This window comes from Henckelia pumila, chromosome 1 (assembly GCF_033568475.1).
Source record: "Henckelia pumila isolate YLH828 chromosome 1, ASM3356847v2, whole genome shotgun sequence".
NCBI classification, from domain to species: domain Eukaryota; kingdom Viridiplantae; phylum Streptophyta; class Magnoliopsida; order Lamiales; family Gesneriaceae; genus Henckelia; species Henckelia pumila.
In genome coordinates this window covers 178,122,646-178,194,734 of record NC_133120.1, presented here as the reverse complement: position 1 = coordinate 178,194,734, position 72,089 = coordinate 178,122,646, and the positions used below count along the sequence as shown (strand labels likewise).

The 72,089-nt window shown below is 36.3% G+C and overlaps 1 protein-coding gene and 1 pseudogene across 2 annotated transcripts; both read right to left on the bottom strand.

Annotated features, from left to right (window-relative positions):
* Positions 1-1,923: 1,923 nt before the first annotated feature.
* On the bottom strand, positions 1,924-3,258 carry LOC140874523 (uncharacterized; annotated as a pseudogene).
* A 40,034-nt stretch (positions 3,259-43,292) lies between these two features.
* On the bottom strand, positions 43,293-47,550 carry LOC140890492 (poly(A)-specific ribonuclease PARN-like). 2 transcript variants are annotated; one of them, XM_073298338.1, is made up of 8 exons: positions 47,217-47,550; positions 46,854-46,984; positions 45,254-45,439; positions 45,063-45,175; positions 44,875-44,988; positions 44,676-44,790; positions 44,372-44,587; positions 43,293-44,146 (listed from the first exon to the last, which is right to left on the bottom strand). In XM_073298338.1, exons 1-8 carry the CDS (start codon positions 47,531-47,533, stop codon positions 43,491-43,493), a joined length of 1,848 nt encoding a protein of 615 aa, XP_073154439.1. In that variant the 5' UTR covers positions 47,534-47,550; the 3' UTR covers positions 43,293-43,490. The 2 variants fall into 2 exon arrangements, with proteins under 2 accessions (XP_073154439.1, XP_073154443.1); XM_073298342.1 differs by having other exon boundaries at positions 46,884-46,984.
* Positions 47,551-72,089: the final 24,539 nt, after the last annotated feature.

The window sequence follows — 72,089 nt, the reverse complement described above, 5'->3', positions numbered from 1 at the left end:
CATATTATTTATCCATATATTAACTATTTATTTTACAACAATCAAATTATTAATTATTTATCTTACATCAATCAAATCATTGAATTTAAATTACTATATTTTCCCTTATAAATAATATTCTTTTTATTTTATTTATTGTTAAAAAGACAAAATAATCATTTCACATTTCTATATAAAATTTAATCAATCATATCAAATAAACTATAATATATTAATCAAATTCAATATTATTTTAACTATCATTTCTTATTTATTCTTTATTACATTATATTATTTATCTATGTATTACTTATATCATCGTTCAAAACAAAGCGGTGCCTCAATGTCTCAATACATAAATGTTCCGTGCTTGTAGATTTTTTTTTTAAGTTTAATAAATTAGTTGTCAAATAGGGTAGTATATATTAGAATCATCACTATTCATATGGATGGATTGATTTGGTGTTGAATAAAAAGGGGTACCACGACATAACCAATTGTTTATATGTATATATACATTATGACAAAGTATTTAAATAAAATCTCTAATTGAATTTTTTTTTTGGAAATTGAAATAAAAAAAAATTAAAGTTTTGTGCGAGTGCAAGAACTTCCAGCGGCGCTAGATGTCATAGACTCATAATATGCAAAATAGAATATATTCTAAGCTGGAGGAATTGATTTTTTTCCTGCAAATTGATATTTCTTTTTGTATTTTTGAAAGAAAAAACAAATATATACTAATCCCAAATAGATCGATCCATTGCAATCGTTTTCAAATATTTTAATGGGGTTTGGTCAATTATACAATAATCGCAATTCATGGTGGTTATAATTGCTAATTATATTGTTACCAGCTGTACCCGTGGGGTACTTTTTATCTTTTAAATTTGTAATTAATGCATATAAATGGTTATTACTCCAATTAAATTTGGTTGGTTAATTGGATCCAATTAACCAGCCAAAGTTGATATAAGTTTATTTATTTTATTAAATTGAGTTTTTAATTATATTTTTTTAAAACAAAACGATTTTTTCTGAGAAAAAAAAAAAGAAAATTTTCATTGAAATACATCAAGGATAATAATATACATTTAAAATTCAAAGTTGCATAGTATATATATATATAGAAAACTTCAATTATGCAAGTAAACTATTAAATGTATATAAATATTGCTCATTCCTTATTTTTGTTTTTTTTAATAAAAACTAAATATTCATTATATTGTATGATATATTTATAAAACAATTGAAATTAATTAATTTGAATAACTCACAAAATGTATTATTATGTTTATTCTTATATTTTTCTTAAAATTCAAATTGGTTCAAAACGTAACTAAATCATAACTAAGAAGCTAGAAACAAGTCGCAATGGATTGTATAAATTGGTGGAGTAGGTGAACCTCTGACACAGGTTAGAAGTTCGATTCTACCTACCAACAACTTTTTGGATTAGTTTTTCGCACATGGCCTGTCTGATGCGGTTTACCTAGTACGCACTGAAAAATAGCGGTTACGGGTTCTCATATCATGAAAATTTTAATTTCCCCACGTCATGAAAAAAATAAAAAGCTAGAAACCAGAACCAATACTGCATACTAAGACCATCTCCAGCAGTTGGCACTAAAATAGTGCCATATTTTACACTATTATAGTGCAACTCAAACTTCATCTCCAACAGTCTTCACCAACTCTCTACACCAAAGGAATATTCCATAATATTCTTTATTTTTACATATATTTTATAATTTATTTTTAATATATAAATTAATAATGTAAATTTAATTAAAAATTATATGAATTCGTATATTATTTATTAATTAAAATTTTTTAAGTTGAGTGAAATATCAACCAAATTAAAATATAATATTGCATAAAATAATTATTCAATAAACACAAAATTACATGGTAAAAAAAAAAAGTTACACATTCAACACGACATTAATTTTCTGCATTAGAAAATGTTTCCCATAAATGATCAATCAATGCATTTCGAAGGGCGATATGTGCATCCGCGTTTTTAATTTTTTTGTAACGACCGATAAATTGCTGAAATCGACTAGTTTCATTCTCTTCTTTTTCAATATCCGGAGTAGGTACTTCTGTCACATCTTCGATTGGTGCATCAAGATTCCGTTCATCCTCAACTATTATATTATGCATGCAGTCATTATATCATGTAAATCACTTTTGCTCCAAAAACGTGCTGGGTTTGCCACAATTGCAAAACGACTTTGAAGAACTCCGAATGCACGTTCAACATCTTTTCTACACGCTTCTTGTTTTGTTGCAAAATATCTTTTTTTTTGGAGCACGTGGATCGTGAATTGTTTGTACAAGCGTTGACCATTTTGGGTATATATTATCAGATAAATAATACCCCATATTGTATTCTTTTCCCTGAAGAACATAGTTCGCCGGGGGAGCAATACCTCTAGTAAGGTCAGAGAAAAGATGAGATGTCTCTAACACGTTAATATCATTGTTAGATCCGGGCATACCAAAATATGCATGCCAAATCCAAAGATCATAGTCCGCTACCACTTCAAGAATTATTGTTGGAGATCCACTGCGACCTGCATACTGTCCTGCCCAAGCTGTCGGACAATTTTTCCACCTCCAATGCATATAGTCTAGGCTACCTAACATTCCTGGGAAGCCACGTTGCTCCCCAATATGAAGTAGTCTAGCAATATCATTAGCAGTAGGCACTCTTAAATAGTGCCCTTTAAATATCTCCACAATAGCACGACAAAATCTTTTTACACATTCAATTGCAGTAGACTCACCAATTTTGATATACTCATCAGTTGCATCTGCTGGTAATGCACATGCTAGTATCCGGAATGCAGCCGTGACTTTTTGAAGTGTAGTTAAGCCTAGTTTGCCGGTTGCATTTCTACGTTGCACAAAATAACTATCATGATTTTGAACAGCATCCACAAGACGAAGAAATAAACTTCGAGACATTCGAAATCATCGACGAAACATTTCTTCATTATATGTTGGATTTTCAGCAAAGTAGTCGTTGAAGAGGTTTTGAGCAGCATTTTCTCGATCACGATAAATTGTTCTACGACCAGGAACTGAGCCACCATGAGTAGTATTGGCATTTTGATGTCTTACACTCTCTCGTAGGATAATATTGTTATTGTGAACTTGTTGAGCTATCAATAACTCTTCTTTCTCATAACTATCTATGAGATCATCAAGATCACCATTAGATGAGCCAGAAGAGGAAGATGGAAATAAAGGGCTGGAAACTTGTGAATTCATTTTCGTGGATATTGGATAAATTATTAGTTATATGTTCATTATATAGACCATCCATCATATTTTTCTTTTAATCTAAACCGATGGATTGTTATCTTATCCAGAAAATCCAATCATACAATCTAGGTCGTTCATTGGATTTTCTCTTAATCTACATCGTCGGATTGTTATCATATCCAGAAAATCCAATGATAAAATCTAGACCGTCCATCAAAGTATCTTTAAATCTACACCATTGGATTGTGATCTTATCCAGGAAATCCAATCACACAATCTAGGCCGTCCATTGGATTTTCTCTTAATCTACATCGTCGGATTGTTATCTTATCCAGAAAATCCAATGATAAAATCTAGACCGTCAATCAAAGTATCTTTAAATCTACACCGTTGGATTGTGATCTTATCCAGAAAATCCAATCATACAATCTAGGTCGTCCATTGGATTTTCTCTTAATCTACATCGTCGGATTGTTATCTTATCCAGAAAATCTAATCCTACGGTCTAAATTATCCATCAGATTCTCTTTTAATCAATGCCATAGGATTCTCATCTTAAGCCAAAATTTTTTTGTTATAAATATAAGTTATCTCGGAGTGCAAAATTATATTTCCAAATATCTTTTCTTTTAGTTTCTTCTCTCTCAAATGGCATCCTCTCTTGGTGAGAATTATGCAATCGAAGAAGATAAACATCTTTGTCGTGTCTATATAAAAATCTCGCAGGATCCAATTATTGGACGAAACCAAAACAAAAATCAACTTTGGTCTCGTGTGGCAGAAACATACAACTCAGGGAAAGCAAACTCAATGCCCGATCATAGCCAAAGGTCATTACAGACTCAAATGCAAAATATGAATAGTGCAGTTTCAAAATTGAATGGATGCATACAACAAGTTGAATACATGAACCCAAGTGGTGCCTCTGATCAAGATATCGTGAGTAGTAGTTATAATGCTTTATTTTTTCTACGTTTATATCTTTTAATTTTTTGTATTATAATTTATATATGTAGATTGATCGTGCAAAACAATTAATGACACTAGATCGTAAGTATAAGAAAGGGTTCGCATTTGACCATGTCTGGCCCCTTCTCAAAGATCTGGAGAAGTTTTCCAAATTCTCTCAAAGAACGCAAAGGACATCTTCCCATTCTGATATAGTGCCGGAGTCACCCATATCTTCCGATAATCCCGAGTTATCTTCATTTTCTATCAATCTAAGTGATGAAAATGTTGGTGGTGGCTCATCATCAAAGCGACCAGAGGGGGTGAAAAAATCCAAACTGAAGAGAAAGAAAGATAAAGATATGTCTAAATTGGTTAGTACAATCCAAGAAGAAAATAAAAAAACTTCGAGATTTATTAGCTAATACAGCCACAAAAAAAAGAAGAAACCATTAATGTGCAAAAGAGAAAAGTTGAAGTGTTTCAATGGCGTGGGGAAAATAAAATATTAATGATGGATGTTGATTCTATCTCTGATCCCCGTCGACGGGAGTTTATTCGCAAGGAACGGAAAAAAATTATGCAGAAAAAAGAAGAAGAACAACAATCGGGATCTAATAATAACGTCGACATGTTTGGACAATATTTGGGAGATTTTGGAAGTTCCAGCAGTGGTCTTTCGAATTATTAGATAAAATAATGTACTTTTGTTTCTAGTTATGGTTTTCAATGATTTTATGTAATTTGCATTAATGTATTTCGGTATTTTTAAATTTATAATTTCGTTTTATTATGTAATTTTGTTATAAAATTTTAATTATCCTATGTTAATTTTTTTTATCATATATGCCACAAATTATTTTAAAAGTAACATATAAAATATTATTAATGTTTTAAAAAACAAATAATATAAGATTATAAAAATATAAAAAAAAATTAACTAAAAATGAAAATTTGTACCGTTCAAAACAAAAAAAATAAAATAAAAAAAAAATAAAATATTATACCGTTGTGAACAGTGCAACTCCACAACTCCACAAAAACTCTAAATTGCCGTTGACTGCTGGAGATGTTTTCTGCCTCAATTTCCAGCAGCACACTATTTTAGTGTGCTGCTGGAGATGGTCTAACAATTCAATTTCATCTTCACATTTTTATTACAATAATTGAAACTATGTCGAATTTTAAGGTTTTGGTTCTGGTTTCTAGCTTTTTATTTTTTTTATGACGTGAAAACGGTAAACTGCATACTAACAATTCGATTTCATTTCGGCATTTCCACATTTTTATTACAACAATTGAAACTATGTCGAATTTTAAGGATCCGTTGATTTGGTGGTCAAAGTGAGGTTTCAAAATTCTAGTGGTTTTGGATTCAAATTTCACCGATTAAATAATATATTTAATAATTAATTAGTTAGATTAATTTAGATAAATTTTTTGCAATCATTGTAATCAATAAAAACTATATCTTACTTTTTTCGAACAACCCAAAAAACGCATAAATATATCGACCTTTAAAAAAAACCGAAAAGAATATAATCACCCTATTAACATGTACTTTAAACTCTAATTTCCCCAACATTATTTTATTCACAAAAGATTAGGTGGTGGAGTTTTGGGGCAGTGTGAAGATGGCCTTAAAAAATGAACAATAATCATTAGATATAAGGGTAGTTAGTAAAAATCAAATTTCTTGGGGTGAACAAAGAATTATATTTAATATTTTTGGCAGCTTTTTAATTATCTTATTTTAATCGTGGTTGCATTATTGGTGGCTAAATAATCCTCCAAGATTCTCTGAAAATGATCCTTTTGCGTAGAAGAGTTAAGCAACAAATAATTGTATAATGGAGGATGTTTGGGTGATAATAGACCTATTAAAAAATTAATAGTAATCATGTGTTTGGCTGTTAGATTAAATTATCGCTTTTGAACTACATTATTACTTCTTCCCATTTCAGAATCATTTCCCTTACCGTATAAGCAACCTCTTTGTTTAAATTTCCATTTTCATGAACTGAATGTTAATTATTTTTTTGGTTCAAACTGACATAATGTGTTAAATTTGTGCTTAATTATATCTATAAACTTGTGTTTTGGGTTAACAATGTATTTTTCTCTCTTTGGTAAGAGCAATTGGCTCACTGGCTCACCCCGCTAAATAAGCATATTTAGTTGACAGTTTCTTAACATATCTAAGGGAGTGTTTGCAATCACTAAAAAAAATGATTGTTAGCTTTTGGCTTAAAAAAATCATTTTTGTGTGTTTTTTAAACTTAGATTATGTGTTAACTTATACTTAACTTAATTAAAATTCAAAAGCTAGTCATGTGGTGATTATGATTCTCCAAAAATGATTCTAATAAGAAGGTCATTGTTAAAATCATTCTAATTGTTGTGAAAAAGTAAAAATTTACGGTAAAAAGTAAATACTCCAAAACTCAAAATATATCGAACTCTACACTTTATAATATTTTTCTCTCAAGTCAATTGTATTTTTTATCACAAATGAAGACCTATTTATAGATCCACATTTGAGATTAGTCCAAAAATTAAAACATCATCATCTACATCATCACACACTAATTTTCCACATTTTACAACTCAATATTCAACATTCAATATTCAATATTCAACATAATAATAATATATTTTTCAACACTCCCCCTTGTAATGATGATCGTGATATGATGACTGTCTTCATTACGTATTTTATACTGCCTCGTTAAAAACCTTACTAGGAAAAACCCAGTGGGATAAAAACTATAAGGAAAAAAGAGTACAGCCATGTAAACTCACTCTCATGTTAACATGAGTGATTCTTCACATATTTCGTAGATTGCGCATCCCAATGTTGTATATATGCTTTCTGAATATCGTCGTGGAAAGTGTCTTTGTGAAGAGATCTGATGAGTTCTCACTTGATTGAATGTAACAGATACCAATATCTTTATTCTCCTCAAGCTCTTGAGTGTAGGCAAAGAAATTTGGGGGGATATGTTTGGTTCTGTCACTTTTGATGTATCCTTCTTCCATTTGAGCAATACATGCAGCATTATCTTTATATAGTGTCACAGGCTTCTTATCTACTGTCAATCCACACGATATTTGAATATGTTTGGTCATTGACTTTAACCATACACATTCACGACTTGCTTCATGTAATGCAATAATCTCGGCGTGATTTGATGAAGTTGTTACGAGTGTTTGTTTCTATGAACGCCAAGAAATTGTGGTGCCTCCACGAGTAAATACATATCCAGTTTGGGAACGTGTCTTATGTGAATCAGATAAATATCCTGCATCAGCATAACCAATGATACTTTGATTGGTGTCTTTTGAGTACAAAAGTCCCAAATCTGTTGTTCCTCGTAGATAACGGAATATATGTTTAATTCCGTTCCAGTGCCTCTTTGTTGGATATGAACTAAATCTTGCCAATAAATTTACAACAAAAGATATATCAGGTCTAGTGCAATTTGCAAGATGCATAAGGGCACCAATGACACTTAGATATGGTACTTCTGGACCAAGAATAACTTCATCATCTTCACATGGACGGAATGGATCTTTTTCTATGTTTAATGATCTTACAACCATTGGAGTACTTAATGGATTTAATTTATCCATATTAAAACGTTTAAGGATCTTTTCTGTATAATTTGTCTAGTGAACAAAAATTCCACATTCTTTTTGTTCGATTTGCAAACCCAGACAATACTTAGTTTTTCCAAGATCCTTCATTTCGAATTCTTCCTTCAAGTACATCATAACTTCTTGAATTTATTTATTCGTTCCAATGATATTTAAATCATCAACATATACAGCAATAATTACACATCCGGATATTGTTTTCTTGATGAAAACACAAGGGCATATTGGATCATTTACATATCCCTTTTTCATCAAGTGCTCACTTAGCGGATTATACCACATTCGGCCGAATTGCTTTAACCCATATAATAATCTTTGAAATTTTACATAATAAAATTCTCTGGGTTTTGAACTTTGTGCTTCACACATCTTAAATCCTTCAGGGATATTCATGTATATATCACTATCAAGTGATCCGTATAAGTAAGCTGTAACAATATCCATAAGACACATTTTCAAATTTTCAGACACTGCCAAACTAATTAAATATCGAAACGTAATTGCATCCATAACAAGAGAATACGTTTCTTCATAATCAATTTCAGGCCTTTGAAAAAAACCTTGTGCAACAAGTCTAGCTTTATATCTGACTATTTCATTTTTTTCATTTCGCTTTCGAATAAAAACTCATTTGTATCCAACAAGTTTTACACCTTCAGGTGTGAGGACTATAGGTCCAAAAACATTACGTTTATTCAGCGAATACAATTCAACTTGAATGGCATCTTTTCATTTGGCCCAATCATGACGAGTTTTACATTCACCAAAAGATTTTGGTTCATGATCCTCATTTTCATTTATGATGTCGCATGCCACATTATAATAAAATATCTCATCAATATCTTCTATATCTTTTCGGTTTCATATTTTTCCAGTATTAATATAATTGATAGATATTTCATGATTCTCGTCAGTTTGTGGTTCTGACAGGACATTTTCATCATTAGTTGTTTCTTCTGAAACATCATTTTCTATTTTATGATCATCGTGTTTCTCTATGTCTTTTCTTTTTCGAGGATTTTTATCCTTGGAACCGACTGGCCTTCCACGCTTCAAGCGTTTTATTACATCATGAGTGTCTTCAATTTGTTTCTTTGGAATTTCCATTCGAGCAGGGGCATTTACAACATGTATATATGATTTTGTTACCCCTTTTGTGTCTGCAAATGCATCTGGCATTTGATTTGTAATTATTTGCAAGTGAACAATTTGTTGTACATCTTTCTCATATTTTTGGTCCTTGGATCCAAATGTAACAATGATGGTACATACCATGTGATTTTTTTTTTGATGTGTTTCTTTTCTCCCCCTAACATTGGGAAGATTTCTTCATTAAAATTACAATCAGCAAAGCGTGCTGTAAACACATCGCCTATCTGAGGCTCGAGATATCGAATGATTGATGGACTATCATAACCGATATAAATACCGATTTTTCTTTGAGGACCCATTTTTTATCGTTGAGGTGGTGCAATAGGCACATACACCATACATCCAAAAATTCTCAGATGAGAAATATTTGATTCTTTACCAAATGCAAGCTGCAATGGGGAGAATTTATGATATGCACTTGGTCGAATGCGAATTAATGCCGCAGCATATAAAATTGCATGTCCCCATATAGAAATAGGGAGTTTTGTTCTCATAATCATTGGTCTAGCAATCAGTTGTAGACATTTAATCAATGATTCAGCTAATTCATTTTGTGTATGAACATGAGCAACAGGATGTTCAACAGTAATTCTCATTGACATACAATAGTCATTGAAATTTTGGGAAGTAAATTCTCCAGCATTATCAAGTCTTATTTTCTTGATTGTATAATCGGGAAATTGATTCCGCAATTTTATTATTTGAGCCATTAATCTTGCAAATGCCACATTCCGAGTTGAAAATCAGCATACATATGACCATCTGCTAGAGGCATCGATCAATACCATAAAATATCGAAATGGTCCACATGGTGGATGAATTGGCCCACAAATATCACCCTGAATGCGTTCAAGAAATATGGGTGATTTTGTTTGGATTTTAGCTGGCGATGGTCTTATAATAAGTTTTTCAAGAGAACATGCTTTACATTGAAACTTATTATTCTGAAAGATCTTTTGGTCTTTCAATGGATGACCATGAGTATTTTCAATAATTCTTCGCATCATTATTGAACCAGGATGTCCCAATCGATCATGCCAATTTGTAAATATTGAATAACTATTAAGCATCATATTTGATTCGATTGGACTTATATGTGTATAATGCAATCCAGTAGGAAGCATTAATATTTTTTCAACCACATATTTCTTTCCTGATTTATATGTGGTAACACACATATATTTCTGATTTCCATCAGTTATCGTCTCAGTATCATATCCATGAGAATATATGTCATTAAAACTTAACAAATTTCTTTTCGATTGTGGTGAATATAAAGCATCATTTATCAGAAATTTTGTACCATTTGGTAACAAAAATTGTGCTTTACCACAACCTTCAATCAAGTCTACAGGACCTGCTATTGTATTCACCATTGTTTTTGTTGGTTTTATTTTCAAGAAATATCTTTCATCTCACAGAATAGTGTGCGTTGTACCACTATCCGGTATGCAAATTTTCATGATATTATTTCCATGTTTGCTCATAGCATTTTCCATATCAAACTTCAAAAAAATGCAATAAAAAAAAATTAAGTACAATACAAATGCAAAATATAACATGCTTTATAATACAAGAATGCATGAAAAATACAAATTTGTTACAATCTAGTCCCACCAATTTTTTAATCAATGTCTTCGAAATCATTCAAAAAATCTGCAGCATTGAAACTAGTTGAACCAATTAAATGGTCACTATTTTCAACAAAATTGGTCTCTTTTCCTTTCCCCTTTGTCGATTCTTTATAGAGCTTACATATGTGCTCAGGGGTTCGACAAATATGTGACCAATGTCCTGGAGTGCCACATCTATAACAAACACTCTCAGATCTTTTTGAGTGATTTTCATTTTCACTCTTATTTTCATGCTGCCTTTATGTTGAATGATTCGTGACGTTCTTTTGAGATGAGTTATTGAAATAACTATCTCGATTATTTTCATATCCATGGCCACGATCACGACCGCGATAATTTTTACGTCCACGTCCACGTCCACGCCCACTTCCTCGACCTCGTCCACGACCAAAATCTGGTCTATGCCTTTGATTTTGGTTTTTATTTTTCATTACGACATTTTCTTCAGGAAATGCCGTTGATCCAGTGGGTCGGGATTGATGATTTCTTATTAACAATTCGTTGTTCTTTTCGATCACAAAAAGACATGCAATGAGTTCAGAATATTTCTTAAAACCACGCACTCTATACTGTTACTGTAGAGTTATATTTGAGGCATAAAAAGTGGAAAATATTTTCTCAAGCATTTCTATCTCTGTGACTTCAAGTTCACAGAATTTTAATTGCTAGACTATTCGATACATCGCAGAATTATAATCACTGACTTTTTTAAAGTCTTGGAATCTCAACGTATTCCATTCATCACGGGCGGTCGGAAGTATCACTTTCCTTATATGCTCAAATCTTTCTTTCAACCCTTTCCATAAAATCATTGGGTCTTTTTCTGTGAGATACTCACATTTCAACCCTTCATCAAGATGTCGGCGTAAGAAAATCATTGCCTTTGATTTATCTTGTGAGGTTGATATATTAATTTCTTTGATGGTATCACTTAGACCCAATGACTCAAGATGCATTTCAACATCAAGAGTCCATGACATATAATTTTTTCCAGTGATATCGAGTGCAACGAATTCAAACTTTGCCAAGTTTGACATGGTGATACTAGAAAAATAACAATGCATTTTATTAGTTAATTTTTATTAATATGACAATACAAAATAATGAAAAAATGAAAATTACAAGTGCGTATACAAATAGATAAAAAGTATGTGGTGGAAAATCGCTGGTGAGTACAAGACTCGTGAGCATGATGATCATAATCGTTATGAAAAATAGCCTTATAAATGCCATCATCTCCATCTTCGAAAAAACCGAGGAGAAAATATTTTGAGAGAAAGAGTGAATTTTGGTGTGATTGAAAATGAGTTTAAGTGAACATATTTATAGGCCAAAAACTAGTCGTTTGTGACCGTTGGGGATTAAAAAAAAATCGAGTATACGTTGAATAAAAATTCGTGATAATCATATGATGCATATAATGATAATCATAATTAAATATACGCAATAAAATATATATCATATCACGTTATTATAAGGTCAGTGTCCTAGACAACCTCTTATATAATAACATGAAATTATATATATTGGTATAGTTAGTATATATACATAATAAATATATATCATATCACGCTATTGTTTAAAAACCTTAGAGACTTTTATACTTGTCGTATCCCTTACTGAGAGTGTGGGATGTCATCTTAACATCCTCCCAGGATTTATAACAAGTTTTTTTAAAAAAAAATTTCTGATAATAACATGATATTATATATTAATATATACACAATAAAAATATATAAACAGTAAAATAAAAATTCTTACTTGTTGAATATTTTTGACTTCTTCTTGTATTTTGGAGCGTCGGAAATTATAGATAACCTTCGAGCGATCGTGTTGATAACGTGTTGTGAAAAAGTAAAAAATTTACGGTAAAAAGTAAATACTTCAAAACTCAAAATATATCAAACTCTACACTTTATAATATTTTTCTCTCAAGTCAATTGTATTTTTCATCACAAATGAAGACCTATTTATAGATCCACATTTGAGATTAGTCCAAAAATTAAAACATCATCATCTACATCATCACACACTAATTTTCCATATTTTACAACTCAATATTCAACATTCAACATTCAATATTCAATATTCAACATAATAATAATATATTTTTCAACACTAATCACTTATTTATCAAACACTACCTAACTTTGATTTTTAGATTTTCACATTTGTTTCCAAACACTACCAACTTTTGATTTTTCTTAACTTTTTTATAATCTATAAATTAATCACTTCTACAAAAGCACAATCTATTGCAAACACTCCCTAAATAACGATTGATTTTGCCTCACCTAATGATGGTTATGGGGTTTGTAGATCAATCTCTCATTAAATTGACGGGATATAATGATCTATCATGTTAATTATATCAAAGTAGATGGATTGAGTTGATATTTTTTTAACCCGGCTGAATAGTGGGTCGTCCCGCCATGTCCGTCCCACCAACTAAAGGTTTTGATAGGTTGCAGATATGTTCATTCCGTCGACCCTTTTTGACATCTTTATCCGTAAGTGTTATTTACGTAAAAAAAGATATATATTAATTAATTTTTAAAGAAATGTGTTTATTTTGTTTGAAAATTTTAATAAATGGTCATATGTTTTTGTGACCATCAAGTTTTGTTATTCTATCAAAATTTATAGTCGATGGTAATTATACAACTCAAATATATTAAATCATACAGCAACTCAAGCATTACATGTTGATCACTATCTTAACGGAGCAATTAGTGTATCCAACAATCATTATCTTCATAATTACACTTCTAGCAAGCCATGTGTATCGAGAACCCGACCGTTGTCATCCATAGTTAGGATCAAACATTTTTCGTTTTACCAAAAGTTGTAGTTAATAATAATAATAAAACTCAAATATTTTAAATATACAACAAGCAAGCGTTACGTGTCGATTGCTCTATAGTTTTAGAAATAATTATCGCACCCTAACCACCTTGTTATATACATTGAGTAACTTTTGTATATGAAAGTAAAAACGAAGTTTAATATATGAAGATAGGGGAATATCGATGCCACACACACCCACTGTAGCTGTGTGTCCAACAATTGGCCACACATGCAATTCATGTGGGACCCACATCTAATCATATGAGACTCACATGAATTTTGGCCAATCAAGTCCATCCACGCTGCGAAGGGTGGTAATAGCCCCTCTGTAACTTCGAATTTCCCATGAAGATAGATACAAGGGATTTATTGTCGAAACTTGAGAGTGTATATACATATGTGTAATAAATGTCAAGTTTAATATTGGTATAATATAATATTTTGTCATTTAAAAGAAAGAAAATTTGTTTATAAAAAACGTACCATGACATCAAAGTTAGTTATTTTAACTTTTGGTCAGATGTTAGGAGTTCGATCCCCCCTCCCAACACCTTCTTGGACTAGCCTGTCACACAGAGCTTTTCTAGTGTGGTTTACCTGGCTAACGTAGTTTGCAGACTATTGTATTAGTCCGGAGGTTTATCAAGTGCACACCGAAGGTAACGGCTGCGGGTTCTCACGTAAAAAAAAAAAAGTTAGTTATTCTAAATTTATAATTTTTAATAATATAGTAAAGATGTGTGAGATATTTCAATTAATAAGAGAATATAGATATGAATATTTTTTTTTATATTTTGTGTTGTATACATTTTGTTATATTATTTATTTTAATCTTAAATGGTAGATATCATAAGTTGATGTCAGCTCAAACTCATCTATTGTACCGGTCAACTCATCTATTGTACATGGTGGGCATGAAGTGGGCATATAGTGTTGGACACCATAAAAGAACTCTATATATGTATGAGTTTACTGCACTAAATTTTTTTGTATAATATTGAAAATATACATTTCTCTTCTTTGAAATTTTAATAAACACTCTAGCCCTTAACCTTTTGTAATAGTGACATGTTTAACCCTTGTCACAACGTGTTATTGAACACAAGTTGTTACGATGCCTAAACAACCATTTTCTAATAATATTAGGTATATGATAAAATATTAAGTTTATAGTATGAAAATGTCCTTCTTTTATTGTAGTATTTTTCATATTTACTCAAATCAATCACGTGAAGAAAAATTATGTATTCTGATGTGAGTGATGTATTCGAGTAAATATGAAAATTATTACAATAATATAAAGTCATTTACGTATCATAATCTTAATATTATAAAAAAATGTTTATTTTGGCGTAAAAATAACGTGTGTTTAAAAAAATCTTCACGGAAAGGATTAAACGTACAACTATTACAAACGGTTAAGAGCTGGGATGCTTATTAAAATTTTACAAGAGAGAAGTGTGTATTTTTTTTCCAAAAAAAATGTGTATTTTCAATATTTTACAGGATCCGAATTTGGTGCATTTAGCTTATATATATATATATTATATAAATTTAAGACAGATCAGAAGTTGTAGGAAATTTGTGGAGGTATTGATCTTTTACGTACTCTTATTTCTTTTTCTTAATAATATCCAACTGTTTTTTGACTTTTTTACTAACTATTAATAAATATTGGGGAAATATTGTCATGCAAATGGCATATTCTCCGTCTTCTTACCATTCTTTAATTTGACTTGTGTATCCAAAACAAAAATGTCGGCAAACTCTGACATTAACTTTATATAACAATAAAAATTAAATGTGGTTTCTGATTTATGTGGTTATCATATTGATTAATGATTAAAAACAAATGACTGTAACTGAGTGACCCGATCGATTTTTATATAATGCAAGGTTGGCTTCAGGCGTTTGATTGAAGAATTTAGGAGGATAAAAAAAAATTATTTTTGAAAAAAAAACAATTTTCTTAAAAGTAGTCTTTCGTTACAAAACTCATTTAAATAAAACACCTAAAAAATTATTTTTCCAAAAGCCAGAGTTTCTAGCTTTTTGGCCTTTCATTCTAATTATATTTAACATTTTAAATAAAAATTATTTTTATAACATTTATCCAACGTTAAAATTATTTCTAATTTTTAAAATAAAAACCCTTAAAAACTGAACTTATTTAAGATTTTTTTTTTTAAAAGTTAAGGCTTCTGTATCCAAATTGGATATTGATGGATTTAATTTGATTGAGAATTCGAAAAATAATGATTAAGTAACATTTATATTCAGCGCATTTTATAATCGAGAGGCTTGATCAACTACTTTCAATTAAAAAAAATGATTTGTTCCCAAAAAAAAAATTCGATGATGATGATAATGATTATTATTATTAATTTTTTTTATTTTTTTAAAAAATATTTAAAAGCTTTTAACACATTGCAGTAATAAAAATGTTGGTGTTAGTATTTCTACAATTTTTCATCGAAACAAACATAAGATGTTATGCATCAGACCTAGATCCACGTAAACGTGACTTCATAATAAGCTCTACTCTTTAAGCAAATCCGTCATCGTTTTACGAAAACCATCCATCCAAATTGTTATAAGTGTCAATTGTAAGTGGTTATATAACCATTTTAAACATTTTATTTCTAAATCATGTAGAACGAAAGCTTGCACAACCATAACTATACAACAAAATTGTATAGCAACAACTTGAATTCGTATCCACATCGTTGTGGATGCACAAAAATCATTGTATTCAATATTTGTCAGGAATGAAAGCCACTCTAACGCAGATTGGGCCATAACATTTGCCTCATCATTGAGTTACCTATAGCTAGAAGTAAATGAATCAAATCGATTTGCATGGGCCGGCCAGCCCACACAATATTTTAATGAGAAAGGAAAAAAAATTATGAAAAGACATCCTGAGAGACACAGGTGCTCCCCACGGAGAAACACTCGAACGAATATATCCCTTATCAAGCAGATCCTGCAACTGCTGTTTCAATTTCCTCATATCAGACGGTGCCAGACGATAAGGTGCTCGGGATATAGATGATGTTCTTGGTACTAGATCAATACCAAATTCAACCTCTCGAACCGGAGGAAAACCAGGAATCTCATCAGGGAATACATCAGGAAACTTGATGAAAACCGGTAACTGATCGATACCCGGACTACTCGTGGACATATCAACTGCATAAATGAGGTATCCCTCCCCACTTGACTCCAAGACATGACATGCCTTCTGTGGGACCTCGGGTTGCTAATTGATGTGATGGTATTTTCCTATGTTTGATTGAGTTAATTTGTGACGATTAGGTGTATTTTGATTGATTAAATTCATGTTATAGTTACTAATCATTGTATGTGATTTGATATAGGAAAAGTGAAGAAAAGGAGCTAAAGATGGAAGGAAAGAGCAAGATAAGAGAAGAATTACAGAGCAGCAATGATCCAAAAATAAATTTTAATTTTAGAAAGCTCCAAATCAGATCCCACCATTCATAATGAAATTCAAGATGTTTTGAAACTGCTGTCCAAATTTCAGCTCAATCCGACGGCTAGATCTCCGGATATGAATTTTTCAAAATCGCTGCTCGCTGGAAAAAAAGTTGCTCGCTTGATCCGCAACATTTAACCGATCGAGCGGGAGCAGAAATAAAAGTTGGACAGAAAGTTGGCAGTTTTATGCTCGCTCGATCCGTCAACTTTAACCGATCGATCGAGCGAGACGAAAAGTCGGGAATTTATATTTTAAATAGGAAACTTTCTTGTGAAGGACTCTATACTTTAAATATCATCTAGAACTCGAAAATATATGAGATTGGACGGCTTGGAACGCGAAGAACGCTCTGGCGGCTAGGTTTTATCTTTCCAATTCTTAGATTTAGTTTTTTCTTCAACTCTTTCTTAGTTTTTAATACTTGGTTGAGGGAGACGAAACCTTGATATATTTTATTCATGAGATTCAATTCGTAATGTTTAATCCTTGTTAAGTATCAATATTTGATTTGGTTTATTTCATGTTTGTATACGAGATTTTAGGATTGGCCATCTTAAGATTTTGTTTTGCAAGCTATAGCTAAATTAGAATTTAAATTCGTAATTATTTGAATAATCTAATTTGCGAATAAACTAATTTTGATATTTTCTGCTGTTGAATTTATTAAATTGTAGGATCAATTATTAACTAGGCTAAATACAACCGCTGGTGTTTGTGTTGTCTAGGTTCGTCAGTTTTACTAGTTTGAATGCTACCGTGGATTTAAATCTAGATTGTTGTTATCTGGGTTAATTTATTGGTAAGGGTTAATCTAGAATGCTGTTTTCTAATTATATAAAATTAAGGTGAAACAGGAATTTGATTTTCGATGGCGAATATTTAATAGGATTAATTATTTTTAGGGAATCGGTGATTGAATGAATGAATATCAAGGGTGTAGTCGACTAATACCAAGTCTCGTCTCTTATTGATTTCTCCTGTTGAATTTTTTTCTTGCATGATAGTGATAATATTAAATTTTTAATTGCTTAAATTTCTAGTAGTTAATCTCAATCTCAAACCCCCTTTTATTTATTTCCAGAATTTTTAAGAATACAAATAAATTTCTTTTTCCTCGTAGGAATGATCCCTACTCTCACTACTACATAATTTATTTATCTGATTGGAGTCGAGTAATTTGGGCGCGACACGACTGAGCGTTACCCCTAATCTCATCTTAGGACAATTAATGATTAATAAAACAATTAATCAAGTATTCAAAATAATATCAAACCAAGAGATAAATTTTTTAAAAAAAAAATAATGGCACCTCGCTCGATCGGGCAAATTCAGCCGATCGAGCGAGCTAGGAGTTCAAACTCTCGGGTCTGAAATATTTTTGGCCGCGCTCGATCCCACGAACTCAAGCGCTCGATCCGACAAATTCACCCGATCGAGCGAGCACTCTGCTTCAAAAATTCTGCAGAATCATTTTTGCTGTCAAAACATGGAACAAGGCATGAATCATCTACAAAATTGATCCCAAACATGAAATTTAAATCTGAAACATATTTAAACATATGTATGAAGTCTTTAGCATCATATCAATGCATTTCTTACATCAAACATTCAATTCAAAAGTCGTTAAACTAACAATATTCAACCAAACATCAAAAGTGTTTCAAGTCTAAACTTCTCTTAACAAGTTTGATGTATTCTACAGCACAACGCCAACTAAAACCCAAGTCCTCACGTGCTAAACTCTTTTCCGAGCTGTCAATGACGTCTCTGACTAGCTCCTGCCCCCTCTGTTGCCATGCACACATACAAAGCAAAGCAACAGCCAAATAAATTTCGGTGAGAAATCATTCTCAGTATAATCGACATATAAAGCGTTAAATAAATCATATCAACTCTAATCATAATCGACTCAACAATAGAGTAAATAAAGCATATATCGATCAAGAATTGATTCATATATCGTCGTTGCCATCAAGATTCGTAACCGATCTTGACATGGATATCCATCTATCGTAGTCATCTTAGACTAGAAAATAAGATCGCCTCAGATCTTGGCATAGAATTAATTCAATATAATATCATATCGTAATCATATCGGTTCAAACTCAAAGATCCACTACCTGAGATGGATCGACAACATCAAAATCAAATCAAAACAATAAACAAGTATGTGATTTTGGCGGGACAACTCAAGAAACTTCATTCTCGAGTTTCAAATCCCTGACTCGCAATGTCGTCTTATACATTCTGGTTTTCTCGGTTTTGAACGCTTCAATTCTAAAACATAACATCAAAACATTCATATCAAACTTCATTCAACTCTATCATTTCAAAAGCGATTCAAAATCATCAATATATCTTCAATCAAAATCACTTCAACCTCGACTTCTTCTTCTTCGGTTCGAATTCCAGTTCTTGAGTCGTTAGCCTTCAAAACTAGTCTGAAATTGAAGAATAAAAATACTACAATGTCAACAACATCTCTAATAACGTCTCAGCTCAATCATCGGCTATCAAAACATTCTCAAAACACAAATCGATAGCGTAGCAACTGAAAATCGGTAACCGACAAAATATCAAAATAAATATCAATCTCATATACTTAAAATCAACATGTAGCAGCAAGATAACATCATATATTCTCATATCAGCAGCTATAATCATCAACTATAAGCTGGAATTCATGATTATATACAAATAAGATAAACTCTTTGATCTGCTTTCGAATATATCGCGCATATGAACCTCAAGAACATACTAGAGCATAAAATCTGATCTCTGCAACATTTCCATCTTCAAACCATGCCGAAATAAATAAAAACTTACATGAAATCGAAGCCCTTGTTGCAAGGATTCCAGAACAATTTTTGGAATAAAAATCGGACAATCGAATCAAAAGTTACGGGTTTTGAAAATCAGAAATTCAAAAAAAATGAATATCTCGGCTTGCTCTGTTCGATTTTTATGAATTTCATATATTAGTGTGCACGTATACATGCTGAAAACTCAAATTAAAATTGGATAACTTCAGGTAAAATTGCAATTTAACCCCTGAAACTTCAAAAATTGCAATTCAGTCCTCGACCTCTTTTTAATTCAATTTCAATCCTAAATAATTTAAGAATATTAGAATCTAAATCGAAACTCTAAATATTCCCAAATTAATTATACTCGAATTAAAATTAAATAAGTTTGGATTAAATGAAATAATCTCGGGCCTTACATTTCTCCCCCACTAAGACATGAGTTTGTCCTCGAATTCATAAACAGTATAGATATGTAGTCTGAATACTCATAAGAATAAAGAATAATAGAAAATTGAATAAGAACTCACATTAGGGGAATAGATAGGGAAATCTCTGCCTCATGTCTTCTTCAACTTCCCACGTCGCCTCTTCAACTCCGTGCCGACTCCATTGAATCGTCACCAATGGAATGGTCTTGTTTCGGAGTTGCTTTCCTTTCCGATCAAGTATCTGAATCGGTTGTTCAAAATATCTAAGAGTTTCATCCACTTCAGCTTCATCAGGTTGTAAGATATGCGATAAATCAGGCTGATACTTCCTCAGCATCGAAACATGAAAGACATCATGAATACCAGACAAAGATAGAGGCAATGCAAGTAGATAAGCTAGATAGTCTATCTTCTCCAGAATCTCATACGCCCCAATAAAGCGTGGAGATAACTTTCCTCGCTTGCCAAATTGTACAGTACCCCTAAAAGGTGAAATTTTCAAGAATACTTTATCTCCCTGTTCAAAAGATAACGACCATCGTCTGATATTCGCATATCTGGTCTTTCTGTGCTGCGCTGTTCTCATTCTCTGCTGAATCAACTTTACCTTCTCAGTCATCTGTCTGATCATATCCGGTCCCAACTCAGGTACCTCTGACACATCATCCCAGTACAATGGCGATCGACATTTCTTTCTATACAATGCTTCGAATGGAGCCATTTCTATACTCGTCTGATAAATTTGTTATATGAAAACTCCACAAGTGGTATGGAATCTTGACATGTAGTACCAAAATAAAGTACCACAGCTCTAAGAATATCCTCAAGAGTCTGAATGATTCGCTCAGATTGTCCGTCGGTTTGAGGATGATAAGCGGTACTCAAATGTAAACGCGTACCTAGAGCTTGCTGTAGGCTATGCCAAAAGTGCGAAGTAAATCTAGGATCACGATCAGATACAATCGACTTTGGCACACCATGTAATCGTACCACTTCTCGAACATATAAATCTGCCATTTGATCATGATGATAAGTCATTCGGTATGGAATAAAACATGCAGATTTCGTCAACCTGTCAATGATCACCCAAATAGCATCGCATCCTCGGGATGATCGTGGCAATTTCATCACAAAGTACATGAAAATGTGATCCCATTTCCATTCAGGAATAGATAAACTCTGCAACAAGTCACCTGGTTTCTTCCTCTCAGCCTTCACCTGTTGGCAATTGAGGCATTTGGATACAAATTCAGTCACATCAGACTTCATTTGTTTTCACTAGTACTGATTCTTCAAATCATTGTACATTTTTCTTCCTCCAGGGTGAATACTGAATCGACTACAATGGGCTTCCTTCAAAATATTCTATCTCAAATCTGAAAGATCGGGAACAACAATTCGGTTATTCACATACAAAATATCATCATCACTAACCTTATACTCAGACTGATGTCCTGATCTAATCATTTCAATCGATTTCTGAACATTCAAATCAGATTTATGTGTTTCTTTGATTCGAATCAAAAGTTCTGGCTCAGCACTGATAGCACAAACTCTCATTGGTCTTCTATCTGTCTCAAATATTAATCCAAAAATACAGCAATATTCAATCAAATGAGATATACCTATAGTAGACAAAGATAAAGCACATACCTTTCTACTTAGGGCATCTGCTGCTGCATTTGATTTTCCTGGATAATATTTGATTTCACAATCGAAATCTTTCAATAAATCGAGCCATCTTCTTTGTCTCATGTTCAGTTCAGATTGTGAAAACAGATATTTCAAACTCTTGTGATTAGAAAATATTTCAAATTTCTCACCATAAAAATAATGTCGCTAGATCTTTAATGCAAAAACGATAGCTGCCAATTCAAGATCATGAATTAGATATCTAACTTCATGCGGTTTCAGTTGTCGTGAGGCATAAGCAACAACATGTCCTCTCTGCATCAAAACACATCCCAAACCTCGGTGAATAGCATTAGAATAAACAACAAAATCACCAGTACCTGAAGGGATTGTCAAGACCGGTGCTGTAGTAAATCGTTTCTTCAATTCAAGAAAACTAATTTCACACGCCTCAGACCAAGCAAACAGTGAATTTTTCTGTGTAATCTGTGTAATAGGCTTTGCAATAGACGAGAAATCTCTCATAAATCGACGGTAATAACCTGCTAAGCCCATAAAACTTCGAATGTTTGGCACAGATGTAGGTCGCTGCCAACTGATCACAGCTTCAACTTTACTTGGATCAACTAAAATACCATCTCCTGAAATTATATGACCAAGAAAAACAACTTTCTGCAACCAAAATTCACATTTTTATAACTTGGAATACAATTTCTCTTCTCGTAGATTTCTCAATACAGTTCTGAGATGGTTGGCATGATCACATAAATTCTTAGAGTAAATCAAAATATCATCGATAAATATAATCACGAAGTCATCTAGATACTTTTGAAATACTCTATTCATCAGTCCCATAAATACTGCTGGTGCATTCGTTAGACCAAAAGGCATGACTATAAATTCGTAATGGTCATACCTGGTTCTAAATGCAGTCTTAGGGATATCTTCGTCTGTAGTGACCCTGCATGGTATCACCTACTAACTGGCAACTAATAGCATGCATTAAACTTAATACAGAAAAATAACTTAACAGAGTAAAACATGCGGAAACAAAACCATAATTTACATATCAGCTTAGTAACATAATCCAGGCTTAAATCTGTAGTGATACAACCAAATCAAAAACTTAAACAGTAAACATTATACAGCTATAACGAATCCTGCTGTATAATAGAATCCTCAAGGATCCTGCTCCCTAGTCCTGCCTTGAACTACCAGCTCCGTCCATCCTGCGACCTGCCCCATGGAATAAAATGTCCAAGATAACAACTAGGACGTGAGCACTAATGCCCAGTACATAGACATGAGTACACGTAAATATATGATGCATGCAACATGATGACTGGTAACAGGTCATCCGAAAAATCATGCTCAGTACCGGCGCCACATGAGTGCTGCCACCGCACGGATCAACCTCTGGGTGCAACCACACTCGTCTAGTACACCAGAGTAGACAGACATAAATGCCCCCGCCGTCGCGGTACTCTCAGTGATAGGCTATCGAGTATAGAGCTGAGCGGCTTTATAGTCAGGTATAACAAGGTATAGGCTCAATGTATATATGCACATGACATATGAATATAGAAAGCGGTAAATCATATATCATGCCATATAATAATGCCAAATAAATGCAACATATAAACATGTATACTCGCTGGCAATCTCAGTCAATGTGTGCGTACCTCTAGGCTAGTTCAAGTATAGTAAGATCCTAGGTTCCAAGCCTATATTCAAAAGTTCACCGTATCACTACATAAATTCTATAAGCCTTAACTAAGCTAATAAGTACTCCCAAAACTTAAATAGATTCCCGGACCATACCTTCGTCCGTAGTTAGCCCTTTGAAGTCGCTAGTCCCGGATGACTATAACCACACCTTGGTTATTCCAGAACCTCTATTATAACCGATAGGGCCCTCAAGTGAATATCTCACACTATATAACTGAAGAAAGAAACTCGGGAATTCGTATTTCAAAATGAAATCGAACGAGCCCTATTTATAGGCAAAATTCCCGGCCAGGATCGGAACTTCCGATTTCGGGATCGGAGCTTCCGATCTAGCTCATTGCGTGCATGTGTGACACATCGGGATCGGAACTTCCGATCAGGCGATCGGAGCTTCTGATCTGCTCTACGTTCAACACTTGTCAAAACTCACAGCTGAGTCATCGAACATTGCTGGCAGCTGGAGATCGGAACTTCCGTTCCTGGATCGGAGCTTCCGATCTCGGTGCTTCCGCTGAGCTTCCGAAGTGGCTGGGATCGGAGCTTCCGATCTGGGTTCGGAGCTTCCGATCCGGCCCAAAGTCAAAAGCCCAAATTCTCTTCCGAAGTCCAATAACACTTCGATATTATTATCTTAAAATGGAACCTGTGTTACTACATTCTCCCCACCTTTATATATTTCGTCCGCGAAATAACATCTAAAGACAAAATTAAGATAACAGTATGAAACATCAAACCATGTTTTATTACAACAACTGTAATTACATCTTACATGGTAATCAAAAGTACAAAGCAAACAACTCAAGATATTCTGCTCGCATACGACTCTCAGTTTCCCAAGTTGCTTCTTCAACGCCTCGGCGCTGCCACTGTACCATCACAAGTGGTATAGTCTTGTTCCGAAGAACTTTCTCCTTCCTGTCTAGGATACGGATTGGTCGTTCAACAAAAGACAGATCTGGCTCTAGCTGAATATCAGTAGACTGAATCACATGAGATTCATCAGCTATATACTGTCGAAGTAACGACACATGAAAAACATTATGTATACTGGAAAGATTTGGCGATAAAGCCAAGCGATATGCAACATCTCCGATCTTTTCTAGTATCCGGAAAGGCCCAATGAAACGAGGAGACAAATTGCCTTTCACGTCGAATCTCATCACCTTCCTGAAAGGTGATACTCGAAGGAACACATATTCACCAGGCTCAAACTGAAGTGGCCTGCGATGAATATTAGCATAACTGGCTTGTCTATCTTGAGCAACTTTGATCCTATGCTTGATCAAATCTACCTTGTCTACAATCTGCTGCACCAATTCAGGACCCTCGACTTGTCGTTCCCCAACTTCATCACAGAATAACGGAGTACGACACCGTCGACCGTACAATGCCTCGAAAGGTGCCATATCAATACTACGATGATAACTATTATTGTAGGAAAATTCGATCAAAGGTAACTGATCCTGCCAATATAAGCCAAAATCCATGACAGAAGAACGTAGCATATCCTCCAGCGTACGAATCGTCCGTTCTGACTGCCCATCAGTCTCCGGATGATATGCAGTGCTCAAACTCAGAGTGGTACCCAACGCCTCCTGAAAACTACCCCAAAAACGTGAGGTAAATCGCGGGTCTCTATCACTGACTATGCTCGCTGGAATCCCATGTAATCGCACTATCTCTTGGATATATAAGCGTGCCATGCGATCATAAGAATACTCCCGGTTGTAAGGAATAAAGTGTGCTGATTTCGTCAAACGGTCAACGACAACCCAGATAGCATCACACTGACGTAACGTCATAGGCAAGTGGGTAACAAAGTCCATAGTCACGTGCTCCCACTTCCATTCGGGAATCTCAAGATTCTGCAGTAATCCACCTGGTCGTCGATGTTCAGCCTTGACCTGTTGACAAACCAAACATCTCGAAACAAATTGATACACACTCATCTTCATCCATTTCCACCAGAATCTAGTTCGCAAGTCCTTATACATTTTCATACTTCCAGGATGAACTGCTAATCGACTCCTATGAGCTTGAGAAAGAATATCATTCCTGAGCTCCGCAACATTAGGTACAACCACTCGATTAGATAAGCATAATAAACCATCTGCCTGAAAATGGAATCCAGATGTATTAATTCCATTGGCTAAACGTGCCAAACGCTGAGTCTTAACATCAGATATCTGAGCATCTCTGATCCGAGAATACAATGCTGGCTCAAATAGAATAGTATACAAACGAATCCCATTCCTCCCTTTCTTGTGCTTGAGCGTAAAACTCAATGAACAGCACTCTTGCATCTTATGAGATATTTCACTAGTCTGAAGTGCAGAAAGTCTCACCTGCCGACTCAAGGCATCAGCAGTAAGATTGGCAGAACCTGGATGATATTTGATTTCACAATCATAATCCTTCAGAAGATCCATCCAGCGTCTCTGTCGCATATTCAACTCCGCCTGAGTGAATAAATACTTCAAACTCTTGTGATCCGTGAATATCTCAAATTTCTCGCCATAAAGATAATGCCTCCAAATCGTGAGTGCAAATACAATGGCGGCTAACTCGAGATCATGCACTGGATAATTATTCTCATGCATCTTCAACTGTCGAGAAGCATAGGCAATAACATGTCCATGCTGTGTCAGAACACATCCTAATCCCTGACCAGAGGCATCAGTATAGACAACATAACCTCCTGATCCAGAAGGTAGAGCTAGCACAGGTGCAGTAGTAAGACGTCCACGCAGCTCGTGAAATGACTCCTCACAATCCGAGGACCATATGAAGGCAACATCTTTTCGTGTAAGCTGTGTCAAAGGCCTTGCTAACTGTGCAAAATTCTCGATGAACCGACGGTAATATCCAGCTAGACCTAAGAAACTACGAATCTCAGCAACCGTCGTCGGACGAGACCAGTTCAACACTGCCTCTATCTTACTAGAATCAACAGATGTCCCTTCATTAGAAATCACATGACCGAGAAACACTACCCGATCAAGCCAGAATTCACACTTGCTCAATTTCGCATACAGCTGCTTATCCATAACGTCTGTAAAACAATCCTTAGATGTTGTGCATGCTCATCCTTTTCATGAGAATAGACAAGAATATCATCAATGAAGACGATGACAAATCTATCCAGATATTCCCAAAATATCTGATTCATCAGATTCATAAAGGCTGCCGGTGCATTTGTCAAACCGAATGGCATCACCAGAAATTCATAATGCCTGTATCTGGTCCTGAAAGCAGTCGTAGATATATCTGAGTCTCGTACCCGCATCTGATGGTATCCAGATCTCAGATCTATCTTAGAATAAACAGAAGTACCCTGTAATTGATCAAACAGATCATCAATCCGCGGCAAAGGATACTTATTCTTGATGGTGACACGATTCAACTGCCTGTAATCAATACATAATCTCATCGATCCATCTTTATTCTTGACAAATAACACAGGTGCTCCCCACGGAGAAACACTCGGACGAATATATCCCTTATCAAGCAGATCCTGTAACTGCTATTTCAATTCCCTCATCTCTGACGGTGCCAGACGATAAGGTGCTCGGGATATAGGTGTAGTTCCTGGTACTAAATCAATACCAAATTCAACCTCTCGCACCGGAGGAAAACCAGGAATCTCATCAGGGAATACATCAGGAAACTCGCTGACAACCGGTAACTGATCAATACCCGTACTACTCGTGGACATATCAACTGCATAGATGAGGTAGCCCTCCCCACCTGACTCCTAGACATGACATGCCTTCAGAGCCGAAACAAGTGGCATTGGAGGTCGCGCACCCTCACCATAAAAATACCAGCTATCACCCTTATTCGGATGAAACTGTACCAGACGCTGATAACAATCCACAGTAGCGTGATACAAAGTCAGCATATCTATTCCCAAGATACAGTCAAAATCTGCCATCGCTAATATCATCAAATTAGCCGATAACACATTACCCTCAAACTCCAGAAGGCAACCAATCACTAGACGCTTAGTTACTATCTCTTGCTCCAACGTAGTAGATACAACTAAATCCATATCTAATGATACATAAGGTAATCTATGTCTCTTAACAAAGCGACTAGAAATAAAGGAATGCGATGCTCCAGTATCAATTAATACAAGTGCAGGAATACCACATAACAGAAAGGTACCTGCCAACATGCGATCGCTTTCCTTAGTAGCCTGCTCCTGAGACAGAGCAAACACCTGCCCTTGAGTCTGGGGACGATAACCAGAAGAACTCTGTGGTGCTGGCTGCTGACATGGAACAATAGAAGCCTGAGATCCAACCTGTGATCCCGATCCACTAGCAGAACCCATGCGCTGAGGACAATCTCTCCGCAGATGTCCCTGCTGACCGCAAATATAACAAGCACCAGTAGCTCTCCGACATGAAGCTGCAGGATGCTTCCCTCCACAATGACTACAAAACTCCTTCTTCTTCTTCTTCCCAAAACGGAACATACCTCGTGAACCACGAGATCCAGATGAAGTAGTAGGAGTAGAAGAAGATGTAGGTCCAGATTGCACAACAGATTGAGCTCGAGGCTCAAAAGATCCACTAGGCTGTGCTGGCATCATCAACTGTGCCCACCTGTTGCTAGTCTCCACAAGACGGCAACGGTTCACAAAAGTCTCAAAAGATACCGGGTCATCACAAACGACAACCTGAGAGTAGATATCTTGGTTCAAACCTTGTAGAAAGATATCATACTTCGACGCATCACTCTCATTGATATGAGGACTGAAAGGTAGCAGATCAAGAAATCATTGCTAATATTGATCAATAGTCATTGATCCTTGCCTCAAAGTAAGCAACTCCATAGATCGTGCTTGGCGAACAGCCGAAGGAAAATACAATTTTTGGAACTCCCGACAGAAATCCCCCCAAGTCACCTGTCCTCTCTCAGTACGTGCCTGAGCAGCCTTGGCATCCCACCAAAAACGTGCTCGATCCTCTAGAACAAATTCTAGAACTTCCAATTTCTGATCCTCAGTATAATCGAAAGCACGAGAAGTACTCTCGAGTTTAGACATCCAACTCCTCGCCTATTCAGGATTCTCGCCTCCCACCAAGGGTTTCGGTCCTACTTGCATGAACTTATTGATAGAGTAGCGACGTCTATCCTCATGATGACGATGTTGATCATCATGATGGCGGTGATGACAATGATGATGACCACCTCCCTGGCCAACACTACCGTGACTTTCGTCAGCCATATCCTGAAAAGAATTTCACATTAAAAATCCCAAATGTGCAAGAATTACTAGACTAAATCCCAAGTACTAATCCCAAAATCTAAGCATGCTTTGATACCAAAAATGTAGTGACCCTGCATGGTATCACCTACTAACTGGCAACTAATAGCATGCATTAAACTTAATACAACAAAATAACTTAATAGAGTAAAACATGCGGAAACAAAACCATAATTTACATATCAGCTTAGTAACATAATCCAGGCTTAAATCTGTAGTGATACAACCAAATCGAAAACTTAAACAGTAAACATTATACAGCTATAACGAATCCTGCTGTATAATAGAATCCTCAAGGCTCCTGCTCCCTAGTCCTGCCTTGAACTACCAGCTCCGTCCATCCTGTGACCTGCCCCATGGAATAAAATGTCCAAGATAGCAACTAGGACGTGAGAACTTGTGACGACCCGAGTTCTAATCTCTCAATAAACATTAATCAACAATAATAGACAACAATCAATGTCTAAACAAAAGAATAAAAAAAATTTTATTTTTTTTTAAAATAGATTGCCCTGCGCACGCGCGGGCATCACCTCTCGCGCGCGCGCCGGCCAATGAGACCGAGGTCTCAAGAGCTGGCTCGCGCGCGTGCGAGTACTTGATCGCCCGTGCGCCGGCCACTGCACCAGAAAAAAATGCTCAGCTGCTGTAAAAAATAGTTCTTCAAGCATTTCCATCCAAGATCAACTCAAACAAGGATTTATTCATGATCTAATCTATAGCAACATCTAACATGCATTCTAACATGCTATACAATGGATACCATTAGATCATAACAAGCCTTACAATCATAATAATCAAGACTTTCCAAAATATGCAAGACACATTGCTATATAACAAGATCAAGTTCAAGATACATCATAATGTTTTCAAAGGACTTACAACATCTCACATGTTCTAAATACAATAACCAGATCATAATATCATCATCAACAAGTCTTGATACTATAACTATAACATGATTATGTTCAAGGCTCAAATATACATCATGACAGCTCATACAACTTCTAACTCGGATCATCACGCTATGTTCAACTCATCCCTTGTTTGTTAAGCACGCCTTTGCCCGGTTCCACTCCCTCCTATTGCAATGACACATACAACAAAACAATAGCCGGATAACTCCGGTGAGAAATAGATTTCCCAGTAAAAACAACTAAACATGCATAACAACCTATATCAAGATCATGATATAAAACTAAGTACAATGCATGTTTTCAAAACAAGGTTCATTTCGTCATTCATCGGTTGGGATCCCGAGAAGTAGATATCATAACTAATCTACCGACTCTCCCAATCGAGGTGAGGTTACTTATCTTTCTTCTCTAGACTTTGAAGCAATCATATATGCAAATCAGATGCTAGGCTAAAACAACCACCCAGGCCATACATATACAATTCCTCAAATCGTCTATTCGAACGTTTTCATTCATTTCAAAAATCAAAGAATAAGTCTTCAAGATGAATGCAACATATATATATATATCATTCTCAAAGCATTCATTATAACAACAACTTATTCAATAACTCAAGGTAAAACACATAAGAGCAATTAAGCAAACAAGTATGTGATTTAGGGGAACTCAATACAAACCATCTCGAGTTGTATTCCCAATCAAATAGTAGTCCACTTTTACCTTTCAAATGTGATGTTTGGGATGTCTTCTAACTTGTCAAAGTCTGTACAAAATCAATCACCAAACACATCTCACAATCTGCTCAATATCCATTCAAACTTCAACAAGAACTTCAAGGCAAACTCTACCAACCTTGTTCTATTGTTTATCGGTTTCGGAGTTGATGTTCTTGAGTTGATATGCCCTGTTCAACCACTGAAATGATAGCATAACAATCAAGGAATCATTAACTAATAGCTCAACAACTTCTAAATGCAAGAACAGTAGCAAAACACTTCAATTCACGAGTTTAACGGCATATCGGTAGTACTTCGGTGATTCCGAACTCAATTACAACATGTCTAACATGAACATCAGCTGTTAAAGCTTCAAGATCAACAGAACAGCAGATATATATAGATCGAATCATAAATGGGAATCACAAGAACATGATATACAACTCAATCTTCAACCCAACTTCAAGATTATCAAAGATAGAATCTCAACAATCACAACTCATATACAACATATGATATCTGCTATTTTCGAATGACCAAACCCTGATGAACAAAGAAGAAACTTACATCAAATCGAAGGTTGTCTTGCAAGGATTCCAAAACATCTTTCGGAATCGAAAACGGATACTCGGAACTCAAGATATGTCAATTTGAAGATGAATAAGAAGGCTTGGGATTTCTTTGTTCTTTCCTCTCGGTTCTTGCTCTGAAAATCTGATGGAATCAAGTTCATAAGACACGTGCATGCTGAGTAATAACTAACAAAATCTGATACCTTCAATAATAATTGCACTTTGGCCCCTCAAGACTTCCAAAATTGCAATTCAGTCCTCCGTGTCTCTTTTCATTCAATTTCAATCCTAATCAATTTAAGAATATTAGAAGTTAAATCAAAACTCCAAATATTCCCAAATTAATTATTCTCGGATTAAAATTAAATAATTTCGGGCATTACAATTCTCCCCCACTAAGACACGATTTCGTCCTCGAAATCTGAAGTAATATCCACAGATCATATATCAAATATCAGATAACAGAAATTAAAGAATACTCACATCAACGAAACATTTCAGGAAATCTTTGCTTCATATCAGATTCAGTTTCCCACGTCGCTTCTTCAATACCATGACGACTCCACTGGACTTTCACAAGTGGAATAGTTTTCGTTCGTAGTTGCTTCTCTTTTCGATCAAGAATCTGAATTGGCTTTTCAAAATAACTCAAAGTCTCGTCGAGTTCAGCCTCATCAGATTGAAGCACATGAGATTCATCAGCAAGATATTTCCAAAGCATCGATACATGAAAGACACCATGTATTCCAGATAAAGATGGAGGAAGAGCTAATCGATAGGCAAGATTGCCTATTTTCTCCAAAATTTCATAAGGACCGATGTAGCGTGGAGACAACTTTCCTCGTTTGCCAAATCTGACAGTGCCTCTGAACGGAAAAATCTTCAAAAATACACGATCCCCCTGTTCAAAAGACAACGGTCGACGTCGAATGTTGGCATATTTCGTCTGTCTATCTTGAGCTGTTTTCATTCGTTTCTGAATAAGCTTCATCTGATCATTTATATCACGTATCATATCAGGACCAGTATCAGGTACTTCAGAAATATCATCCCAGTACAAAGGAGATCGACATTTTCTTCCGTATAAAGCTTCAAAAGGAGCCATTCCTATACTCGATTGATAGCTGTTGTTGTACGAGAATTCACAAAGAGGTAGTGATTCTTGCCAACTAGTGCCAAAATCAAGCACTACAGCTCTCAACATGTCCTCCAATGTCTGAATAGTACGCTCTGACTGTCCGTCAGTCTGTGGATAATAAGCTGTGCTCAAGTGTAACTGAGTACCCATAGCACTCTGTAAGCTGTGCCAAAAATGTGATGTGAATCGAGGATCACGATCTGATACAATAGATTTCGGCACTCCGTGCAATCTGACAACTTCACGGACATAAATCTCTGCCATCTGGTCGTGTTTATACGTCATGCGATACGGAATAAAACACGCTGATTTCATCAATCTGTCAATAATTACCCAGATAGCATCACAGCCTTTAGAAGATCGAGGTAATCTAGTCACAAAGTCCATGGAAATATGATCCCATTTCCATTGCGGTACAGACAAACTCTGTAACAAACCAGGCGATCTCTTCCTCTCAGCCTTCACTTGTTGGCAATTCAAACATCGAGCTACAAAATCAGTGATATCAGTCTTCATTTGCTTCCACCAATAATGAGCTTTCAGATCATTATACATATTCCTACCACCAGGATGAATACTGTAACGACTACAATGCGCCTCTTTCAGTAGTTGTTGACGTACATCAGAAATATCAGGCACTACTAGGCGATTGTGAACGTAAAGAAGATCATCTCGAACCCGGTATTCAGATACATGCCCTGATCTAACTTTCTCAATCGAGTTCTGTACATTCTGATCAAGTTTCTGAGCATCTCGAATTCTTACCAATAAAGCTGGTTCAACTTGAAGTAGATAGAGTCGTAATGGCTGATAGTTTGTATCAAATACTAATCCAAATAAACAACAATTTTCGATCAAATTCGATACACCAATCGTCGATAAGGATAAAGAACATACCTTTCGACTCAATGCATCTGCTGCTGCATTCGATTTTCCTGGATAATATTTAATCTCGCAGTCAAAGTATTTCAGCAAATCCAGCCATCTCCGCTGTCTCATATTCAGTTCTGATTGAGAAAACAGATATTTCAGACTCTTGTGATCAGAATAGATTTCAAACTGTTCCCCGTACAGATAATGTCGCCAAATCTTTAAAGCAAATACAATGGCGGCCAATTCAAAATCATGAATCGGATATCTGGTCTCATGAGGCTTCAATTGTCTCGAGGCATAAGCAATTACATGACCTCGTTGCATTAGAACACAACCTAAACCTTGGTGAGATGCATCACAATAAACAGTGAAACCACCAGTACCTGAAGGAATCGTCAAGACTGGTGCACTGGTCAATCGTTTCTTCAACTCCAGAAAACTGGATTCACAAGCATCAGACCAGACAAATGGAGTATTCTTCTGAGTTAACTGAGTAATCGGCTTCGCAATACTGGAAAAATCTTTAATGAATCGACGATAATACCCAGCCAATCCCATGAAACTACGAATCTCAGGAACAGATGTCGGTCTCGACCAACTGGTCACTGCCTCAACTTTACTTGGATCCACAGAAATACCATTTCCAGATATAATATGTCCAAGAAAGACAACCTGTTTCAGCCAAAACACACATTTCGACAGTTTAGCATACAGTTTTTCGGCTCTTAAAGTCTTCAATACTGTTCTCAAATGTTCAGAATGATCAATCAAATTCTTTGAATATATCAGAATATCATCAATAAAGATAATCACAAAATCATCGAGATACTTCTGAAATACACGGTTCATCAAAGCCATAAACACAGCTGGAGCATTCGTCAAACCAAACGGCATAACTATAAACTCATAATGGCCATACCTGGTTCTGAACGCGGTCTTAGGAATATCAGAATCCCTAACTCTCAGCTGATGGTATCCAGATCTCAGATCGATCTTGGAATACACAGAAGAACCCTGCAACTGATCAAATAAATCATCAATATGAGGCAAAGGGTATTTGTTCTTTACCGTAGCCTTGTTCAGTTGCCGGTAGTCGATGCACAATCTCATTGAACCGTCTTTCTTTCTAACAAACAGTACTGGAGCTCCCCAAGGAGAAACACTGGGTCGAATGTATCCCTTGGCCAGTAAATCTTCTAACTGTTCCTTCAATTCTTTCAGTTCAACTGGTGCCATTCGATAAGGTGCTTTCAAAATCGGTGCAATTCCTGGCATCAGTTCTATGTTGAAATTAATCTCTCGATACGGAGGTAGTCCTGGAATCTCATCAGGGAAAACGTCCGCAAACTCACTAACCACTGGCAAATCAGCCAGGTTCGGGCTAGTTTTCAACACATCAACTGCATAAACAAGAAATTCCTCTGCTCCTTTCTGCAAAAGTCGGGTCATAGATAATACAGAAATAAGAGGAATCTTGGCACGTGAACCCTTACCATAGAACTTCCATTCTCCAGCCATTTCAGGTTTGAATCTCACTATCTTTTGGAAACAGTCTACAGTAGCTCTGTACTTATTCAGCATATCAATCCCCATAATACAATCGAAATCAGACATACCAAGTACGAAGCAATCTATCTCAATTTCATTACCCTCATACTGTAGTAAACAATTCTTAACTATCTGAATCGAGATAAGACCCCTCCCCAAAGGAGAAGAAACAGATACTACAACAGGTAATGTTTCAACAGGCAAAGCATGCAATGCAACAAATTTGGCAGATATAAACGTATGGGATGCACCTGTATCAATCAAGACATATGCGGGATAACCATAAAGAGAACAGTTACCTGCAATCACATCATCTGGTGCTCCCTGTGCCTGTTCTTCCGTCAGTGCATAGACATGAGCCTGTTGTCTCTGTGGCTGACTGCCTGCCTGACTTCCTCCTGGCCTCGACGGTTGCTGAGGTGGTGATGGTTGAAAGGAATGGACAGAGGAGGCTTGCCTCGCGGGTTGAGCCACTGATCGTGATGACTCTGCACCTCGTGCCTGTCCAGCACCTCTCTGAGGACATACTCTCGCAAAATGGCCAGTCTGATGGCATATATGGCATCTCCCAGATACACCTCAACACTGATCAGTTGGATGTCCTCCACCACAAGTGTTACAGAATACCCAAGACTTCTGTTTCGTACCACTGGAACTTGAAGAACTGTTTCCAGATTTCTTAAATTGTTTTCCTCTAGCTTGCAAATATCCCTTCTTGCCACTGCTACTGCCACCACTATCAAATCGAGACGACTGTTGCTGAGTTGAAGCTGTAGGTTGTGACTGTCTCGGAGGCTGTGCAATATACGAAGCTCCTCGCTGCTGTATCAAGCCAGCTTCTGCTCCTTTGGCACTGTTCAAGGCATCAGCAAAATTATTCGATCGCCTTGTATTCACCAGTGTAAAAACATCAGGATTCAGTCCATTAATGAACTGATCAGCCATAGCCTCGTCACTATCTGCAACATGTGGAGCAAAACGTAGCAATGTAGTGAATTTTGCAACATAGTCTTCAATATTCAAGTTTCCTTGCCTCAGGTTAGCAAATTCGGCACCCTTGTCTTTACGATAAGATACCGGAAAGAAACGCTGATAAAACTCTGTCTTGAAGACATTCCAGGTCAAAACAGTTCCTCTACGCTCCAGAGATTTCTTTGTTGTGAACCACCAGCTTTTAGCAACCTCATGCAACTGATGACCAACAAGTCTGACTCTTCATTCATCACCGTAGTCAAGTGAATCAAATAACATCTCCATGTCATCAAGCCATCCTTCACATTCAACTGCATTCTCAGTACCTTTCAGAGTTGGCGGCTTGTAGGATTGAAAACGTTTCAACAATGTTTCCATTGGAGTTGCAGTCATATCTGTCATATCTCGTGATGTACTGCCCTGTTCATTACTCGGAACTGCAGTTGCAGGCACTATCGGTGTGACAACTGTCGGTGGAGTATGAACTGTCTGTTCTGGTAGAGAAATAGGAACATAGGGTCTCAGAGGAGGTCGGCCTGGTCTTCGAGACATATCTGATTATCAAAATGGTTAGGATACCAAATCATCAAATTATCTCAGTCCTCCTCTGATCATCTTACCTCTGATCAAGACTCGGTTCTGATTCAATCTTAAATAAAGAATCACAATCTTCAAATAAAACATGCTTCCAATCAATTCAGATAATCAGGTAGCATGTCATAATTCATCAGGATACATGCCTCTATCAGTTCAGATATTCCAATAAGCATGCATCTTTAATCATCGTAATCATACTTTCAAATAAAATAAATACAACATCTTGTAATAAAATACTTGAAAGTAAATCATGCTAGCATTTAAAACATGTAATTCAATCACGTAATTAAATCATAGCATGATAAAAAAAAAACATAAATAAATAAGGCAGAAGACTTGATCTACCCCACTCACTGTCTATCTAAGTCCAGAATTATCTTGCTCTGATACCACCTGTTGTGACGACCCGAGTTCTAATCTCTCAATAAACATTAATCAACAATAATAGACAACAATCAATGTCTAAACAAAAGAATAAAAAATATATATTTTTTAAAATAGATTTCCCTGCGCACGCGCGGGCATCACCTCTCGCGCGCGCGCCGGCCAATGAGACCGAGGTCTCAAGAGCTGGCTCGTGCGCGCGCGAGTACTTGCTCGCCCGTGCGCCGGCCACTGCACCAGAAAAAAATGCTCAGCTGCTGTCAAAAATAGTTCTTCAAGCATTTCCATCCAAGATCAACTCAAACAAGGATTTATTCATGATCTAATCTATAGCAACATCTAACATGCATTCTAACATTCTATACAATGAATACCATTAGATCATAACAAGCCTTACAATCATAATAATCAAGACTTTCCAAAATATTCAAGACACATTGCTATATAACAAGATCAAGTTCAAGATACATCATAATGTTTTCAAAGGACTTACAACATCTCACATGTTCTAAATACAATAACCAGATCATAATATCATCATCAACAAGTCTTGATACTATAACTATAACATGATTATGTTCAAGGCTCAAATATACATCATGACAGCTCATACAACTTCTAACTCGGATCATCACGCTATGTTCAACTCATCCCTTGTTTGTTAAGCACGCCTTTGCCCGGTTCCACTCCCTCCTATTTCAATGACACATACAACAAAACAATAGCCGGATAACTCCGGTGAGAAATAGATTTCCCATTAAAAGCAACTAAACATGCATAACAACCTATATCAAGATCATGATATAAAAGTAAGTACAATGCATGTTTTCAAAACAAGGTTCATTTCGTCATTCATCGGTTGGGATCCCGAGAAGTAGATATCATAACTAATCCACCGACTCTCCCAATCGAGGTGGGGTTACTTATCTTTCTTCTCTAGACTTTGAAGCAATCATATATGCAAATCAGACGCTAGGCTAAAACAACCACCCAGGCCATACATATACAATTCCTCAAATCGTCTATTCGAACGTTTTCGTTCATTTCAAAAATCAAAGAATAAGTCTTCAAGATGAATGCAACATATATATATATCATTCTCAAAGCATTCATTATAACAACAACTTATTCAATAACTTAAGGTAAAACACATAAGAGCAATTAAGCAAACAAGTATGTGATTTAGGGGAACTCAATACAAACCATCTCGAGTTGTATTCCCAATCAAATAGTAGTCCACTTTTACCTTTCAAATGTGATGTTTGGGATGTTTTCTAACTTGTCAAAGTCTGTACAAAATCAATCACCAAACACATCTCACAATCTGCTCAATATCCATTCAAACTTCAACAAGAACTTCAAGGCAAACTCTACCAACCTTGTTCTATTGTTTATCGATTTCGGAGTTGACGTTCTTGAGTTGATATGCCCTGTTCAACCACTGAAATGATAGCATAACAATCAAGGAATCATTAACTAATAGCTCAACAACTTCTAAATGCAAGAACAGTAGCAAAACACATCAATTCACGAGTTTAACGGCATATCGGTAGTACTTCGGCGATTCCGAACTCAATTACAACATGTCTAACATGAACATCAGCTGTTAAAGCTTCAAGATCAACAGAACAGCAGATATATATAGATCGAATCATAATTGGGAATCACAAGAACATGATATACAACTCAATCTTCAACCCAACTTCAAGATTACCAAAGATAGAAGCTCAACAATCACAACTCATATAAAACATCTGATATCTGCTATTTTCGAATGACCAAACCCTGATGAACAAAGAAGAAACTTACATCAAATCGAAGGTCATCTTGAAAGGATTCCAAAACATCTTTCGGAATCGAAAACGGATACCCGGAACTCAAGATATGTCAATTTGAAGATGAAGAAGAAGGCTTGGGATTTCTTTGTTCTTTCCTCTCGGTTCTTGCTCTGAAAATCTGATGGAATCAAGTTCATAAGACACGTGCATGCTGAGTAATAACTTACAAAATCTGATACCTTCAATAATAATTGCACTTTGGCCCCTCAAGACTTCCAAAATTGCAATTCAGTCCTCCATGTCTCTTTTTCATTCAATTTCAATCCTAATAAATTTAAGAATATTAAAAGTTAAATCAAAACTCCAAATATTCCCAAATTAATTATTCTCGGATTAAAATTAAATAATTCCGGACATTACAGCACTAATGCCCAGTACATAGACATGAGTACACGTAAATATATGATGCATGCAACATGATGACTGGTAACGGGTCATCCGAAAAATCATGCTCAGTACCGGCGCAACATGAGTGCTGCCACCGCATGGATCAACCTCTGGGTGCAACCACACTCATCTAGTACACCTGAGTAGATAGACATAAATGCCCCCCCCGTCGCGGTACTCTCAGTGACAGAATATCGAGTATAGAGCTGAGCGGCTCTATAGTCAGGTATAACAAGGTATAGGCTCAACGTGTATATGCACATGACATATGAATATAGAAAGCGGTAAATCATATATCATGCCATATAATAATGCCAAATAAATGCAACATATAAACATGTATACTCGCTGGCAATCTCTGTCAATGTGTACGTACCTCTAGGCTAGTTCAAGTATAGTAAGATCCTAGGTTCCAAGCCTATATTCAAAAGTTTACTGTATCACTACATAAATTCTATAAGCCTTAACTAAGCTAATAAGTACTCCCAAAACTTAAATAGATTCCCGGACCATACCTTCGTCCGTAGTTAGCCCTTTGAAGTCGCTAGTCCCGGATAACTATAACCACACCTTGGTTATTCCAGAACCTCTATTATAACCGATAGGGCCCTCAAGTGTATATCTCACACTATATAACTGAAGAAAGAAACTCGGGAATTCGTATTTCAAAATGAAATCGAACGAGCCCTATTTATAGGCAAAATTCCCGGCCAGGATCGGAACTTCCGATTTTGGGATCGGAGCTTCCGATCCAGCTCATTGCGTGCATGTGTGGCACGTCGGGATCGGAACTTCTGATCGGGCGATCGGAGCTTCCAATCTGCTCTACGTTCAACACTTGTCAAAACTCGCGGCTGAGTCATCGAACATTGCTGGCAGCTGGAGATCAGAACTTCCGTTCCTGGATCGGAGTTTCCGATCTCGATGCTTCCGCTGAGCTTCCGAAGTGGCTGGGATCGGAGCTTTCGATCTGGGTTCGGAGCTTTCGATCCGGCCCAAAGTCAAAAGCCCAAATTCTCTTCCGAAGTCCAATAACACTCCGAAATTACTAACCCTTAATCATGTTTAACATATTATTATCTTAAAATGGAACCTGGGTTACTACATCGTCTCTTACCCTCAATTGATGATAGTCAGATCGTAAATCAATCTTCGAGTATACTGACTAACCCTGCAATTGATCAAATAAATCATCTATACGAGGTAAAGGATATCGATTCTTTACCGTTGCCTTGTTTAATTGCCGGTAGTCAATACATAATCTCATCGATCCGTCCTTCTTTCTGACAAAAAAAAACCGGAGCGCCCCAAGGAGAAACACTCGGTCTGATATATCCTTTGGCTAACAGATCTTCAAGCTGCTCTTTCAATTCTTTCAATTCAATTGGTGCCATACGGTAAGGTGCATTCGATATCTCGTCAAGGAAAACATCAGCGAATTCACTAACCACTAGCAAGTCAGCCAATTTCGGGCTAGTTTTCAGTACATCAACTGCATAAATCAGAAATCCCTCTGCTCTTTTTTGCAATAAACTAATCTGATGTAAAAACAATAATCCCGAAATATAATATTTAGAGATTTTTAAAAGTCCTTAAAAGTTAATAAAATGGATTATTTTGGAGAAAAATGAAATATTATATATATAATTATTAATACTATAATTTTCATGAAATATTAACTTAAAATAATATTTTAAGGCCTATAAAAGTCTTATAAAATATTTTTGGATGAAAATACAACATCTCGTTAGTCCACGGTCCCGTCTACGCGATTAAATAAATCATTTACCCAAAAATCTATAAATTCCATAATTGCAGGTTAAATGCTGAAATAACTTTAAATCATGCACATAATTCACATAAAATTCACATAAAATCATTTAACCCAAAATTCTAAATTTTAAATTAATTATTTTCCTAATTATGCATGCGGATTTACGTAGGAAAAATACCGAGTGCTACATTCTCTCTCAAGTTTTCAAGGATTCTCGCATCGTTTGATCGTGAGAAGGCTAAGATCGTGTTCCTGGAGTCTGGATTTCCATACCAAGCAAGAGAAAGGCAAGTTTTAAATTGTTTTGAAACCACCAATCAAGAATATATAAATTTTGATATGAAAAACATGTATGTTGATGTGTAAATTATGTTTTGATGCGCACGAAGTAGAACTGTGAAACGTGAATCGTTCTTGATGTTTGGTTAAAGATTTTTGAGAAATATGTTGAAGATTTCTAAGAAAGAGTTTGAATATGAGTATCTTTTATGTATGTATTTTTAGTTTAAAAGTTTTTGAAGTTGTGATGTTTATTATCGAATCCTTTCATGTTTTGAAGATTTTCATGTGAGAAATTAAGGTCCCAACGAGTAATGTTTTGTTTTAAGATTTTTTAGATTTGATGAAAAATTTTATTGAGGTTTGGAGATTTAGAAGTGTAAATTTGAGAATTTTAGTGTGAGTGTTTTAGATGCAAAGTTTTGAATCAAATTGTTTGATGTCGGTTGTTTTTGGGCAAACCCTTTTCGTGTTGTTTGAGTCTCAAATACATGTTTATGATCTTTTAAGATGTTCTAAGTAATTTTAAGAGTTCATATGCAAAAATTTTCAAGTTTTAATGTCAAGGAAGAAAAGAACGACTCATGTGGATCGATTTAGTTGTGTAATGTATTATATGCTAGTATGTTCTCACGAAAGTTATTTTCATTATGAAAGCATGAAATTTTATGACTGTAAAGATGATGTACTCATTTTATTTAATTAGCACACATTATTTTCAAGCATGAAATAATTTTAAGAGCATGACATGATAAGTTTCAATTTATTTTCAAGGTTCATGATGACATAATGATTTTAAGATATTTTTTTAAGTATTTTAATGAACGATAAGAATTGTTATGAAGAAAATATTTTATGATAATTATGATGAAATTATAAAATCTTTAACCAAAACATCAAGAATAATTCACGTTTCCCAGTTCTACATCGTGGTCATAAAAAACTCATATAGTCAATGCAATATATATAATTTACACATCAACATATATCCTTTTCATATCAAAATACATATATTCTTGATTGGTGGTTTCAAAAGCGTTTAAAACTTGTCTTTCTCTTGTTTGGTATGAAAATCCGGACTCCGAAAACACGATCCTAGTCTTTTCACGATCAAACGATGCGAGAATCCTTAAAAACTTGAGAGAGGAAATTTGGAAAGACCTAGGGGTGGGGTGAGGCGGCTTCTGGCGTGAAGAGGGACGGAAAAGAGATTTGACGCAAACATTCACCCGCGTTAAGTCTTGACTCTATCTTTAAAAGAAAAATAAACCCATAAGCCGGACTCTGGTCCGTCAAATTTAAAATACTTTCTTTTTAAAATATTTCCTCCCTAAACTTTAAAATTAAATATCAAACCCATCTTTCAAATAAAAAGCAGTACAAATACATATTTAAACTTAAAAATAAATATCCGTGTAAAACACGCTTAACTTAAAATTCCTTAAATCTCATAGGCTAGTCTCGATTCTCTTCGTCAGCAGAAATAAACCCATACCTGAAAAAAAAAATCAACACTAACTTTTCAACGTTCAACATTAGCAACTTCAGATAACATGAAATAATTTAACGCAATATTTAAACATATATTTTTAACACCTAAAATGTCAATTTTGAAATATAACATCTCATGCAAAATAAATAGCATGAAAACCCTTTTGTACGCAATCTTTTAAATCATTAATACATCACATATAAGCATTTTATTAAACATAACTTTTAAATCATAAATAAATAAAATAAAATCATTTAAATTTCATTTCAAATCCCATTAATACTCGTGACTGAATTTATGGATTTTTCGGGCATTACAGATATAAATCACACAGGACGATGATCCTCCCAAACAAATTTTACATTGTACACTTATAACATGTTGAGCTACACAATAAACAACAGTAGTTGTTAAGCGAGGTGAGAATTGGATTATAGTTCGAGGTCAAGAAGTTGATTTTGTTTAGAATCGAAGATGCAGAAGCGCGAGGGACTGTGGTAGAAAGATCTTGATCCTTAATTATAATTTTTTTTTCCATTAGAGCTGTCAAAACGAATAGACGGAACCCACCAAAACCCGCCGATTGGCAGGGTGGGCTGGCCCACCATTTAGGCGGGCTGAAAAATTATAACCTAACCCGCTTATTTGACCGTGTGAGACCGGCCAATCCTTCAATTTTTAGTTATATTTGACGGGTTGAAACGGTTGGCCCGCAATCCACCACAACCCACCACTTGACGGGGCGGGACAACCACTATTTAGGCAAATTAGAAATTTGTCAACCCAACCTGCCTATATAACAAGACGAACTAACCCAGTGGGCCTAACCCACTTTGTCAACTCTATCCTCCATGTTACAGTAGGTCTTTCTTTTTTTTTTTTCTTTTTTTTAAATGTTTGATCAAAGTTGGCTTAAAAAAAATAATAATAATAATTACCCCCGTCAAGCCTAGTTTGATTTATTATGAATCAATAATTTTTTTAAAAAAAAAAAAAATATTACAAGTGCAGCCTTGAGGACATGCAAATGACAGTTTTGCACGTCCTCTCATGATTCGAAGTGTTGTTGCACAGAGGTGCTCTCCTCTTCCAAGATTTTCATCCCCATTCCAAAGTATAAACCAAAAAACATCGGCAACTTTTAAAGCTCGTCCAGGTTAATCATTTCATCGCTGTGCCAGCATATTTCCAATTGATGCTCCCGCTGTGACTTGGCAACAGAAAGGGGTGTTTCTTTTCCTCCCGAGGCTTCGTCTAAGCACTCTGCCAAATGTGTCTTCCATAGAACAGACTTGCATGCTCTTCTGTACGTCTCATAGTCCACAGCTCGGAGACCTTCTGAAATCATATCTTTCAGTTTACCCGATATAATCTCTCCAGAACCCATGATTCTCATAAACTGTTCTGAAAGACCAGGAGTCCAGAAAACAACTACAGCACATGTCCTATCCACCATCCGAATATCAAATTCTTTAGAAAAAACATCATGTGAATCATGCAGAATTCTTTTAACCTTCCCAGCAGTAGCACCAGCTTCGAATCCCAACAAAAATACTAAATTGTCTGTGCTAACCCTTCTACTACTATGAGTCCAGATTCTGATATCTTCAGCACTAGAATCTCCATTATCTTCCGAAACAGGACCAAAATTATTGGCATGATGTTGAACGGAAGGAGACAGAGGGCTATTATCAAATTCATGAACTTCTGGACTTATTTTCAAGATTGAATGCAACGTCACAAACAACCGGCATAATTTCAGAACATAATGCCCTTGAACATTGACATTGCCGGACTCTGTCGAAAAGGCAAGAATCTCCATGAGCAGCCAATTGAAAAAACGAGCACTTTCTTATAGCCAATGCTTTAATAATTAAAGAGGACCGCAAAAGTGGCCCGCCAAAAAAATTACCAGGAACCTCTTTTACCGGCATATTTGTTGGAGATAAAATATACATGTATCACATAAGCACAGCACGTATATCAGTTCACAATACAATACCAGGAAAGGTAAGTACTTGCCTTGATCAGGAATTTCCATATCTATTGGAGCGGATAACCTTTTTTTCAAATATGAAATTGATCCAGATATGCTGCCCAATTTCTCGAAAGGGCTACATTTTGTCAAAAGATGGTTCGTATCAAGGATGAGAGGGAAGATCAGAAGCAAGGAACTGTAGAATTCATCCATTGTCGAAGGAAGAGGGGCAAGAAACTTTGAATATATGGATGCAAAGTCTGCAAAAAAGCAACATGAAAAGACAATCAATATTAATTTGGCAATAATAGCTCCAAAATATACCCCAAATATTCACAAGAGATGGACCATTAAGTGAGTTGTGCGCAACAACAGGTTTCTGAGAAGTAGAAATCAGGTCTATCACGTCTCGAAAGCCACGAAGACTCCTATTTTGCTCCTCTTCCATGTTCTGAAGTTCTTCCTGTAGTTTGATTACAGATTATAAGGTTATAGATCCAATATATCATAAATACATGTAAGAATCAAAGACAGGTTCATTTTACACCTCAAGAAGATTCTTGTCTTCCTCTGAACAAGTCAAAACAACTCGAACAACTTGCATGCCCCCTCCTTTAGTCGGAGCTCGTAATGGAACTACATCAGCGAACCCCTTCAACATCTGCAGCCCAATCCTAGAAAACTAATGAGATGGCAACTTGAACATGACTAGTGCTAAATGGCACAAAGGGTCACCTCTAATATGAGCTCCACTTGACGTTCACTGCAGATATCTATGCTCAAACATGGTCTGGAACCATACAGCTCACTTCCTGCTATAACTTTTCTTAAAGAACTGATCAAAGCATCTGCAAGTGCCTTGCGGTTAGATGAGAATGGTCAGAGAAACGATAATATATGATGAGGTAGGTTTATGGTTTGCTCACCATCAGTTTTATTAGAATTTCTACAAGCACTTCTCCAGTTTTTTACTCGAGATTTGATCCTCTCTATGAAAACAGAATCTGCAACTGAATGAACTGAAGAAGATTGCACCCCATTGTCACTTGATCTTAAATTCACCATTCGAACCTTGGCAGCAGATTCTTGCGTTTTGGACAAGTATGATATACCTGTTCTAAGAACCTCATTCAGATACAAAACAAATGTTCAACATGGCAGAAAATTACAAGCAACTCCAAAAGTATGGACAACATTCTGTGTCTATGGACCAAAGCATATTAATGGAATGTCATAGCCATAGGGCTCATTTATACAATACATTTAGACTTCCCATGTTAAAGAGTCAATTCAAACATTGATGGCAACATCATAGTTGGATACACCGAATTAGGGGTGTAATCAAACCAAATCGAGCCAAATATCATCATCAAGAAAACTTTAATGCTCGAATTCGGCTTGAAGTAAATGTATTCGAGCTCAAACTTGATTCGAAGCTTTAAAAATTCAAAATTTTTTGTTAGAATTTTGTTCGAGTTTAGCTTGACTGCTCGAAACATTCGAACATTTTTGCGTGCTATTCAAATTAGGGCTAATTGCATACATTAGCCCCGTGAAATCACGAGATTGATGAAAATCTCCTATAACTTTTAACTTCCTGTGTTTTCAAATTTTGAGCACGAACACCTCTAAAAACCTAAAAACACGTATGGACAAGAGGTGAATACTCAAAATTTGAAAACATGGGGACGTACGTTCTCAAGATTTGAAATCACAAGGAGATAATAAATCATTCTTAGGATTTTTTTTTTTAGCAATCTCGGGATTTCACAAGAGTGATGTATGCAATTAACCCTTCAAATTATTATTCGAAAATAAATACTCAAAAGCGAAAAATATTTATTTAATATATAATTAGATTATATTAATAAACATAATAATTCACAAATTATCGAACAAAATAATTTGGACTCGGGTTTGGCTCTAAAAAAGTTCGAGTACAAATCAAATATTTTTCGAGTTGGCTCGTTTGTTTACACCCCTAAGACCGATCCAGAATACCTTCACATCAGATCTACCAATCACAAAACATATTTTCCATAAGTATTCAAACCAACATATACTGTTTGCATATTAACATGATTAAATCAAATCCACAATATTGGTTTTTATATGAGAGCCTCATAGAAGAACTAAAATGTTGGGGAACATTACCCAGAAGAGAAGGTTCTCTAATATCGACTTTCACCAATTCGTTTTGAAGAAGACTCGGACATTGATTTCTTCACGCATGCTTGGTTGGCCTAAACAACTAACAAGCACTCAAACATGAAAGCAAAACACTCCAATGTCTGAAAATCGTCTTAGTCGTATGGGATCAAAATTCATCTATCCAATCGATTTCTTGAAATTTTTATGGCATAAACTGCTAGTTTTTTTTATTATGAGATCAAAGATGAAATGTAGATCATGGAAATTATTCCTACTCAAGTCTTATGGGTTTTATTTAGTTTTTGATCAGAAATGTTTGCAAGAATCTACTTTGATTCAACAAACATTTGGATCTAATAGATAGATACCACATACCATTATAAAAGCAAGCATTAAAATCGAAACCTTCTCGTGCCATAGAGGTTAAATGTGAGGATTGACATGAAAAACTGTAAGATGGCATCCCAATTTTCAACTCATCCCGGGGAAATAAATGGAAGTTAAACCTGCACCAGAAGCAAGAACGTAACAATCAGTTAAAAAAACTAAAATGACTTCTAATGATAAACCACAGGTTCATGTGAACTTGTTTTAATACAAAGAACATTTTTTTACGAAAAAAAAAAAGCAAATGTTTGTGCCAGTCATTCACTCCGAGGTTTGCTCACACGTCTGAAAAACATTTGTAGAGTTAAAACGACAGGCAGTGCAAAGAGTCAATGAGTTAAGAAAGCTTACGGATGCGCGATGAGCTTGGAATCTTTGACAGAGAAAGGGCAGACCGAGAACTGGAGAATTTGATACCGTTCGGCTGAGAGCTTGGCCTTGAGATACGCTATCTCCGCCGTATCTATGGGGAGGATTTTTCGCCACGAGGAGGAGTAAGTGCCGGTTTTCCGCATCGACACCGCCACATAATCGGAATTGAATATAAGGGTTTTGATTTCTGCCAAAGCTTCTGCGAAATTGGCTTTTGTGACTTGCTTGACGGGCCATTGGCGGCGCCGGTCGGCAGTTTGAAAAGCATTATAGCAGAGCGAGCTTTTGTACTGCATTTTGGGGGAAAAACGGAACGAAAATTTCAGGTAATATCTAAATATTTTAAATTTATATATTATAAATTTTTTTTTTGAAGTCTATAAATTATAAATTTAAAGAAGAAGAAGAAGAATAATAATAACAACAACTAGTGTCCTCATGCACGCAACTGTATAGTCTTTTTTAATTTTAATATTTATATATTAAAATAGAGATAATTTCATAATTATCAAAATAATGAGAGTTCATACTGCAATTAAAATTTTATGGATCAAATGGTAAGTATCAAAACAAATAGAGTTGATTGTGCACAAAAAAAAACACCTGATAAAAAATAAAATAAAGTAAGACAACATTAAAAAAAAAAAAGGAATCCACAATATGAGGTTGTAGAATTATTCCAGTTTCATCAATCTCAATATCAAGGAATTCAATTTTCCTTGTTGCTATGACTGCTTTCTTTTCAGATAAAACCAGTTCTTCTTGTTTACAAAATTTAGAAAAAATCTCTAAGTGTTTAATATGTTCGTCGATGTTTTTTGATGCTATAAGAATATCATCAATATAAACAAACATAAAGTTGAAATAATCTTTAAAAAGGTTATCCATCTTTCTTTGAAATATCTGGGGTGCATTGACCAATCTCATAGGCATAACTTCCCAAATATAGTGTCCATGTGGAGTAGAGAAGACTGTGAATTTCTTACTGCCTTCTTCCATTCGAATCTGGTAAAATTCAGACTTACAATCAAATTTTGAGAACACTCTAGCATTTCGTACACAACTAATTAGGTGTTCTCTACTGGGTATGAAGTACCCATCAAACTCCAGGATTTTATTAATGCCTTGGTAGTTAATAACTAACCTGGGTTTTCCTCTTTTTATTTCACCATGATTTCTGACTAGAAAACCTGGGCTGCTATATGGTGAAACTTCTTCTTTGATTAGACCAAGGTCCAAATGTTCTTCGATAATCATTCTCATATCCATTTGATCTGTTATGTTCATCGGGATAGGCTTATATCTGACAAATTCATACTCTTTGCCTTTCTTTAGAGTAAGGCTGGCTTTGAGTTGATTTCTATCCCACCATGCCAAAGGATGTTCGTTATAACTTTCTTTGAGCCTCTTTTTGACATCTTCAAGGGATACCTTATTTTCTAACTCTATATCTCTGTGATTTAGAGTTACCTTGAGAAGCTCCATATCCTCTGTTTGGAGTTCTTGTTCTGTTGTTATTTTCAACATGATTTCTCCAAACCTTCTTGGATCTTTCATTTTTGGGTGAAAAAGTTGTCCTTTATCACCACGCTGGCTGCGAAATATTATCGGCAATTGTCAATAAAAAGCAACCTTGAGTATTTGAACGATAATTTTATGATCACAAATTGTAGTGAACATAAGTCTTCTTAACTCATTGTCTTGTGTGTACTTCTTGAACATTTGTAAGAAGTTATTTTCTAACAGGATATCAGCTCCTGTATCATGGAAATAGATTGGTGGTGTCTTTATCTTGTACCAAGGTGTTTGACCTGCTCCTCCCACAAGGATTTCTGCTTGTTTTATTCATTTACAAATAATTAAAATTCTTCGAGAGAAATCTCGTCCAGTAATTTTTGGCAAGTCCTCTTCACATTCTTCAGGAAAGACTCCTCTTTTTGCTGTACAAATTTCTGCTCATGAGTCGATATAAGCTGCAAAGTATTCAGCCTTATATTGTTCGTACAACATCCCAATTGGAATGTAGATGGAGGAAGGACTTGTCATTTTACTTAAAGGGATTACTAAATGGTCTTGCCATTTTTAGTAAACTGCATTGTAACTCAGTAATCCGATTAAGACTATTTAGCCTTAATACTTCTAAGGCCTCAGTAGGTAGAGTATTGTTACTCTTTTCTACTTCTTCAATGCGTTCTAGTAAATCATGCTCATGATTTACTAATCTCAAAAGTTGCTTCTTCATCTGTTTGTGAATAGAGTTCTCGAATTTGATTAAGAAATTGTCCCTTATCCAATTCTCTTAGTTTTCCATCTCGTAGAATTCTTATTGAATCCTCCAAGTCTTTTCTTTTGCCATGAACTCTATTCCCTTTTCAAGAAGTTTCCATGGTTTATGATCCTCCAGAAACTCTAGACCAAGAATGAGTTGATCCACTTCTTTTCCTGAAATTCCCCAGATTTGAACTTCCAATTCTCCAATATTTGTCACTCCTTGGTAAGTTCCTTTTTCCTGTTGTTCCAAATAGTAAATCGAGTTACAAGGAAACTGATTCCTATGACTTGTAATTTCGAATACTATTTTCACTTATTTCCATCCTTCTGGAGATCTAAGTTTTCCTATTATAGAAAACTCTTTTTTTTCTGGTGGAATTTCTTGAATAGGAGATTTGTCCCATCTCCTACTTGTCATTCGGTCTCCTTGGAAAGATAACCTTCGGGGTTCTATTTTAAGGTCTCTATATAGAACCGGTCTGTCTTGAATTTGAATGTCTGTTTCCTGAATTAAAGGAAACTCGATTCTTTTCGGGTATATTGCTTGAGAAACTTTTCCAAAGATCTCTGGAATTTCAATGAACTCATTTCTAAGAAATAATTCAGAATGATGAGTATTAGAAAGAGCATATGAAATTTGATATGTAATAGAATATGGTCTATTACCTTCCTTCATTAGTCTTTTTTCCTTGAAGTTTTGATGCAACGTCAAGGCTCGACTAAAGTCCCTGTCAACTAAATTGTAGGCTATTCTTGGATAAATAAATCCTACAATTTTTTTTGCACAAAGATTTCCTGAGATAGTACCCAGTAAAGCATCTTGAATATTCCCCATTATTTTATCACATACTACGATATCTATGGGTGAATCAATTTCTTCCTTAAAAGTTGCCTTAATCATTATTTGGATTGCTCCAATATGAATCCAAGACATCGTCCTTGCTACCTCAATTTTCAGCTTTTATAATTCCTCTCTTATTTCTTCAAAAGGAATTAACTGCATCTCTATTTGATTACTTGTTAACTCCATAGGGATTGCCATTTCCCTTCTGGATACTTTGTAAATCAAATGATGTCTTCTTTGTCTAAGCCCTAGGTTGCCTAAGACTCTTTCTACTTGTCCTGCCACAAATCCTTGATACTTCTGTAACGTTGGATTTTTTCTCATAATCCTTTGGACCATATTATGAGATATAGTGGTTTGACTAAAGAACCCAGCCAAACTCTCATTTGTTTCATGTCGAAACACTTCTTTTTTATTCTGATTCTGATTCTGATTCATCATCAGATTCTTCTTGGCTAAACAATATCTCTTCTTCGTATATGCTTTCATCTGATGGGATATCCTCAAATTGATATACTTGGACTAGATATTTAAAGAAGACCGCATCATCTATATCCGGCGTTGCTTCAAAGAGTTTAACTCCTTTTTTCTCGTTTTCTGGACAGTTACTAGCTCCACATGTCCAGCAGTTGCAATCTTTGAAACTTTCATGTGCTCTTGTATGAGTTATTCTGAAAGTTCTTCTAGATGGTGTTCTTCCCTTGCTTTGTGATGCGTTTGTTGCTGGGGATGTTCTTGTAGCTCCACTTCTTTTTCCTGATCTATAAGATCGAGCCTTTTGTTTGGACCAAAAAGTTCTTGGTTTCCAAGAACTTCTTCGTCTTTTATTATAGGGATTGTTTCTGAATTTCTTCCTTTTAAATCCCTGTGTTCTATTTCTAATGATTATTGGAAGATCATTTTGTAACACCCGGTATTTTAAATACGTAAATCCGCATGCATAATTAGGATATTTAATTATTTAAATTTTAGATTTATGGGTTAAATAATTATGTGAATTATTTGTGCATGATTTAATTTATTTTTAAGCATTTAACCCATAATTAGTGATTTTTATGATTTATAGTATTTAATTGTTTTTGATCGCGTAGACGGGACCATGGACGGACGAGATGACAACTTTCTATTCAAATTATTTTATGAGTCTTTTTAGAGTCCAAAAATATTATTTTGAGTTTTATTTCCTCAAAATTCTTAGTATTTAATTTTATATAATTTTAGGATTCCATTTTTATTCAAATTTAGCCATTTTAATGACTTTTAATTATTTTTAAAATTCCCTTAATTTGTAATTTCGGGATTTTTATATTTTTAAATTGAGTTATCAGATTTTAACTTTTATTTGAAAGATTAAGTTGTATATTTTTATATTTAAAACCTTTTTTCTATATTTAATTAACCTATATTTTAATTAAAACAAAAAAAAAAAAAAACCAAACCTAATCTACCCAAACCCCACGTTAATTTCCCATCAGCCGCCTCCCTCCCTACTATCCACTCTCCTCCATCACCCTCTTCATCGTTTCCAGCAGCCTCCAAGGCTCCATAGCCGAGTTTGTTCGAAACTTCGAGTTGTTCGTCGTCCCGTCGTCCCGGAAACGTCCTACGTCCGTCGATCTATCGATTTCTTCAGTGCAAGGCATGTGTAATTCTTTCTCAACACCATATAAGCTATTTAATGCACTGATGTCAAATATTTTTGATGTAACTCACGTTGGTTTTGTTTAGTTCTTGGTTAGAACATGGTAAACTCATGATTTTTGCCTTGTTTCATGCATAATCACACGTTTTATGTCATGGGATTGGATCGGTCTGCTGGTTCAAGAGCCAAGGAGTGTGTGGGGGTCCTAGGAGTCGAGCCATGACCATGGTCAAGGCTGGAGCAGGGCTGGAAACCGAATTGCATCAGTTCTGGGGCCATGGATTCGCAGGTTAGGGTTTCGGGGAAGGGAGCTTCGTTCTCCTTCCTCAGACCACGGCTTAGGGTAAGGTTGGTTGGGTTAGAACCCCTTGATGGTTTCTAAGTTTTTGGAAGAGGTTTCATGGTCTTTAGTGGTCGGAGCATCGAGAACGAAGGGAAGTTCCGCAGCTGCTCGCGTCTGTGCACTAGCTGCAGATGGGCTGGGTTGCAAAGCTTTGTTCTCACTCCATAGTCGATGGATTGGGATGATTCTTGGCTTGATGGAAAGGTCTGGATGTGGGCTAGGTCCTAGGGGTGGCCCTCCGGCCGGTGGGTGGCCGGAGCGGGATGGCCGCCGGGCTTTCTTGCTGCTGCCCGCAGCAGAAGCGAGCAGGGCAAGGGGGGGTACGGGTTTGGGGCTGGGGTGGTCTGGGCCGGGTCTGAGGGGCTTGGGTCGGGTCAGTAGGTTAGGGGGTCGGGTTAAGTTGGTCCGGGTCCGGGTTTGGTGGGCCGGGCTCGAGTCTTTTTATTTTTAAAGTATTTTATGAATTAATTGTTTTTTGGGCCAATTAATTAGAAATAAAATTATTTGGACTCCCAAATAATTTTATTTGGGCTTTTAAAATTTTAATTAAGTTAGTCCATTAATTTTATGGGCTTTTGAGCCCATAAAAGTTATTGGGCCAGTCTTTGGGCTTGTGTGCCCATTGGGCCAAAATGGGTTGTTAATGGGCTTGAATTATTTAATTGGGCTTAGAATAATTTTATTGGGCTTAAGTATGTTAATGGGCCAGTCTCTGTGTTAATGGGCCAGATTTAAGTAAATGGGCTTGAGAGTTTAGGGCCAGCAGTCCAGTACAACCCATGAGAAATTTGCATGTGTCCTGATTATATATTTAATTATTTTTATGCATTGAAGTTATTTTAATATTTATATGTTAGTAAGAAATTTAATTAAATATATATGAAGGACACACATTTTATTTAAGTACATGCATTCATGAAATAATTTTATGCATAATTAAATGTTTAAGGTTGAGCAATAATAAAATATTTTATGTTGGAAGTTGAAGTAGTGTGACAATTTAAGGGGGATTCGTCCCCATATGTGAACTATTGAAGGGCAGTTTACTGCCAATTTAAGAGGTGATTCGTCACCGCCACGTACGTTGGTTTCCATGCTGATCAGTATTTAATGTATGATTTAAGGTTACACTACGGATACAACCATGCGATGTTAGAAATTTAACTGCTCAACAATATTTATGTATTATGTTATTTAAGTTAATTTAAGTTATGTTTATGTCATGATATTTTTAAGCATGCTCATTCATGTATATGTTATGTATTAGTATCAAAGTGATTTAAATTATTTTAAACCCTTGTTATGTTAGCATGTTGGGCCTCTAGGCTCACTACACTTATATGGTGCAGGTGAGTACGTAGAGGAGGATGTAGCTCCTACCGGCGGCGAGGACATATGAGCGGACATGCAGTGACCCCGTGACCGTGGTAGATGTCTGAGTCACATGGCATGTTTTTGATTATGTCAGCACGTTACACATTTTATATTATTTTTCAGTGGTTGTGGTTTTGAATATTTTATTTGAATATTTTCAGTGCATGCAAACCTTGATCATTTTACTTATGCAGTATTTTTAATTAAATGTTTGACTCAGATATTTATTTTATTTAAAGGATGCAATTTTTGTTTAAGTTATTTATTTTAGTCATTTATTTAAGTTATTTATTTATTTATTTATTTTAAATCTTTTTATTTTGTGCGTATATGTATGGGCATATATGTACATATTTTATTTAATAAGTATATAAAAAAAAATTTCCGCATATTTATTTATTAATTATAGAGTTAGGGTCGTTTCAGTTGGTATCAGAGCACGGTCCTTGGAGGGGTCATTACTGCTATGCGAGCTCAGAAATCCACGCTACCGGTCTGTAAGTTTTAAGTGTTTATAGTATGATTTATTTTTTTAAGGATTTAAGTTAGCATTAATTTTAAACCACTTGGTTATGCATGATGATTTACGTAAAGAAACATGTGGTGGATTACATTACCCAGTTCGAGAGAGGGTGTCACTTCGTGCCTCTTTTGCTTAGTGCACCAGACAAGTTGAGACAGTTTGTGGATTGCGGGCTGACATCAAGCATGACGTTCGCATGTTGGATGTCACTACTTACGAGGCGGCAGTTAGCAGAGCATTGCGTTTTGAGGAAGGGAGACGAGAGATGCAGAGGTAACAGCAAGGCAAGAGGCAGCTCCAGCCAGGAGCTTATCGACCATCTTCGCAGCCTTCTGCGAAGAAGCAGTTTACTGGGCCGTCTAAGGGCCCGAATCAGCAGGGACAGCAGCAGAGGCCTTAGGGGCGCCAGCCGCAGCAGCAGCAGAGGGGCGGGGCCCCTAAGACAGGAGTAGTTCCCTTGTGCCCATAGTGTCAGAGGCCTCACTCAGGTCAGTGTTTGATCGGTTCCAACGTTTGCTACCACTGCAAGGAGCTAGGGAATGGGGCATACAACTGCTCAAGGAAGAAGAACACCACTGGGCGGGTGTTTGTCATGCAGGCTGAGGAGGCAGACCCAGATATCTCCTTGATCATCGGGAGAATTCTAGTTGGAGGCAACTCCACGTTTGCATTGCTAGATTCAGGGGCTACGCATTCGTTTATCTCCCTGGAGTTTATCAGGCGGGTAGGCATCACACCTGAGATTATTGACAGTGGGTATGATGTTACTATGCCGTCAGGGCAGATTATTTCTACCTCGAAGGTTATTCGAGGACTGGAGTTGGAGCTGCAGGGACATTCCATTCGAGCAGATGTGGTGGTTTTGCCATTGAGTGGATTCGATTTGAATTTGGGTATGGACTGGTTGACAGTCAATGGAGCTTCGATTGATTTTCGTCGGAGATCAGTGTCAGTGAGACCTACAGTAGGCGACCCGTTCACTTTTCATGCATCTCAGAGCAGTGATATTCCTCAGGTGATATCTCTTATTCAGGCAAAGAAGTTGTTGAGACGGGGTTGCCAGGGGTTTCTAGCGAGTATCGTCACGACTTCAGCGCCATCTAGCAGATCATTATCAGAGATAGAGGTGGTTCGTGATTTTTCGGATGTCTTTCCGGAGGATGTTGCAGGAATTCCACCAGTGAGAGATGTGGAGTTCAGCATCGACTTGGTGCCAGACATCGTGCCTATCTCTAAGGCACCGTACAGACTTGCTCCTACCGAGATGAAAGAGTTGAAGGAGCAGATTCAGGAGCTATTAGAGAAAGGCTTTGTTCGTCCTAGCTTTTCTCCATGGGAAGCTCCGGTGTTATTTGTGAAGAAGAAGGATGGCAGTATGAGATTGTGCATCGATTACCGAGAGCTCAACAGGGTCACAGTGAAGAACAAGTATCCACTGCCGAGGATAGAGAATTTATTTGACCAGTTGCAGGGAGCTTCAGTGTTCTCCAAGATTGACCTGCAATCTGGTTATCATCAGTTGTGTGTTAGAGATGCAGATGTGTCCAAGACTGCTTTCAGGACACGATATGGGCATTACGAGTTCTTAGTGATTTCATTTGGGATGACCAATGCTCCAGCGATTTTCATGGATCTCATGAACCGAGTCTTTCAGCCGTATCTAGATCAGTTCATCATAGTCTTCATTGATGATATCTTGATCTATTCTAGGAGCATTGAGGAGCATAGACAGCATCTTCAGACAGCCTTGCAGACTTTGATGGAGCATCGTTTGTATGCCAAGTTCAGCAAGTGCGAGTTTTGGCTCGAGCAGGTGGCATTTCTTGGCCACATTATTTCGAGAGATGGGATTGCAGTTGATCAGTCGAAGGTTGAGGCAGTGCAGAATTGGGGTATTCCGAAAAATGCTTCGGAGATTCGCAGTTTCTTGGGTTTGGCAGGATATTATAGGAAGTTCATCAAGGGTTTTTCCTCTATTGCAGTACCCTTGACTTCCTTAACCAAGAAGAATGCGAAGTTTATCTGGAGTTCAGACTTTCAGAGGAGCTTCGATCAGCTGAAGGAAGCACTCACTACTGCACCGGTGTTAGCAGTGACAGTACCACACGAGGAGTTAGTGGTGTACACCGATGCGTCTAAGCTGGGTTTAGGCGCAGTACTTATGCAGTGTGGCAAGGTTATTGCGTATGCGTCGAGGCAGCTGAAGGTTCATGAGCAGAATTACCCGACGCATGACTTGGAGTTAGCAGCAGTGGTTTTCGCTTTGAAAATCTGGAGGCACTATCTGTATGGCGAGAAGTGCAAGATTTTCACAGACCACAAGAGTCTCAAGTACTTCTTCACACAGAAGGAGTTGAACATGAGACAACACCGATGGTTGGAGTTGGTGAAGGATTATGACTGTGACATTAGCTACCATCCGGGTAAAGCTAATGTAGTAGCAGATACTTTGAGTCGAAAGTCGTCAGTGGTCTCATATTTGACCGTACAGTTACCACTGCAGAGCGAGATTCAGAGATTTGACTTAGAGTGTTATCCGAGTGGTCGCGCACCGAGCTTGTCAGTGTTGACGGTGCAGTCAGTTCTGCGAGATCGGATCAGGGATGGACAGTCTACTGATGAGGAGTTGCAGCGATGGAGACAGAGAGATGAGGCTAGGGGTAACCTCTTGTATACAGTAGTGGATGGTATCGTTCAGTACCGTGGTAGGATGTGGGTACCGAACGTCGATCAGTTGAGAGCTGAGATTTTAGCAGAGGCTCACACATCTCCGTACTCCATTCACCCCGGAAGTACGAAGATGTACAAAGATTTGCAGCTATTGTATTGGTGGCCCGGGATGAAGAGTGACATCGGGAGAGTGATGTCAGAGTGCTTGACTTGTCAGCAAGTCAAGGCAGAGCATCAGCGTCCAGCAGGACTTCTTAGACCTCTTCCTATTCCGGAATGGAAATGGGAGAATATTACGATGGACTTTGTGGTTGGCTTACCGAGGAGTGCCAGAGGTTGCACAGCGATTTGGGTGATTGTGGATAGACTCACCAAGTCAGCTCATTTCTTACCGGTGAGGACTACCTACTCATTGACACAGTATGCAGAGCTTTACATTAAGGAGATTGTTAGACTGCATGGCATACTAGTGTCGATTGTGTCAGACAGAGATCCGAGATTCACATCTGCATTTTGGAAGAGTCTGCACACAGCATTGGGGACTAGGCTTTTGTTCAACACAGCATTCCATCCCCAGATAGATGGTCAGTCTGAGAGGGTGATCCAGGTTCTCGAGGATCTTCTGAGAGCTTGTGTCATTGATTTTCGGGGCTCTTGGGAGACTAGACTGCCATTAGTGGAGTTTACCTATAACAACAGTTTTCAGTCGTCTATAGGTATGGCTCCTTATGCAGCATTGTATGGGAGGAGATGCAGATCTCCTGTGCATTGGGATGAGGTTGGTGAGCGAATTTTACTGGGTCCTGAGATTGTGCAGCAGACAGCTGACACTGTGACTCAGATTCGAGATCGGATGAGGACTGCTCAGAGTCGGCAGAAGAGTTATGCAGATGCCAGACGACGAGATTTGGAGTTCGCTGTAGGTGATCACGTATTCCTGAAGGTGTCACCTATGAAGGGAGTAGTGCGTTTTGGCCGGAGAGGCAAGCTTAATCCGAGGTATATAGGGCCATTCGAGATCTTGGAGAGAGTTGGCACCTTGGCCTACCGTTTAGCTCTACCACCAGGGCTAGCGGCAGTGCACAACGTTTTTCATGTATCCATGCTTCGGAGATATGTCTCTAACCCGTCGCATGTGTTGGATTTCGAGCCCTTGCAGTTGCCACCAGATCTAGTTTATGAGGAGAGACCAGTGCGGATCTTGGCTAGGGAGGAGCGGAGGCTTAGGACGCGGGTCATACCGATGGTCAGAGTCCAGTGGCTGAATCACTCAGAGGAGGAAGCTACTTGGGAGACCGAGGCAGATATGAGGACTCGCTACCCGGAGTTGTTCGGGTAAGTACTTTAAATTTCGAGGATGAAATTCAATTTAAGGGGGGGGGGGGGGGGGGGGGGAATTGTAACACCCGGTATTTTAAATACGTAAATCCGCATGCATAATTAGGATATTTAATTATTTAAATTTTAGATTTATGGGTTAAATAATTATGTGAATTATTTGTGCATGATTTAATTTATTTTTAAGCATTTAACCCATAATTAGTGATTTTTATGATTTATAGTATTTAATTGTTTTTTATCGCGTAGACGGGACCGTGGACGGACGAGATGACAACTTTCTATTCAAATTATTTTATGAGTCTTTTTAGAGCCCAAAAAAATTATTTTGAGTTTTATTTCCTCAAAATTCTTAGTATTTAATTTTATATAATTTTAGGAGTCCATTTTTATTCAAATTTAGCCATTTTAATGACTTTTAATTATTTTTAAAATTCCTTTAATTTGTAATTTCGGGATTTTTATATTTTTAAATTGAGTTATCAGATTTTAACTTTTATTTGAAAGATTAAGTTGTATATTTTTATATTTAAAACCTTTTTTCTATATTTAATTAACCTATATTTTAATTAAAACAAAAAAAAAAAACCAAACCTAATCTACCCAAACCCCACGTTAATTTCCCATCAGCCGCCTCCCTCCCTACTATCCACTCTCCTCCATCACCCTCTTCATCGTTTCCAGCAGCCTCCAAGGCTCCATAGCCGAGTTTGTTCGAAACTTCGAGTTGTTTGTCGTCCCGTCGTCCCGGAAACGTCCTACGTCCGTCGATCTATCGATTTCTTCGGTGCAAGGCATGTGTAATTCTTTCTCAACACCATATAAGCTATTTAATGCACTGATGTCAGATATTTTTGATGTAACTCAAGTTGGTTTTGTTTAGTTCTTGGTTAGAACATGGTAAACTCATGATTTTTGCCTTGTTTCATGCATAATCACACGTTTTATGTCATGGGATTGGATCGCTCTGCTGGTTCAAGAGCCAAGGAGTGTGTGGGGGTCCTAGGAGTCGAGCCATGACCATGGTCAAGGCTGGAGCAGGGCTGGAAACTGAACTGCATCAGTTCTGGGGCCATGGGTTCGCAGGTTAGGGTTTCGAGGAAAGGAGCTTCGTTCTCCTTCCTCAGACCACGGCTTAGGGTAAGGTTGGTTGGGTTAGAACCCCCTTGATGTTTTCTAAGTTTTTGGAAGAGGTTTCATGGTCTTTAGTGGTCGGAGCATCGAGAACAAAGGGAAGTTCAGCAGCTGCTCGCGTCTGTGCGCTAGCTGCAGATGGGCTGGGTTGCAGAGCTTCGTTCTCACTCCATAGTCGATGGATTGGGCTGATTCTTGGCTTGATGGAAAGGTCTGGATGTGGGCTAGGTCCTAGGGGTGGCCCTCCGGCCGGTGGGTGGCCGGAGCGGGATGGCCGTGGGCTTTCTTGCTGCTGCCCGCAGTAGAAGCGAGCAGGGCAAAGGGGGGTACGGGTTTGGGGCTGGGGTGGTCTGGGCCGGGTCTGAGGGGCTTGGGTCGGGTCAATAGGTTAGGGGGTCGGGTTAAGTTGGTCCGGGTTTGGGTTTGGTGGGCCGGGCTCGAGTCTTTTTATTTTTAAAGTATTTTATGAATTAATTGGTTTTTGGGCCAATTAATTAGAAATAAAATTATTTGGACTCCGAAATAATTTTATTTGGGCTTTTAAAATTTTAATTAAGTTAGTCCATTAATTTTATGGGCTTTTGAGCCCATAAAAGTTATTGGGCCAGTCTTTGGGCTTGTGGGCCCATTGGGCCAGAATGGGTTGTTAATGTGCTTGAATTATTTAATTGGGCTTAGAATAATTTTATTGGGCTTAAGTATGTTAATGGGCCAGTCTCTGTGTTAATGGGCCAGATTAAAGTAAATGGGCTTGAGAGTTTAGGGCCAGCAGTCCAGTACAACCCAAGAGAAATTTGCATGTGTCCTGATTATATATTTAATTATTTTTATGCATTGAAGTTATTTTAATATTTATATGTTAGTAAGAAATTAAATTAAATATATATGAAGGACACATTTTATTTAAGTACATGCATTCATGAAATAATTTTATGCATAATTAAATGTTTAAGGTTGAGCAATAATAAAATATTTTATGTTGGAAGTTGAAGTAGTGTGACAATTTAAGGGGGATTCCTCCCCATATGTGAACTATTGAAGGGCAGTTTACTGCCAATTTAAGTGGTGATTCGTCACCGCCACGTACGTTGGTTTTCACGCTGATCAGTATTTAATGTATGATTTAAGGTTACACTACGGATACAACCATGCGATGTTTGAAATTTAACTGCTCAACAATATTTATGTATTATGTTATTTAAGTTAATTTAAGTTATGTTTATGTCATGATATTTTTAAGCATGCTCATTCATGTATATGTTATGTATTAGTATCAAAGTGATTTAAATTATTTTAAACCCTTGTTATGTTAGCATGTTGGGCCTCTAGGCTCACTACACTTATATGGTGCAGGTGAGTACGTAGAGGAGGATGTAGCTCCTACCGGCGGCGAGGACATATGAGCGGACATGCAGTGACCCCGTGACCGTGGTAGATGTCTGAGTCACATGGCATGTTTTTGATTATGTCAGCACGTTACACATTTTATATTATTTTTCAGTGGTTGTGGTTTTGAATATTTTATTTGAATATTTTATTTGAATATTTTCAGTGCATGCAAACCTTGATCATTTTACTTATGCAGTATTTTTAATTAAATGTTTGACTCAGATATTTATTTTATTTAAAGGATGCAATTTTTGTTTAAGTTATTTATTTTAGTCATTTATTTAAGTTATTTATTTATTTATTTATTTTAAATCTTTTTATTTTGTGCGTATATGTATGGGCATATATGTACATATTTTATTTAATAAGTACATAAAAAAAAATTCCGCATATTTATTTATTAATTATAGAGTTAGGGTCGTTTCACATTTTCTCTACAACATAAAGATGTACGTTTATCTATACCCATTATTTTCATATAGTTCTTCTGTAACGCTGCCATGTGACACCATTCTGCCAATTTTTCTTTCAAAAAGGAGGCGCGTCTTGCCAATGTATCAAGATTACATTGAACATATTCTTTAATCAGTATTTCTGTAACGCCCCAAAATTATCTTAATGGACTTTATTTGAGATAATCAGAGATTTTAGAAGTCGAGGGCCGATTCGATTTTGATCAGGGACTAAAATGCAATTTTTAGAATTTTCAGGGACTAAAACGCAATTTTGAGAATTGATAGATATTTATAAGGGATTGTATTATTTCTTTCACTTCATCCCCTCCACCATCTCGCCTCCCTCCATTAAAGAACCGCCCAAACCTTCCAAGCTTTGGGATTTCGGTTTTCGGACGATCCGTCCGTTAGAAATTATTTCCTTAAGGCAGATTAGCGATCACGGCTGCGAGAGCTTCGTTCTATCGTAAGTTTTTCTACGATCAGATACATTCTTGTTTTTGGATGTTGTTAGAATCGATTGAGATTTGAGTATGTTGTTCTTGGCGGAGTTCTGGTCGTTTATTATCTGTCAGTTTTGAAATAGAGCGACGTTCGGATTTGTTTTGATTTTCTTAGTGATTTTCGAAATCTTTGAAATTGAGATGTGTTGGGATTGGATTGGAAATGATATGTACTGATTGAAATGAGTTTATTGGATTGATATCTTGCTGTCTGCGTTTCCGGTTTGATCAGTTTATAGCCGTTATGCCGTCAGTTTGAATTTTGGAATCATTTCGATGTTTTGATCATATCGAGTTTGATTGAGCTTTTGGATGTCGATATTGATCCTATTGACTTCTTATGATAGATTGAATTGAAGTCAGCAGAGTTGCGAAGTAGCAGCTTTGGTCAGTTGGAAGATTGAAGTCGGTACAGTATCGATTTTCTTATTTATCGATTGAAGAAGTTGATTGAGTTTTGAAAGAGTTTGATTGGTTATTGACTATTATCCTTGTTATTGATTTCAGATTGAAGTACCTTCGAAGCGAATAAGGTAAAAGACGACTTAGAATTGAATGGAACGATTAACTCGAATTAGACTTTATTCGAGTGTTCCGAAAAAATCACATACTTGCTTGATTGAATGTTTATTTGAATGCATGAGATTATATATGAATTTATATTGACGAAATCATGTTTGAATGATTATTTGAATTGATGAATGAAAGCATGATTGAATGCTTATATGAACTGATGATTGAAATGATATTAGAATGCATGAGATGACATATGCATTCATATTGAGCCTTGATTCATTTCAATTTGATTAGACGATCTAGAGATTGTAGTTGAGTGACCTGGTTGGAGATTTTATACCTTATCAAATAAACTCTCTATAATGCTCTGGAGTCTAGAGGATTAAAATATGCCTCGTCCACCTCGAAAGGGGAGTTCGGTGTGATTGTTGGATATTTTAGCCTCGGGATCCCAAACCGAAGAAAGAAAGAAAGAATAATTCCATTTGATTATGTGAGTCTGATAATCCAGAAGTTTTAAAGACATGCATATCATTTTAATTCAGTACTTGGATTAATTACTTGAATTCTATCTTGATGTGATAGATATATGGAAGTTGATACATGTCATGACTTGATATGTTTACGTGATTTATATCTGAAGTTGATATATGACTTGGATTGATGCATGTATTTATTTATATGTTTAATTGATATGCATGATAGTATCTTTTACTGGGAATTATATTCTCACCGGATTATCCGACTGTTGTCTTTGTTTGTATGTGTACTTGACAACAGGTGGGGCAGGACCGAGTCAGAGGCAGCATGACTAGGTGGTTGGGAGAATAGAAGTGAGGCCCTTGGTTTTAGGAGTTGAACTAAATTCAAACTCTTTTGTATTTTGTGGTATTGTAATCGAGTATTGAAGCATGTTCTAATAGTTGGTTGAATGTATGACTTTAGAACTACCTGGTATTGTTATTGCATGTTGAATGAATTTATACATGTTGTTGTTGTATGTTTGGAAGAGTTGAGGATTGATTTTGAAGAAGAAAAACCAACTTTTTCTGGGCAGAGTGTCTCGCTCGATCGGCAGACTTTCACCGATCGAGCGAGCACCCCTTTCAGCGAGGCAGAGGTTTTGACATTTTGTTCCCGCTCGATCGGTAAGATTTTACCGATCGAGCGGGGGGTCCTGAATTTTGGGCAGTGTTTTGGTTTGTTTTGGCCCGCTCGATCGGTAAGATTTTACCGATCGAGCGAGAACCCATTTAAAAAAAAATAATTTTGGATTGCCTTAATCCTTTTAGTTAGATTGTGTTGATCAATTGCCTTATCTTAAAGAATAGAAGATAGAATCGAGGCCTCACATTAAGTTGTATCAGAGCGATAAGATCTTGGACTGAATTTAGAAGTGAGCGGGGTAGATTGAGTCCGCTTGAACTTAATTTCTCGCATGTGATTGATTAGTTCTATGATTGAAGAATATGCGAGCATGCTTTATGATTGAGAATTATTTGAATTACTTGGATATGTGATTTAAATTTTAAAGCATGAATTAATTGAGATACGAACTGTTTTGGGTTACTGGTTGCATTGAATACTCTTGAGATCGAATGAGTATGTCGAGCTGAGGTTGTTGGACACCAGATAGATGTAATTGAGATGTTGTGTCCTAATCCTCTTGAATTAGATTTTATATTTGGAAAGTTTGAATAGGATTCAACTAGTAGCAAACCTGATTGTACAGATTTGTTTTGTGACTGAACTGATGGAAGCATTAATGATGAGATTTCTGTCAATTAACCCTTCAACTCTGAAGAGTTCTGAGAATGAGTTTGGGTGTGAAAGCTAATTAGAAGAGATCAATCAGTTGTTTAATTCTTTTAAACTACAGCGATGAACGACGGATTCAGTTAGTTGGTTACCAACTGCAAGGCTTTAGTACTTGCTCGAGGATTCACAGACTCTAACTGCTCTTGACGATGATGAAGAAGGTAACTGTTCGATTCTAGTCTTTCGACTCTTTTGCGGTTAGATATTGATGCAACTTTTTCTTCTTATTGAGAAGTTAGATTAATACTTCCTCTACTTTTGAGTATCTGAATTAGTTGCGGTGAGTTTAGTTCGAATTTCTGAACTTTGTTTCGATGAGAGTTGATTGTACTGAACAGTACTATGCTTCGGTTATCAGATTTTGATTATATTATCGATGTAGTGTATTAACCGAGTACAGGGCAACCAAAGTTGATTTCATATTGTTGCCAGATTCGGATCCGAGATGATAGACGAGTGGATTTTTTTTCCTCCGATAAGAATGCCTGAGTTAAGAATTCCTTTCTTATTAATTGTCGATTACCGTTTGTTACAAAAAGGTGCGGAGGAATGTTTGAGGTATGCAGATGATGTCTTCAATTAGCCGTGTTGGTTGATTTAACAGAGTTGTTGAGTTTGCTGATGTTGTTCTAGTTGAGATTCCAGATTTACCTCCGAGTCGAGAGAATGAGTCCAACATTAATTTTTTGATCAGACATCATCGACGGATAATCTGTAGGGAAGAGGTTTTAGAGATTGAATTCGGAATGAGGTACGACCGATTTGAATTTTAATCGTACAGATTGAATTGGAATTGCTTCTGCAATGTTTATGAGTCCTTTGAACCGAATCTTTCAGAGATTTATAGATGAGTTCTTGAGCATTCTTATCGATGAATCTTTTATCCTTCGAAGATCCGTATTGATCTTTCAGATTCTTTAAGAATTGTTCGAAGATTTGCATGTCGATCAATTATGTTATTCTTTTGACGTCTGAATCTCGTGAGACCGAGTGGTATTTTCCTCGATCTTTTCTCTGGGAAGATGAAATTTTATTGAATACCTCAAGACTAGAGCTGTTATGAATTGATTTGGATCGACGTCCTTATTTAAATTTGAAGATTCATGAATTTAGCGAGTTCTACCGCGAATCCTTTGAAGAATTCTTATTGTTGAGAAGACGATTACTCAGCAGATTATGTTCTTCTGTTTAGTTTGTATCTTTGGGACCAGTTCTTATTGAATTGAAGGAGAGATTGAATAGAACCTCAGTATTATTGATTTGTTCGGTATTGATGACCTTTCGGTGCTTTGCACTTCTTTTTATTGAGAGTTCAGACTTATGTCTATTCAGAATAACTTCGTATTATCTTGAGCATCGGAGAAGTTTAAGACGCTCGAGATGCAATATTAGTTTTCGATTTGAGTCTCACAGAGATCTTATTGCTCAGAAGATTTAGCATCATTTTATTTGCTTGGAAGATTTCAGTAATCTATTCTGATCTTGGAAGATAGAAGTGCTTATTGTCGCAGTCCGAACTGATTATGAATTGGGAAAGAGAGTTATAGAGGACGATTAATCTGACTGTGAATTTTATTGTTATCCGGAGAACTGATGGTAACAGCTACAATGGTAAGCTGTATGATCTGATCTTATTTTTTTTTTATCTATTTCAGTTGTCTTCTTTGACAGATGATTGCTGCACTTTTGTTAGAGTCTGGATAAGATGGAACGTTTATCTTGACTCCTTCATTCGACTTCGAATCAAAGTTGATTGAGAAGATTGAGAACGTTTTGGAATCTGATTCGACCTTTCAGAATCCGATGAAGATAGAGCAGATCTGAGTATAATCTGAGTTTCAGTTTTTTTTATTGATGCCTTATTAGCGAATAACATTTGTTGTGCCAGATGTTTCGGTTTGAGACAGAGTATCAGAAGATTGACACTTTGAAGTTTATTCAAAGTTCTTCCAGATGATCGGAAGATGTTTGATGAATTGAGGAATCAGATCGAATAGAGGATGATGAAGCATGAAGTTCGAAGTATGAATTCTGATGTGTTTGAACTGTCAGCAGTCAGAGAAAGAACAATCCAAATTTCTGTTGTACAGTCTATTCTGATTCAATATGGAATTGGGATCACAATTCGATGATTTTCGTAGCAAGGCTACTTTGTGAGTCCGAGATGAGATGTTATCTGAGTATCGTTGAACGAGTGATGAAATTCCCCATTAAGAATTCTCGATTCTAAGAATTCTTGATTTATTCTGTAGAATTTCAGTTGTTACAAAATAGTATGAACGTACTCTCAAAGCTTTACAGTTGATGTATTGGAATGTAACCGGAATTGGTTGATGTGCCAATGGTTATTGAACGACTGAAGTTGTTCGGAATGAACTTCTAGATTGGTCCCGATTGTCAGAACGAGTTCGACACTGATTGGGGATCCGAATTTTTATCTTCAGGAAGATTGTGAAGTGAACTTTCTCAGAATAGTTTCCAGATTGAGGTTTGGCCAGTTTGAACTTTTGACAGGCCGTTGGATTTGACGAATACTCCTGTATGGTTGAAGAATTTTCTGTTGACCGAATCTTTCAGAAGTATCAGTTGAAATTAGGAATTCTTATTGATGAATTTCTTGCTTCTGGTCGTACAGAGCTTTCGAGAATCTTTTCAGAATGGTACGCCGATCAGTTGTATACTAATCTCGATGTTTGAAATTCTGATTGGACCGAATGAATTTCTTGGATCTTTGATCTAATGATGGAATTTCTGATTATCCGTTCTTCTGTATTCGGAGTTTCAGTACTGATGATCTTGCAGTACTTGGTTTTCTTCTTATTGAGAATTCCGATTTGAATCTTTTTAACAGAAGGAGCGAATGCAGCAACTGATGTTTAGAACCGAAGAATTTGTTCTTATTTTATCTACTGTATGATTTTGATTGACCGATAGATAGGATCCGTTACAGTTTTCTGTGCAGAATGATTTTGATGAAGAACAGAGAATTGATATCTTGTCAGATGTTGTCAGATGTCATGAATTGCCGAAGTCTGTCAGTTTAGACTGAGATCCTTGATGCATTGTCCTTTCGGCATAGACTTTGAAGAGAATTTTGTTGTCGATTTCAACTACTTTTGATTCGATACCCTCAGAACGACGGACAACCAGATCAGATGAGTCGAACTTTAGAAGAATTGCTTTGAGTAGTAGTGCTCGACTTAGCACTAGTTGACGGAATTCTTGAGGTTTGTAGAAATTTCGTGCAACGACAGAGTTTGACGAGTTATTGGAGGCACATTATAGAAGTTGTGCGAGAGTAGACGTTGATCGAATTAAATTTTGAGATTAATTCCCTTTGTCTCTTGGTTTAGAACGTTAGATGATTCGAATTGTGACTAAGCTTAGAGGGATTTCTGACGAAGATGAGTCGACTCTTGATAGATGGACAGAGTGTTGATGAAGTAATCGACTAGAGTTTCTGACTTCTCTGATTGATTGAGATGTCGAACTAATTGAGACGAACGATTCAGAGTAAGATTGGAAGTAAACTCTGGATTTAGTTCCGAGATGTAAATTCTTATTGCAGTCCTTTGATTCTAGCCTCGACCTTGTGATAGAATCGTGTTTGATTTCGAGGACGAAATCGATTCTTAGAGGGGGAGAATTGTAACGTCCCGAAATTATCTTAATGGACTTTATTTGAGATAATCAGAGATTTTAGAAGTCGAGGGCCGATTCGATTTTGATCAGGGACTAAAATGCAATTTTCAGAATATTTAGGGACTAAAATGCAATTTTGAGAATTGATAGATATTTATAAGGGATTGTCTTATTTCTTTCACTTCATCCCATCCACCATCTCGCCTCCCTCCATTAAAGAACCGCCCAAACCTTCCAAGCTTTGGGATTTCGGTTTTCGGACGATCCGTCCGTTAGAAATTATTTCTGAAGGCAGATTAGCGATCACGGCTGCGAGAGCTTCGTTCTATCGTAAGTTTTTCTACGATCAGATACATTCTAGTTTTTGTATGTTGTTAGAATCGATTGAGATTTGAGTATGTTGTTCTTGGCGGAGTTCTGGTCGTTTATTATCTGTCAGTTTTGAAATAGAGCGACGTTCGGATTTGTTTTGATTTTCTGAGTGATTTTCAAAATCTTTGAAATTGAGATGTGCTGGGATTGGATTGGAAATGATATGTACTGATTGAAATGAGTTTATTGGATTGATATCTTGCTGTCTGCGTTTCCGGTTTGATTGAGCTTTTGGATGTCGATATTGATCCTATTGACTTCTTATGATAGATTGAATTGAAGTCAGCAGAGTTGCGAGGTAGCAGCTTTGGTCAGTTGGAAGATTGAAGTCGGTACAGTATCGATTTTCTTATTTATCGATTGAAGAAGTTGATTGAGTTTTGAAAGAGTTTGATTGGTTATTGACTATTATCCTTGTTATTGATTTCAGATTGAAGTACCTTCGAAGCGAATAAGGTAAAAGACGACTTAGAATTGAATGGAACGATTAACTCGAATTAGACTTTATTCGAGTGTTCCGAAGAAATCACATACTTGCTTGATTGAATGTTTATTTGAATGCATGAGATTATGTATGCATTTATATTGACGAAATCATGTTTGAATGATTATTTGAATTGATGAATGAAAGCATGATTGAATGCTTATATGAACTGATGATTGAAATGATATTAGAATGCATGAGATGACATATGCATTTATATTGAGCCTTGATTCATTTCAATTTGATTAGACGATCTAGAGATTGTAGTTGAGTGACCTAGTTGGAGATTTTATACCTTGTCAAATAAATTCTCTATAATTCTATGGAGTCTAGAGGATTAAAATATGCCTCGTCCACCTCGAGAGGGGATTTCGATGTGATTGTTGGATATTTTAACCTCGGGATCCCAAACCAAAGAAAGAAAGAAAGAAGAATTCCATTTGATTATCTGAGTCTGATAATCCAGAAGTTTTAAAGACATTCATATCATTTTAATTCAGTACTTGTATTAATTACTTGAATTCTATCTTGATGTGATAGATATATGGAAGTTGATACATGCCATGACTTGATATGTTTACATGATTTATATCTGAAGTTGATATATGACTTGGATTGATGCATGTATTTATTTATATGTTTAATTGATATGCATGATACTCTCTTTTACTTGGAATTATATTCTCACCGGATTATCCGGCTGTTGTCTTGTTTGTATGTGTACTTGGCAACAGGTGGGGCAGGACCGAGTCAGAGGCAGCATGGCTAGGTGGTTGAGAGAATAGAAGTGAGGCCCTTGGTTTTAGGAGTTGAACTAAATTCAAACTCTTTTGTATTTTGTGGTATTGTAATCGAGTATTGAAGAATGTTCTAATAGTTGGTTGAATGTATGACTTTAGAACTACCTGGTATTGCTATTGCATGTTGAATGAATTTATACTTGTTGTTGTTGTATGTTTGAAAGAGTTGAAGATTGATTTTGAAGAAGAAAAACCAACTTTTTTTGGGCAGAGTGTCTCGCTCTATCGGCAGACTTTCACCGATCGAGCGAGCACCCCTTTCAGCGAGACAGAGGTTTTGACATTTTGTTCCCGCTCGATCGGTAAGATTTTACCGATCGAGCGGGGGGTCCTGAATTTTGGGCAGTGTTTTGGTTTGTTTTGGCCCGCTCGATCGGTAAGATTTTACCGATCGAGCGAGCACCCCTTTAAAAAAAAAATATTTTGGATTGCCTTAATCCTTTTAGTTAGATTGTGTTGATCAATTGCCTTATCTTAAAGAATAGAAGATAGAATCGAGGCCTCACATTAAGTGGTATCAGAGCGATAAGATCTTGGACTGAATTTAGAGGTGAGCGGGGTAGATTGAGTCCGCTTGAACTTAATTTCTCGCATGTGATTGATTAATTCTATGATTAAAGAATATGCGAGCATGCGTTATGATTGAGAATTATTTGAATTACTTGGATATGTGATTTACATTTTAAAGCATGAATTAATTGAGATACGAACTGTTTCGGGTTACTGGTTGCATTGAATACTCTTGAGATCGAATGAGTATGTCGAGCTGAGGTTGTTGGACACCAGATATATGTAATTGAGATGTTGTGTCCTAATCCTCTTGAATCAGATTTTATATTCGGAAAGTTTGAATAGGATTCAACTAGTAGCAAACCCGATTGTACAGATTTGTTTTGTGACTGAACTGATGGAAGCATTACTGATGAGATTTCAGTCTATTAACCCTTCAACTCTGAAGAGTTCTGAGAATGAGTTTGGGTGTGAAAGCTGATTAGAAGAGATCGATCAGTTGTTTAATTCTTTTAAACTACAGCGATGAACGACGGATTCAGTTAGTTGGTTACCAACTGCAAGGCTTTAGTACTTGCTCGAGGATTCACAGACTCTAACTGCTCTTGACGATGATGAAGAAGGTAACTGTTCGATTCTAGTCTTTTGACTCTTTTGCGGTTAGATATTGATGAAACTTTTTCTTCTTATTGAGAAGTTAGATTAATACTTCCTCTACTTTTGAGTATCTGAATTAGTTGCGGTTAGTTTAGTTCGAATTTCTGAACTTTGTTTCGATGAGAGTTGATTGTACTGAACAGTACTATACTTCGGTTATCAGATTTTGATTATATTATCGATGAAGTGTATTAACCGAGTACAGGGCAACCGAAGTTGATTTCATATTGTTGCCAGATTCGGATCCGAGATGATAGACGAGTGGATTTTTTTTCCTCCGGTAAGAATGCCTGAGTTAAGAATTCCTTTATTATTAATTGTCGATTACCGTTTGTTACAAAAAGGTGCGGAGGAATGTTTGAGGTATGCAGATGATGTCTTCAATTAGTCGTGTTGGTTGATTTAACAGAGTTGTTGAGTTTGCTGATGTTGTTCTAGTTGAGATTCCAGATTTACCTCCGAGTCGAGAGGATGAGTTCAGCATTAATTTTTTGATCAGACATCGTCGATAGATAATCTGTAGGGAAGAGGTTTTAGAGATTGAATTCGGAATGAGGTACGACCAATTTGAATTTTAATCGTACAGATTGAATTGGAATTGCTTCTGCAATGTTTATGAGTCCTTTGAACCGAATCTTTCAGAGATTTATAGATGAGTTCTTGAGAATTCTTATCGATGAATCTTTTATCCTTCGAAGATCCGTATTGATCTTTCAGATTCTTTAAGAATTGTTCGCAGATTTGCATGTCGATCAATTATGTTATTCTTTTGACGTCTGAATCTCGTGAGACCGAGTGGTATTTTCCTCGATCTTTTCTCTGGGAAGATGGAATTTTATTGAATACCTCAAGACTAGAGCTGTTATGAATTGATTTGGATCGACGTCCTTATCTGAATTTGAAGATTCATGGATTTAGCGAGTTCTACCGCGAATCCTTTGAAGAATTCTTATTGTTGAGAAGACAATTACTTAGCAGATTATGTTCTTCTGTTTAGTTTGTATCTTTGGGACCAGTTCTTATTGAATTGAAGGAGATATTGAATAGAACCTCAGTATTATTGATTTCTTCGGTATTGATGACCTTTCGGTGCTTTGCACTTCTTTTTATTGAGAGTTCAGACTTATGTCTATTCAGAATAACTTCGTATTATCTTGAGCATCGGAGAAGTTTAAGACGCTCGAGATGCAATATTAGTTTCCGATTTGAGTCTCACAGAGATCTTATTGCTCAGAAGATTTAGCATCATTTTATTTGCTTGGAAGATTTCAGTAATCTATTCTGATCTTGGAAGATAGAAGTGCTTATTGTCGCAGTCCGAACTGATTATGAATTGGGAAAGAGAGTTATAGAGGACGATTAATCTGACTGTGAATTTTATTGTTATCCGGAGAACTGATGGTAACAGCTACAATGGTAAGCTGTATGATCTGATCTTATTTTTTTCTTTTTATCTATTTCAGTTGTCTTCTTTGACAGATGATTGCTGCACTTTTGTTAGAGTCTGGATAAGATGGAACATTTATCTTGACTCCTTCATTCGACTTCGAATCAAAGTTGATTAAGA

Excerpts from the sequence above, each read along its gene's own strand:
- LOC140890492 (XM_073298338.1), bottom strand. The coding sequence starts at position 47,533 with ATGCAGTACAAAAGCTCGCTCTGCTATAATGCTTTTCAAACTGCCGAC. Across the intron at positions 46,985-47,216 it reads TCCAAGCTCATCGCGCATCC|GTTTAACTTCCATTTATTTC; the intron begins GTAAGCTTTCTT and ends CTTCTGGTGCAG. Across the intron at positions 44,791-44,874 it reads AAGACAAGAATCTTCTTGAG|GAAGAACTTCAGAACATGGA; the intron begins GTGTAAAATGAA and ends ATCAAACTACAG.